General features: G+C 40.7%; 4 protein-coding genes across 5 annotated transcripts; 1 reads left to right on the top strand and 3 right to left on the bottom strand.

The window, feature by feature from the left end:
• Positions 1–686: 686 nt before the first annotated feature.
• LOC306962410 (SHC-transforming protein 1-like) lies at positions 687–14,198 on the bottom strand. The gene is made up of 14 exons (XM_079555531.1): positions 13,985–14,198; positions 13,676–13,770; positions 12,141–12,592; positions 8,509–8,579; positions 7,198–7,258; positions 6,845–6,964; positions 6,145–6,198; positions 4,057–4,108; positions 3,170–3,296; positions 2,812–2,986; positions 2,316–2,388; positions 1,656–1,710; positions 1,409–1,556; positions 687–1,049 (listed from the first exon to the last, which is right to left on the bottom strand). Exons 2-14 carry the CDS (start codon positions 13,725–13,727, stop codon positions 921–923), a joined length of 1,569 nt encoding a protein of 522 aa, XP_079411657.1. The 5' UTR covers positions 13,728–13,770; positions 13,985–14,198; the 3' UTR covers positions 687–920.
• A 4,450-nt stretch (positions 14,199–18,648) lies between these two features.
• secisbp2l (SECIS binding protein 2-like) lies at positions 18,649–38,987 on the bottom strand. 2 transcript variants are annotated; one of them, XM_079555585.1, is made up of 18 exons: positions 38,740–38,987; positions 32,420–32,604; positions 30,680–31,016; positions 30,454–30,616; positions 28,927–29,169; positions 28,472–28,590; positions 26,925–27,044; positions 26,621–26,734; positions 25,963–26,130; positions 24,439–24,577; positions 24,193–24,362; positions 23,962–24,097; positions 22,975–23,137; positions 21,554–21,929; positions 21,245–21,473; positions 20,875–21,062; positions 20,551–20,712; positions 18,649–19,948 (listed from the first exon to the last, which is right to left on the bottom strand). In XM_079555585.1, the coding sequence occupies exons 1-18, from the start codon at positions 38,758–38,760 to the stop codon at positions 19,694–19,696; spliced, it is 3,288 nt and encodes a 1,095-aa protein (XP_079411711.1). In that variant the 5' UTR covers positions 38,761–38,987; the 3' UTR covers positions 18,649–19,693. The 2 variants fall into 2 exon arrangements, with proteins under 2 accessions (XP_079411711.1, XP_079411712.1); XM_079555586.1 differs by having other exon boundaries at positions 30,689–31,016.
• A 1,203-nt stretch (positions 38,988–40,190) lies between these two features.
• cops2 (COP9 signalosome subunit 2) lies at positions 40,191–46,437 on the bottom strand. Its single transcript, XM_079554848.1, has 13 exons — positions 46,278–46,437; positions 45,703–45,816; positions 45,553–45,630; positions 45,336–45,461; positions 44,707–44,796; positions 44,550–44,627; positions 43,649–43,823; positions 43,394–43,572; positions 42,822–42,874; positions 42,446–42,543; positions 42,261–42,343; positions 41,140–41,198; positions 40,191–40,755 (listed from the first exon to the last, which is right to left on the bottom strand). The coding sequence occupies exons 1-13, from the start codon at positions 46,329–46,331 to the stop codon at positions 40,611–40,613; spliced, it is 1,332 nt and encodes a 443-aa protein (XP_079410974.1). The 5' UTR covers positions 46,332–46,437; the 3' UTR covers positions 40,191–40,610.
• Positions 46,438–51,079: 4,642 nt separating this feature from the next.
• On the top strand, positions 51,080–52,591 carry LOC306961904 (complement C1q-like protein 4). Its single transcript, XM_079554861.1, has 3 exons — positions 51,080–51,253; positions 51,440–51,577; positions 52,177–52,591. The coding sequence occupies exons 1-3, from the start codon at positions 51,151–51,153 to the stop codon at positions 52,461–52,463; spliced, it is 528 nt and encodes a 175-aa protein (XP_079410987.1). The 5' UTR covers positions 51,080–51,150; the 3' UTR covers positions 52,464–52,591.
• Positions 52,592–60,906: the final 8,315 nt, after the last annotated feature.

Here is a 60,906-nt window from a genome sequence, read left to right as displayed (position 1 = left end):
TCCACCACTGAGTAGGATGTAAACACAGCACAAAATCTTGTTGCATCGTCTTCACCAAATTTTTATTGAACGATGGAAGATAGAATCTAAATTAGTGCAGTTTATTTTGGGAATGGTCCCCCCTGCTTCACTTCAGCACTGCTCAAAGCTGTACACGGGTATGAAACGTGCATATATTCATTTGCTTGAACAATTTGGATGTGCCGGAGGGATTGTGAGAGCTAGAAACGAGTTTGGGCCAAATCTAACAATTACACATTTGGTACCAGTACACCAGTAAACTAGTGTCCGCGTACACTGGTGTATGAATGAGCGTGTGAAAGGGTGATTGGTTCCTTGATGTAAAAGGGCTTCGAGTGCTTAAAGCAGGTAAAACGGCGCTATATTTATGTGACCATTTCAATGTGGTTATTCTTTTTTTTTTTTTTTTTTTTTATCAATTTTGACCATTTTGAGCTCTGCAGTTCATTTGTTTGTTGTTGTTTTGGGGTGGGCTTTTCACATGGTCAAATTCCTCATGTGTGCAGGTGTTTTGTCAAATAATAAAACTACAGTCAGTGCTTCATGACTACTAAGAGAAAGTAGATTTCAAATAGAAGAAGTTTATTTTCAAGGCTGTTTTAGAGAGTATTCAAAACCTTTTGGAAATGAAGGATTGCAACACAAAGTTCACAGAATGATGGAGTTTCAGCTGCATTTCATTTAATTATGTTGAGGGTGAATAACTGAAGCAAATAAAAGCAAACTAATACACTTAAAATAAAAAAATCTATCACATATATTGTCCACATGCTGCACGTGCAGAATGTAAAAATATCTACGGCTGAAACTTAGAACAGTCCATGTTGTATAAAATAAGAGTCAAATAAAAAGTCAATCTCAAAACAGTGAGCATTCCAGCAGAGGAACAGTAGGGGGCGCTAGTGTCTCGGGAGGATGGGTTGTTTCAAGCACAGCTCACTCATCCCGGACAGGATGGGCATCTGACTCTCCATGTGGAACTGAATCAGGTGACTAATGCTGAGGAAGACCTTGTCCCGCGTCCGAACCTGAAAAACATATGAAAAAGCTTAGTGTAATCGTATCATAAATAAACCGATTATGCAACATCAGTCCATAATTGTTTTCAGAAAAATGTGTATGTATTTGACACGATAACATTCCTATCCAGAAACTGACACGCTCATTTGCAGGGTAGTCTGGACACCAGATGGGACCCTATGTACATGTTTTAAGGGAAACCTGACCACCTGCAGGAAACCTCAGGGAGAACATGCAAACTCCAAACAGAAAGACTTCAGCATCAAATCAAAGACACTCTTGCTGTGAGGCGCATGCACGAAATACAAGTTCATCATCCTGCATAGTCCGCATTGACCACTAGAGGGTCCTGTTGCGCTGCTCTCACCTGTCCGTTTGGGTCGACCAGCAGCAGGTGACGCACAGTGGTGCCCTCTCTCCCGCTGAGAACGTACTGCCCCGCGGCCGAGCTGCTCTCCCTCACCAGGAAGTCCCCACTGCAGCTGAGGAGGGACTCTGCCTGTTCTCGGTCCAGTCTTGAAACAACAGTACAAGAAACACATTATTATTATATGACAATTATAGAAGCTGGTTGAATCTGGCCATTAGGGGGCGTCGTGGTGCTCTGATTGTACCTGCCATGGAACCAGTTCTCCCCATGGATAAGGTCTTTTGCTTCTTCTGAACTCTCTGGATAAAGAACAGAAAGGAATATTAAAATAATTATTTTGGAAATTAGTAGATCAATAGATGGTATCACATTATACACATGCTCTGGTTTGTTTTACAATATTGTAGTGTCCAGAAGTAGGCCCCCATTTTCGGAAAAAAAGGTGTCAAAATTGCCCTTAATTGAAAAATCTTTAGAATTTTCAAAGGAAAAAAATGCTATAAAATTAGTTGACAAGAGCCAACTTACTCAACAAAAGCACTGATTCTCCAGAAATCTACAGTTATCGCTTTTTGTCACTGGCATGTTTTATGCTACAGCAGGGGGGTCGAGTGTGGAGGGCCACAGATTGGTGGTCAGTGCAGCCAAACATTCAACTGGTGCATTTAAGAGAGATTTAACCATTCCCCTGACCTCTATTTATGCAGGACCCCCAATACCATACCTCTATAAAGTCTTAGTGCCGTGGAATTATTAATCTTGTAGTAAAAGTATCATCTCTGGCGATGTGTGCCAGGCTTCTCGCAGAGGGCCACATTTGGCCCGCGGGCCTCACTTTGGTCACTTCTGTGCTACTACAGCATGCAGTACAGGGATTAAGATTAAATGTATTCCATAAATTCACCTTCAGATGGCGCTACCGTCCTTTCTGTGGTGGAGCAGTTTTCATAAAGTGTCCCAGGAGGAAAAGGGCGAACCTGCAAAAAAAGAAGATTCAGTTCAAGATACATTTTCATAACAGAGGAAACCCACTGTGTCGTACAGTCCGTCACTCAGATCATAATTCTCAGGGATTTTGGGCTGTTTAATCAAGTCTAGTTTCTCCAAGAATTTTCTATTTTATTTTTCTTTTAATCTAATGATGTTCAGACGCAGACACATGCCACATAAGTGCAAACATGAGGAAATGATTCAGACTTGCTTTAGGCCTTCCCCTGCGACAACTGTCAGGAAAGAAAAAAATACATAAAACTACTAATATGTACTACCTTTTTTGCATTTTATGACTTATCCTCCTGTGCTCTTTGATCAGGTAAAACATTGAGAACATATTTTTATTTACAATGTTGGCCTGAAAGTGCTTCAAGTGCAGGTAACGGGACGGAGAAGATAATATTTACTTGTGGCCATTCCCTTTGCACAGTCACATCTTGTTGCTTGTCCCGCTCTGAGGTGTGCAGGTCTTCTGTCCCAACAGCAGCAGGAGACTTCCCTGGGACCATGTTGTAATAATCCAGACCAGGTTCATGTCTTTGTTCGGTCGGCTGTGGGTGTGATTGGAGAGTCTCCTTCGACCTGGACATGGACAACTCTTTCATAAAAGGGAATTTTCACATTTTTTGACATCTATTATTTGCCAGAAGCTTTTACACTTGCAAGCCTCCGCATTTATTCGAGCTTGGGCCTGATATAAAACCACATATATCGCGTCACACAATTGAGTGTAAACTAAAAGAAAGTCGAAATATAGAGTCACACCTGTGATCGCTGGGGAGCAGAGGAGAGGTCTGGCTGAGTATTTGGTGGAAGCGCGTTTCAAAGGCCTGTCCAATGCTGTTGATGACCTCTGCGGCGCCCCCCTGAGGACACTCAAGGATGTGACAGGCTGCGGACAGAAGACAGGACATAAAGACATCGCAAGTGAACGCTTAGTTGTATAGTCAAACTTGTGGGTAGTTTTGTCTCCATTTAGTTCTGCATAAGACCTACTTTGGTTTAGCTTATTTGGTTTAGACCAGACTTCATTAGAAAAGCATTGCACTCTTCACAAAGTGTCTTGATTAATGCATTTATAATGTTCTATTTAAATTTCTTTGGTTCTCTGGCGTGTGAGTGCTTTAACCTTAGACACTGTGCATCTGCTTTTGCACGATGACAGTAAACGGATGGATCCGCTGGTCTGTTTGCAGACTTACTTTGGGCCAACTTTATTCTAAGTTTATGTAGCAAACTGAAACTGAAAATGTTAGTCTTGTCTTTACTTCTGTACTGCAACATGTTGTTCTGCTCCCATTCCAAATAGGCGGATATGAAGAACAAGCCTGAATGTTCTTTTATGATCAGGACACATGATGTAAATCCAGTTAGGATTAAGAAGTATTTCCTTGTATGGCGAATTTATAAGTGAGGATTTTGTGTGATTATCGACGTTTTATGATCAGTATGAAGAGACTGTTTTATGTGATGGTGATGAATGAACGGTGACTGTATATAAGGCACTTTCAAAAAAAGGCACTTTAAAAAGCTACAGTCTGGCACATCTTTGCTCCCTCATGTAAATGTACATTGTCCTGATAGATAAATAAATGAAATGTTAAATGGTAGAGGAAAAGCAAATACTCAGACATCATCGCTGTCTTTCTCACCTCTGTGATTGTCCTGGTCCTTTGCCACATAAGCGATGTAGTCTGCTATATCCTGAGGACCACATGCAAAGAAACATCTGAGTGACTGTGTTTTAACAATAACCAGCAAAAACCAACAAGAGGCGCACAAAACTCGTTTTTATAGATAATCACAGCTCAAGAGTGAAAAAAGGAAAAGGCATTGACAGTATCTTTGTATGCATTAGAAGTCAGTAAAAAGCATTAAAGTGTATTCTAACTGGCATCAAGTCTAAATTTCTTAATAATCAATAATATTGCTCAACTACTTTTTATGCAGAAGGTTCAGGTTGTCAAAAAACCAAACTCATTGTCCTGAACACATTAAACAGCAGTATTTCTGCTCAAATGTTGCCCACTGGATTCACTTCCAAATATTTCTCCTCACTCCTTTGTGTCATGAGTATTAGGGCATCAAAAAGCATTACATTTGACTGCTATTTGTATAAACCCTGTATCTACATGTACAGCACAATTTATACACAGGCAATTCAAAATACTTTAACATCAAATTACAAGAAAGAGGATAAAACTGAATCCATTAAACATGAATATAATCATTCATTAATCACATTATTAGATCAGCCTATTCATTCATCATATTATGTACTAGACGAGTAAACATTGTGTCTTCAAAGTTAATGTAATAAAAGCCTGAAAAAGACATTAATTAACTTGGTACTTTTAACTAGGGCTAAATTGTAATGTCTTGCGAGTGTTCCCGATTGCTAATTCAGTACAGGAGGATGAGTCCACAATATGTTGCATAAAGTGACACTTAACCGACGTAATCTCCCTTTCCGCCAAATGCCTTAATGAAAATGCATGGACTTGTCCGTATAGTGAGATAAGGTGGTGTATTAAACATCTGCAGTTTGGAGTGACCTCTATAATGTGAGCTTATAGACTTCGATGGCTGTACTGAAGGGAGAGCCGTATTACTCCGCAGCAGATAACCAAAAGGCCATAGCGGATTTAAATGAATACCCTTATCCTCAGGAAGAAATGTAATAAAATCAAGCTTACTCTGGCTAAAGTTAATCTCTCTAATTCACTCGGCCTGTAATCCCATTCTGTGGCTCCATTCGTTTCCCCATTAATCATTGTGCTGCATAGACACTCCATTCAGGATTTCTTTTTTTTTCTCTCTCCCAGGATGTTGAACAGAAGTCAGTATTGGACTATCGGACATGTCCCGCTGGCTGAAACTAACAGCTATTCATTGATTTCTTCCTGGTTGTTGTGTTCATTATAGAGATTGAGGGCAAGAGGAAGTTTGTTATTGAGAGAAATAACCCACATTTGTTCATAAAAGGTCAAAAAGGACTTGATTTAATGGACTTTGTGTTTTAAAGCAGTGGATCTCAACTGATGTGGTTTTAGGGCCCACCCTAATAAAACAACTGTCAATTTCTGTCACCTTGTTTTAGTATTTTTAATATTGAAATACAGCATTTCTAAAGTTGGTTCAACCTAATATTAGAGAGTCAGGTAGTGTATTTTGCTACGTTCATCCATGGTAAAAAAGACAAAATAGTAAATACGGTCTTGTTATTAATAGTACTACTGCATACATTGCTTTGTGGCTGCTGATAGGTCTGAATCACTTTGGAAAAATGTCTTATTGTTTTCAATAACATGTAAAATAAAAAATATTTAGGTCACTAAATGGACTGTGGTTGCATCAGTGTAAAAGGGCACAAAAAAAGATGTTTGTCAAAGTCATTAAAGTACATTTTTATGCAACAACAAATAAAGGGGAAAACACTTAAAAATGAGGTTCCAATGCACCCTTTCGCACCCCTGTAGATTCAGGCCTGTATTTGAAACATTAGAGAGAAGACTGGGTAAACTGATACAAGATTCACTTGCATTGCAGAGCATGTCTTTTAAAACAATGTAAGTTTGCACTAAACACTCTTGGGCTCAACTCAGTTCAAAGTATGGAAAAGTAATGAAGTCAGAAGATAGGCTAATTCAATAGAAAGATGCCGGGGGACGAGCAGTAAACAGGCTAAAGCGATTTGCTCTAAACACGTATAAGAGGCACGTGACGGACGGCCAACCTACCGGGTCAGCTCCAGAGGCGAAAGAGATGGACTGCATCGAGTGGTGTGCGATTTTCTATAAGAAGAAAAAACAGACAGTTTAGAGTTATTGTGGAGGTGATTGTGATGGATAGAGATACACGGACTGCAGGTATTTGCAAATACAGAGGTTATTACACATAGGTCACTATACAGTTGAACTGTACTGTCTGACAGTGGTGGGGAGCACTCCTTAGTGCACTAAGGGCGCCTCAGTCTGCCATTGAAGGAGTTACTTTACTTGTTTATATGATCATTAGAGCACTCAATAGTTAGGCCTCAACGTAATCCAAGCTCAGAACCAACATCCATCCATCCATCCATCCATCCATCCATCCACCCACACGACACACCCACCCATCCATCCATCCATCCATCCATCCATCCATCCATCCATCCATCCATCCATCCATCCATCCATCCATCCATCCATCCATCCATCCATCCATCCATCCATCCATCCACCCACCCATCCATCCATCCATCCATCCATCCATCCATCCATCCATCCATCCATCCATCCATCCATTTACTTTCATTTCCTCCTCACCTATTTGATTGTTCTGAAAATAAGTCATTTCAAAATAATTAACAAAGAAATAATAAAGCCTGCACGATTGTCAGGTCCTGTAAGACGTTCCAACAGTGAATCAATGATTACTTCTTGCATGTATTGTCGTTACCTGCAGGGATGAGACACAGATGAGGGTGAGGCTCTCCATGGACACACTGAGGATGACTCTGCTCCCGCTGAACTGAAGGTCACTCTGCCCCAGCACCAAACACAGGCCTTTGTGACCTGTCTGCACAACAAAACACATTTAATGGCTGCTGTGTGCCCAAAGGCTAACACCCCAACACCAAACCATAGACCTCTGTACAACAAAACTCAACTTCAGTCGGCCCCTGACTCACTTTAATGGATTTCATGCTTCAGTTGTGACTAAATATGCCAGTCCGTTTTCTTAACTTGAACCCTGCATACAAATAAACTAGCCCTGTCGCCTGTTTCGCCTTGATGCAGTGTGGTCTTTACCTTTTTAGAGCGGACTGATGTTTTGGTGGAGCTCTTCTCGCACAGTCTGCTTATCGCCTCCCTGTTTAGGAAAGGACAGGCAAATTCAAATCAGTACCAGCAATACCACACCATGTAAATAAGCCTACAAGACAAAGGACTTCAAATATATAGATCTGTAATTTAGAGTAAACATTGTTCTTGTTTTGAACTACTTAGATATTGTATACTACTATTTTCAACATGGCTTTGCCCTGGTTTAGACTTGATATCATGCTGATGGTACCTGGAAAGCCAAATCATTATAAAAGCGGATATATATTGATCTTATCATGGGTTTGCAACCTTCAGTATCAAAAGGGTCAATGGTAACATGACAACAGTCATTTCTGTATTGATAGTATTGCAATAAATACATACATTAAAAGTACAAATTGAATGTAAAATCTTTGAAACAAATCATTTGCCACTGCCTAATACTACAGCACATTATCACTCTTCAGACTACACTTAACCTCTTAACCCCACAAAAATGAGACTAAAGCTAGGATGAAAACGCAAAACAAAAGAGTGACAAAAAAGTGACAAAAATGCAACAAAAGAGCAACAGAAAAGTGACAAAAACACAACAAATTACACTGGCCTATAGGCTGTAACCTTTTAAATCTGTGTTAAGCTGAAATGAAGAAAAATAACTCATATTTCGACCAAAAAAATTCAGAGAGAACCTTTATTATGAAGGAACGATCTACAGACCATTGAGTTGCCTTGTGAACAAAATGCTTACTTACTAACTTACTTATATTTCTAACACATTTGAGACATTGAATCTTAACCCGCTCCCACCACTGGGCCATGTAACACTCGGTCAGAAAGGTCAAACAAACAGAACCAAAAACAAGTGAATATCTCATGAAGCATCTTTTCATTCGGAGAAACTGCCTCTTTTCTTCGTAGACGTATGAAGTGTAATGGCCTGCAGACTGTGTCCTAATCAGAGCGGGAGAGATCATTAGGAGGAAATTCATGTAATTGGATTTTGTGGGCCATCAGTCTGCCGCACAGTGCTGCGAACAGAGGCCGCTGTGTGTATCGGCTTTCGGCATCCTACCCCCGACGGTCAATATAAAATGATAGGAAGAAAACCCTGTTACCGAACATTACGCCTTTAATTCGATTTCCCCTTTAAACATTTTAAATAAGCGCTGCATGTCTAACTTGGCAAGACGTGGTGTGTGTGTGTTGTGCTCGGACAGGTCGGGCTAAGGGCTTTATGACTCGTACACATGCGTTTATTTGAGGAGCGTGAAAAGTGGTTAGAGATGGCCGTACCGTGTGACTTGCATCCGGGTGTTGAAGTCCAGGGTCCTCATTGACTGGGTCACCTCCACGCTGCCCATGTACTGAAACAGAGAACAGGAACAACTTCTTTCAACTTAATAATAATAATGGCTTGAATCTGAATTGTACAAGATTGACAAGCTTCTCAAAGTGATATTCATTCACTCCAGGGGGATATTGAAAATACATGCAATGGAGGCTTCTAGTGTGACATGACTTGACTCAAACATCCCCTCAATAGTAAGCCCTAATGTTGCTGCATGCTTTTCTTGTAGTGATCATATCAAATCAGCAAATAGAAAAAGACAAATACTGCAGTTGTTTAGGTTGCCCACCATCAGTCGATAATGACAAGCCGCGACGAGAATTGAATCTGACATACAGTATGTGTAATGTAAAATACAGTATCTTACATTTGAGCCAAGCATTAAATGAACATATAAAGATGGACTTGTAAGCAGGAATATAACCTTCAACAGCAAATTGAGTGTGTCTGTTCCCCAAACAACAAACTGCACATTCATCACATTACAGCTACAGCATCTTACATGAATTTACTGCGCACGACTTTGAACTGTTTGATTTATTGGACTCTATAAGCATGTGCTTGAATGCATGTGATGTATTGTGATTGTTTGGCAGCTATTATTCCAGTCTTCTCACTAATGTCATTGCTCATGGATGTGTTTCTGCAAACAATAAATCTGATCAGAATTGCAATAGGTATTTCTCCAAAATTGTGCTTCTCTACTCTATGGGCACAATCTTGTGTTTCTAAACGCAGACTACAGCGTAACATTTTGCGCTTAGTTTAGGCGCATGTTGAGATCTTGCCACTCCAGATTTAGCGCATTTAAGTGGGAAATACGTGAGGCCTTTTCCTCCAATTAGACTCTGCAGCCGGGATGGGGGATTTGTGGGGTGAACATGTGCTTTTGTTTTGGTCGCATCAACGCAATAACGGCGGAGCGAGTGCCGACCCGCGCAACAGCGGAACCGGCTGTATGGGCGACATTTCTTTCTCTCGGGACACGAACATTGTTTTGCTCACGATGGGGTTACTAAAGTTTTTAATTTGACCTGTGAGAGCCTATAATGCTTAAGGAAGAACACGAGGCAGCAATGTGGAAATGAATGTGAGGCTGACATTAGAGCACCGCTCTCAGCGCTGCTTTTAATAAACCACGCCTCAGTCCACTGCTTCTCTTAAAAGCGACTTAAAGGTGTCGCTTCTCTTAAAAGCGACGCCCTCTTGCAATTGGCGCAGGGCCGCAGGCACATAGAGCAACAGCTGCACCAAAGGTTAACCATAGCGTTTGAAGCTTGCCCTGTCCTTGCGCCAGGTACAAGATCTGTCCCTATACAAGAATTTAACTTGTTATATAACAAATAAACCCATAGAGCTAAAACTTGATACCTCAATAGACATTGTAATGGACTTGATCAGCTTTCAGATTTTTCTACTTTTTCAGTAAATAAATATTGAAAGACGCACTTCTCTTGCCTTTAAGTGTTCTTCGTTTTTGGCTCACTTCTGAAAGGTCTTGCACAGATTCACCATCCAGGAACAGGGACAGTTCTTAAACTCTGCTGTTAGAAGTAATTATCCTATACATCCATATCATATCATATACTGCCCAACCCAAAATATTTTTTCATATACATGTCACCCCCAAAAACAGCAGTGGTACTGGTTCAATGAGCTTCTGCAATGTCAAAAGATCCAGGGTTGTATTATTTTTTCACCAAGATGTTCTATTGAGGATGGTATGGGAGAATGTGACCACTATGCAAAGCCTTCTCCCGCACATCCTCAAAGATTCTCAGTGGGGTAAAGATCTGGACTAGTAGAAGTAATGCTCCCTGAGTCCGGGAAATCCTGGCATTTTCATCTTGGAATATGCCCGTGCCATCAGGGAAGAAGAAATCCATTGATGGTCATTCAGGATGTTCAGATGGTCAGCGGATCTCATTCTTTGGGCACATGGTGTTCTTGAACCTAGACCAACTCCCTCTAGGTGGTGAGTTTTTTTCCAGCCAAATTGATGGTTAATTAGTGAATTCGTGTGACCTCAATCCACACTAAAACACTCATTACGTGGGGTGTAATATAATATAATAGGTCAATAATAGGTCAGCAGCTATCTCACGCTGTTAATCACCCACTGCTTCCTTTGTGCAAGAGGTATTGGCATAATTTCAATCACAAAAGCAGGTCTCATTTTGTACTATCTTACCACTTACCGCTGCAGCGCTTCTAGTCAGTTATCTCCAGTGTATGTTTACGTTATGACTAATACTACACCAGTCTGTTCAGTGAGGTTCAGAGAGGGTGAATTAAAACAGCCTCCTCTCTCTTTCTCTCCCTGTCTCTCCCCCGTGAGCCATAGCTTCCTGTGTGGGCGGTGGTGACTCATCCTGCCTTTGCTTGTGTGAACATACTCTCTGTTTATATCCGGTGTTAGCTGGACCCGTGCTGTGGCAGAGCTGACAGAAACGCGAGTGGACAGTGCGGTTGTAAAAAAAACAAAAACACACACACACACACACACACACACACACACACACACACACACACACACACACACACACAGACCAGAGCCGCCCACGCACGCTTCTTTCACAGAGCCATCGACTCAAGCCATGGATTTATCAATGGACTTACTCATCCTGCCTGCAGCCTATAGGAGCGGCCGGACAGATCACACGGCCAATAAAAAGCAAGGAGCGCATATGGGCATACAGCACTAGTCGACCATTTCTAATCGGGAAAAGGTCACGCGTTACTTAGTCTGGTTTATAGTCCAGCATACATGCAGTCTGTGGCTGTATGTATGCTGGACAATACATACATACTGTCATGTACTACAAAATCATAGGTCGGAGTGCAACAGGGATCATTTTAGTGTTTGGCGTGTGTTCAACATGATATTAAATATATGATTTAAACAAAGATTATGTTTAAGGATTGACTGTAAATAGGGCAATTTCCTTTCAAATAAATCCCTAGGAGGACCCTCAGACCCCCCAAATACTCAATGTGTTGTCTATAGAACTAGTATTTGTAGAACATCATATTGTTTGTGATTTTCCAAAAGCATCCTTTCAAAATTGTAATTTAAATTCAGTTGTGACTAATTTTGCTGTAACCATGAGGTTTTTTTTTTTGAGATTTGCATGGTCTTTCAAGGTCTGGCACATCTAAAAAAAAAAAAGAAAGTTTATATATCTTTGGCATCTTTGGCAGGCGTTGAAATGCTAAACTGTTGGAACTAGATTTTGCGACTAGTTGGGTCTTTATTTTAGATGCCACATTCTTGTTTAGAGGGGGAACCCGCTACAGTCATGTTAAAACACTTCAGTGCTATGGTATCACTATGGTATCACATTTAGTCACACTTTAATATCGGGGGGAGAATCAAACTTCCCACTAAATCTGTAGTCTATTCCATATTGCATTTTGTCTAGAGTTGTCAAGCAGCTAGTTTGTATGTGGCTATTTACAGTGTATCACCATGGTTACTGACCTCCAAGTGATGTCAGTGAAAAACCATCTATACTTCCTCCAGACACAAACTGACTCTTAGACCATTTTTTTATGTCTTCCTGTGAGTAAACCGTACCTTTAGATCGTGATGAATCGCCGTCTTCACCCCCGCCTTCTCTGAGCAGTCACTGTCCCAGCAGCACTTGTCCCGTCTGTGGTGTTCACAGGGCGCACAGCCGAGTGTCCAGGGCAGACTGGCCACCCGCTGCAGCGTGATGGGACGTTTCATGCACCTCAAAGCTAAGCTCCCCTGTCTGTTACCCAGGGATGATTGGCAACAAAGCCTCTGCTCAGTCCTCTCCGCTTGTCCCGGGACACTCTCTGGTTTAGGAGTCCGGTCTCTTAGGGGACTTTGGATGCGGATGTTGGCCATGAAGTCCCTAAGTGTGGATGGGCCAGGGGGGTGGGGGGTAAAGTTAGAGGCCGGGCAAAGGTTCCTCTTCACTGGCAGGACTCTCGCGGGACGGTCCTCCAAAGACGTGAGTGAATCGTTGCGGAGGCGGCTGTATTTGGTGCGTTTCAGCATGCCTGAGTATGACATGGGGAATAATGAGGACGAGATGAATCACTGCAGTGCAAACTCTAAAATTAGCTCCAAAAGACCTAAGGAGATGTTTGTTAAGTTCATAACAATGGCAATAAAACCTATTCTGAGTCTGACCTAATTTCTCTTTTTAACATTAATAATGAATTGTCCCACTTCCAAGTCTGATGAGAGGCACGCTCGCTCACAGTAAAGTGCTGTTTTTCACCATCTATTTACAGCAGTGTTTCTAAATTGGTGGATTGAGGCTCAAAAGTGGGTTGTGAAACTATTTTTAATGCAATGGAGCATTTCTTTCACTATTTACTCCACAGTACAAACACTTCCTCAGCATGTTAAAAAAGGTGTTTTCATCATGATTTTAGCTTTAGGATCTTTTAATGCTTAAAGCAACACCGTGCAACATTTCACCCAACAAATAGAATAAAATATGAACAAGTCGGGATCAAATTGCCCCTGACATGGCTTTTTATCTTTGTTACTGTCCAGTGGCTTAAATTTCAGTTGTATCCGTACCAAAGGCACATCCTGTTAGTATCTGGAGCACTTACAAGCTTTATATTTAAATATGTGTGATGTTTTATCTTTGTATAATGTGTTTTAATGTTTTGACTCGTTCTCAGAATTGCAAGACGAATTTACCCACGGGTACGAATAATTTAACCTAACCTAACCTAACCTTAGCCTATTCTGTGTATAGCTGGTTATCAGAAGCATGTTTTGTATTGCTGGCAACAGTATAATCCAAAATATCACGTAGTATGCTTTTAAATCAAATATAATATGTGGGGAAATGCAGTATTTCACACTATACAGAACATGACTGATTCATTATTTCAGTCACACTTTGTCATTCGAGGGCGACACCAGTCCCACCGCATTACTTCATGTTAAGCAAATTATGAGAATATGTGGAAATACTGAACTGCAAGTTATAAAGCGGAAGTCGATGTTATTCATGTATTTTCTTTTTTGATCCACCTCATTATTGCCTGTGGTGCAAAGGTATGACTCAAGTCCACCATCATCTGCTGTAGTACATGTAGTAGTGGTATTACATGAAGTACCTGGAAAAAGTCCGGTTGGAGGGTTAAATCTTGGTACGGTCTCCTTTCTCATGCTCCTCAGACGAACCAAAGCCACGCTCTACCTAATGAGGTTGCTTGTAAAGACATAATAGTGTTAAATTTAAGCATAAGCAGTCTCTAGTGATGCGATTCATTCGTTATTTTCGATTATTCTTTTGTAAAGCATTGCAGATTATATTATCGTGTGCTAAGAATGAACAGAAATGAACTTGCATGTGCACATACTATAGCTGCAACACATTTAAATCAACTCAATAAAGCATTGACAGATACACAAGTGGCACTCACCAAAATCTGGCGCCTTAAATTCCAATCTGTCCCACACTCGTCATTGTCCCGCAGTTGTAGTCCCCCTGTGGTCTGTCCAACTTTAGTCCCATGTGCGTCTCTCTCCCCGTGCTGAGCTGCCTTGCCCTCCTCTGCCGCCGCTTTTATGAATGAACTTTCTCCTGGTTTATGAATGGGGTTTCTCACTGGCTCGGCCCCTCTCTCTCTGACGCCCCCCCTCCCCCCTCCCCTCACTGCCTGTCGTGTGATGACGGAGCATGCAGATCGATTTGTGAATGGATTGACAGAGTGCCCCCCCCTTGCCCCGAGAGCCCCTCCTCCTCCCGTGAACGCGCGGCCAATGGGAGGGGAGCAGGGTGACTCATGCTGTGAGCGGTGTACACTAGACCAGACCAGAGCGGAGGCAGAGGAGGAGAATCACATAGAATAAAACAAGTGCCAAGTTCATGTTGCATTGGATCTTTTGCCGAAAGAGGGACCAATTCCATTCTTTATTCTCTGATGTTACAAATGAATTGCTTCTAGGGCTGGATAATAGAACGTCAAATTAATATTTATTGCAATATTAGGGGAAGCAATATCCGCATCGCAAAATCAGAGGCCTGTCCATCTGAGATCGACACGTTTTTGCAAATATATAATGTAGTCTAAAACAAAAAACGCATGGGGACTTAACAATACTTCACTTTTAGCCATGATTTTCCCAGTTTTAGGTTTATTTTAGACCCAATTTGCAGAAAACCTCCCAAAATGTTTTGTTTGAACCTAATATAACGTACTTGCATGAAAGTAGTAATGTCATCATCGCAACATGCAAGACAATTATCGAATATTGTGTTTCCTGCAACCTGACAGCAACATTCTAAGGAAATGTATATTGTAAAGGAAATGTCAAAAAGCAGATGTTGACCTGGTTTATATATACTGTATCTATCTCTTTAATTACTGGGCCAGTTCACATGAAACAATAACTTTCACAATGTTCTTCTCTATCTACTGATAAGGTTAATTACAGTTAAACAAGCAAGAGGAGTCTTTCTGTGTGTATAAGTTATCCTCATGTCTGTGTAGGATTCCTCCGGGTACTCTGGTTTCCCCTAACAATAAAATATGTACAATAGGTACTACTCCCTTGTAAAAGAGATTCTTAATCTCAGTGGGACTATCCTGGTTAAATAAAGGAAAATATGAATAGTAATATTTTGTCATACTGGTGTCAAGTAGTGACACTTAAAGAAAAATGTTGTCCTTTTCAAATCTTATCTCTATACAAGGCAGCAGTATGTTTCAGAAAATAATGTATCATCACCCTTACGAACATGCACCATGGGTGTGCCATAGGGCTTTATATCAGGGCCTTTGCTGTTCTCCCTTTATATTCATGATTTTTCATTTGTGTGTAATGCTAAAATAATAATGTACACAGTGGTGTATATTCATGGTAAAACTATTGAGGACGTTTCCCAAAAATGAATGTAAAACAGTTTTGAAAACACAGTACTTAATGGTAATTAATGGTACTGCAGTTCCCCCGTTAAAAAAAAGGTTTATTACACTCAGGACATCTAGAGCCACTCGGTCAACTGTTCGGGGCGAGTGTAGGATTCCACAATATAAAACAGCATCTGGCAGCTCAGCGTGTGGCAATCAGACAATGGAACCTGTTGCCAACAGAGCTGATTACTTGTACAAACTAAGTGCTACAGCCTAGTACAATGAAGCTCTCCTTTCTGAGGTTGACTTATATTGTTATCCCTGTTCAAATAAATAAATAAACTAAGCTAAACATGTACCTCCTGTGGCTCTTCTAAATTATTACCAAGGAATCTAGTGTCTAAATTACATTATTATCAAAATGTATATCTTGGTCAGAGGTGGGTAGAGTAACCAAAATATAGTAACGTTACTTATGACCAAAATAAATATTCAAGTAAAAGTAAAAAAGTACTTGAAGAAAATGTTACTTGAGTACAGTGATAAACTGTTTGAGCAATTAAGTCTGATATGTTTTCAATGATGCCATAAATTCGTCTCTTGAATGAGACGAACAACATCTATTCGTTTCATACTGATCAAAATGAAGCTTTTTATTTTGTGGCTTGTATATTTACTCACAGTGGAAAAAGTAACAATTATTTTTACTCAAGAGTACATATCATAACATAACATATCCCCTTTTTGTTGTTGGGTGGGGCTGACCAGCAGTTTGAGCAAGTGCAGCTGCTCTGTCCCCCCCTGCTGGCCACTATGTGACACTACAGCCTGATCTAACACAAAGAACCAGGATTTACTTAAACAACATTTTAATGATGTTAATCCTCAGAGTGAATACAAGTTTATGAAGAAAAAGCCTTTAACAATGTTGCTAGTGATGTACAGTTTGTAAGACAGTTTAAATATCCATATAAAGACAAGAAACACGCTGAAAAATTACTTCAATGAACCGTTCATTTTTTGTTTTTTGCTTTTTTTTCACATTAGTTACGACGAGACCTAAACCGGGACTGTATATTCACATAGTGCAAAAAACAGACTTCAACACTTTGATGGAGGTGAGAAAAGCCGAGACACAGCGTACGTACCATTTTTTTTCCACTACAAATACTGGATACTGTCTCCCACTGCGGGGCCTACTGAGGAAAATTGCAAGCAGCCCGACATACTGCATGTACTCTCCGCTTCGCTAGCAAATGCCTTTATTACACTGGATGTTAAAAACTATCAAATGGCTTTAAAAACAGTGATTGTATTGTTTTAATACAACAAACTCTCTTTTATACACTCATATTTACAATGGTTTTATATTAGTTTAGTGCATGACAGCTGCTCGTCTTCTGGTAGTGTCTGTCAAGTGTTTTTTTATTTATTTTTTATTCATGTAAAACTCTTTTTGTGTGTGCTTGTGCAAAATCAACAATATGTATGTAACCAATATTTTAAGCATTAGCTTGAGATATAAGCCAGAATTGGTTGCTTTGTTTTTTTTCTTCCTGATGAATGAATTTCCTGATGGTTAGGAATACAGAGGGATCTGGGGTGGCCTCCACACAGGAAATTTGAAAATAATTTACAATATTTCCCGCACTTTTTGATTAAGTAAGGTGTTTTGATCTCAGCGGTGCAATTATATTTCTCTAATTATCTTGGGGGCCAGGGGATTTTGCCTCTGGGCCTGATGGTGCCTTTCCCTGCAATAGGCAGCTAGGAACTCCTGGCCATAGATCTCGCTCAAAGATCTGGGTTTGAATCCCAGGGCGCTGCACCGTGGTGGCCCACTATTCCTGAAATGTTGCCTCAGCTACTTTGAATTGGCCAAACGAACAGGAGGCAACAGAAAGTCTTAATACTTCATCTGATTAGGCCAAGCCAAGCTCAAATTCCAGCTTTTCTTCTAGACTTTAAAGGCTGAAAAGAAATTGACGAGGGTGTGGTCAGTAAATAAAATGGCAATCGCTGCAGCAGATTGCCAAATTGTGTTTTTGTCACTTCTGTAATGTTTAAGGTGTAATGCAGATGCATAACAAAGGCAGCAATGGTTCGAAGTGACTGGGGGTAGCAACCAAGAGCTGACACCACCAAAAGAGCGAACTGGCTTTCTTCAAACAAGCACAAAGTTATATGAACAGAAGGCAAGTCCTATGTAAATCCTATACTTTTTCCACACAAGATCAAGATGACAAAGTGTTACATTATAAAGAGCCACTGTGATGATGGGATATTTACACACGGCTTGTTCTGCGTCTTTCAGCAGCTTATCATAGTTTACATTAAAAACACCCAGGGAGATAGGGCCATAGTGGTTTAAGTGACAGATACAACTCTGACAGGTCATAGATGGTCAATAATGTGACAAAGACTGCATAAGAAAAATGGGCAGAGTGACTGAGAATGTGTGTATGGACTTCACATAAGGAGGAATCGACTATTTTTCAATTTTACAATAGGTTTTTAAAGGGTGTTCTGGCATTGGTTCAGTCCTACTAAACTTAGACTAATGACAAGAATTGACCAAGCCTCAAGTTCACTACATCGACTGCAGAGTGGACAGGGTTATCTCAGAGGGAGATCGCACCCGTCACACAGCCTCTTCAGTCTGCTGCCGTCAGGGAGAAGACTGCTTAGTCTCGATATGGGCCAGGTTCAGCCTGACTGAAGGACAGCTTCATCCACCAGGCTGTCAGGAAGCTGAACTCTCCCCTCCCCTCCCTCTGCAGCCCCCTATTGTGTCGTTTTGCTATATACTCGTGTTAACAATAACAGTTTGCACCGAGAGTTCCCCAATTTTGATTGTCTGAATGTGCTGCACGTGTCGCAGATTTTAACGGTAGAGCGAAATATGTGACTGGGAGATCTTTCACTAACTGAGGTATGACTCCAATGCAAGTTTATAAGTAAAGGGGAGGATTCACAGGAATAAGGAGAAGGAGAACAGGCAAGGCTTAAATTATACATTGCACAAAGCTAGGACTGCGTATTGCCAAATAAATGTTATTGCAAAGTTTCTGTCTTAGGCACAGTTTTCCTAATTTATCCTTGTTTGTTCCTAATTTTGTATTTTTTCAGTCTTAAATGGAGACAATTTTCTAAACAAAATTGCTTACCATTTTTGTTTACTTTAATGGATGGTATTAAATTGAAATGGTTTTAATATAACAAAAATGTCACTTGTTTCTGAGGTCATACTGGCCTGTACTGTGTCATACTGTTTCACTTTCTAATAAGAGACCTCCAAGTCTTGCCAACGTCACTCCACGCAGTTTCTTATACAGTCTTTTGGTTTAAAATGTAAAACAATCCAAAGAGGATTTGGTTAAACTTAAAGAGTCTCATTCCTTCATGAAGCTGTACGTCAGAAATTAACACGCACAAACACAGATTATATACAATATAAAGCTAATAATCACAGCAAATAAAATGCAATAAACTATAGCGTGCCCGCGATGTTAGCGTTAGCACAAATACTCGCAGAGCTGTAAACGGTCTCCAAGAGTCCAGTCCTCCTCCAAGTCTGGCTTAGAACACAGGTTACTCCTTAGATGCCAAAAACACGTCGCAGCAAATGTCTCAACAAAGAGTTCATTTTCAGAGTAGAAAACGCTAAGGTCTTCCGAATTCAAGTGGCGCAGGTCCATTTTAGAAGACTACTCGAGCGCTTGGTGCTGCCGATCGCTGGGACAGTACGCATTGGTCTATTCTCTCTTTACTGGTGTTGGTCAGTGGCTGGATACCTGAGTTTAGGCTAAATAAAGGCCAGGAGGGAAAAGCTGCTGGTTCCAATGAGCCTACAGTCCACATGAACACACAATTTTAATCACTACTTAAATTTGCGTTTTTGTTAGTAAACAGATCCAAGATAGTAGGCAATAAATAAGCACAGTAAAGTTTCAAATATATGTTTTTTTTTTCCTTTTTTGCAATACCAAGCAAATGGAGTGCTTGTCAGTGTAAGTAACAGCAGTAAAACATAATGAGAAAGTTGTCAGTTAGATCCCCACTTTCTGTCGTCGTGTCTTTGGGCAAGACTTTAAATGGTGGACAGCCCAACAAAAGTAAAAGGGGCTTTTCAGAAACGTGTCAAGCTAATTAAATGGATGTAAGCTCATATCAATTATATAACTGCAGCATAGACAATATAACTGTCCACCATGATGGACCTGTACAGAATAACATGGATATCATGTGTTCATGTGGACCTCTCCGACAGAAGCATCAGCCTGTGACCTTCTTTGCCTCCTGCTCCGGCGCTGCGCTCTTCTCAGAGGCTTCGGCCGTGCCCGGATCCTCCTCTTCGCTGTGTCCTTGCTCTTCTTCCTCCTCCTCTTCCTCGTCTTCCTCCTCTTCTTTCTCCTCTTCCTCGGTGCTGTCCTGGCTCTTGCCCAGCTGCAGGTTCTCCTGGAGCCAGATCTCGATTCGGCTGGAGATGGTGGGGACCTCCACAGAGATGGGCTCCGGGGTGTAGTCGTCCTGGACAGAAAAGATTTACAATTATTCTACAGACAACAGTTTCGGCAGACACTGAGCCATGTATGGCATAAAAAATGACTCACCATAACAAAGAATCGAACACTAACATTTCCAGTGAGTTGAATTAGATGACATTTCAAATTTGATTAATCATCGTAGTTGATTCAAATTAAATGACTATTCATTATTAAAGTGTATTAATTGGCTAATAACTTTTAAATAACTAATAAATCTATGTGACTCTCTCAAATTCTTACTTACTTACTTGTAATTTGTAATGCAAGTCTAGACACAATGCTTCATATCAAACCCACATACAACAAAAGAATTGTGTGCACAAAGTTCATGCAGTGACATTAGTCTGACCCGTTCGAGACATATGATTTAATTTTATTATTTTGTATCCCGAGGGAGACATTAGACTTGATGCGATTAATTTACGACGATGGGCAAAAGCGTTACCTTTGATGGCCTCATTTCCAGTACCATACACAGAGATAAATAAATGATAGTGTTGCTGACCCTAGACCTGACTGACTGCAGCAAACCCCAGAACAGTGGTTACAATCTGCATAAATAAAGTTTGCATTAGTCGGATCTACCTCCTCTTCCTCCTCCTCCTCCGCCTCCTCGAGCATCCCAGGCACCAGTGTGGACGTGGTGGAGGTGATGGAGGAGTTCAGAGGGCCCCTGCAGCTGCCGTCCAGAGACCCCGTTTCAGTGCTCTGCTGAGAGGCCAGCTCCAGTCGGTCGTCAACTCGGACCTGGAGAGACACAGAGACGTACGGACGGCTTAAGAATGACATTACTATGGTCACAAGTAACTGCAGGAAAAATATCCAATTATCTGAACATAAATAACACTGAAATAACACTTGTGAAACCACTATCAGGTCATATTTAAAGTTAAAAGTAAAAAGCCGTGCCTCCTCCTTGTCTGTGGGTGTCTGTGTGGGGTGTGGGGCAGTAGTCCCAGTTGGGGCAGTGGTGTTAGTGGCAGCCTGTGTGTCCTGCGGTTCTTTCTGGGATGAGGGTGGAGGCGCAGGGCGAGGGGGTTCAGGCTCAGCTGGCTCCAGGTTATCTGCCGTCTCCACCATGTTTCTCCAATTGGTTTCTGGGGAAAGAGAGATGTAAAATAAACATCAATTAGTATTAAAGAGAAAGTGGTGATGAAAGGTTATGATGTGGAGCATTTTCTGAATAACTCAAGCATGACTGAACTACAGGATCTGAAATTAAATCATCAATGTAAAATGATCAAGCTACATTTTTTTAAGAACTACTTATTTCACGTACCATACTCCTTCTCGTTGACCTCGGAGATGGGCTCGGAGAAGGTAGAGCAGAAGGAAATGGCGGAGGCGGCAGAGGGGTTTCGGGAGTGCCCCATGAAGTGAGGTCCTCTCTTCTCCCCTCGCTCCTGTTTCAGAGCCTCCTCAGCTTTCTCCTGCTCCAGCGCCGACACCATGTCTTTGTAGGCCTTCCTCGCCTCCTCCGTCAGTCCAACCAGCTGATTGAAGAGGGCCTGCGGAGGAGAGGGATGCTTTTACTTTAAATTGCTTTACCTCACCCGCAGGTTCAATTACAAATGTCTCTCTCCCCTACCTCGGCTCCAGAATAGTTGAAGATTCCGACGACGCTGACAGCCACCAGTTTGTTGACACAGCGTCCCAGGGCCTTCCGTCCTAAGGCAAACACAAAGGGGATCTCCTGCTCCCGGGCCATTGCGATGACGTTGTACAGCGCCTCGTCCAGTCCCCCTTTGGCCTGGATCTTTTCACAGTTGGGAGAAATGATCACGCACTTGATCTTCTGAAGCTTCATGTGTTTGGTGACCTCGCGCAGGCCCATCACGACACGCCGCTTGGACTTGGCCTTGGTGGGGTCCTTCTGATAGACGCGCTCCTGGAAGTGGACCAGCTCCTGTAGCAGCAGAGTGACGCTCTCGTCGATCTCTTTGCTCAGCACTTGATTACAGTACCTGGAAATATAAAGAATGAAGTTAAAGGGATATTTCAGGATTTTGACATTAGATAACTACAGTAGGAAAATGAGGCCCTTAGTGTTGTTGATTGGCCTGCCAGACACTCCTCCTTTCTGTTCAAAAGAAGAACCGTCTGGACAGCTCCTTGCAGCCTACGATTTTACCCAAATCGCTCCAATCACGCACTAACAGGCGGGACTTCATTCCCCCAAGAGGCGGAAGCCGTCACCACACTCTACCAAAACAATAGATGGCGTGCGCGGCGAGTGATACGATGCCCCCCCTTTCGTTCGAAGCATTCCTCGTAAATAAGGATGTTTTTGGAAAGGCTTCCTGCCGCTTGTTGCTGCGACGTATCTAGCGTTGCTCTGATTGGTTGATGCCGTCTGTCAATCACACCCACCGGGAAATCGTTGAGATCATGCTTACTCCCAGACTCCATGTCTATTTAAAAGCATGTAGTTTGGCAGGCCAGGCAAATAGTACTCTAATGATGCAGAAACATAATTCTGTTTAAGTGTCCTTAAAAAACATCCTATTAGGTCTTAAAAGGATGTGCAACACTGGCATTTGTAGAAAGCAGTGTTTTACTTTGAGCTACAATTGGGAAATTTGACCCTTAGTGTTTTGACTTTGAATGCGCTAACATTTTTTTTCTTTTGCAACCATCTCCTTAGTTAAATAACATTAAAAATACTACATAATCCCATGAGAGTTGTAAGGGCCGTTCTGAAAGGTCATGGGGCGGTCGACGTGGCGTGGTGTGAGGGAGGAGCCCGAGTGGTCAGACAGAGGGGCGGAGCTTAAACACAGGGCTTTAGAGAACAATAGTCCCACTGCCCCGAAAGTCTCTGACAAAGACCTGTGTGTGTGTGTGTCCCGCGGAAAACATTCTGCTGAGAACTCATTTGTCACAGTCTTCGTTGTACAAAAGCTGTGCCTTAAAAAACATCCTTCGTAAAACTTTGTAACATTTGAGCGGATGAGATCGAGCTTTGTCCCGTGTTTTAGCCTTTTTCCCCACACGGCCGAACAGACTCACTCTCTGAAGCGGCGGCTGTGGATCTTGGTGATGGTGTTGGAGGCCATGGGGGAGCCGATGCCCGAGCTGGCGGGGCTGCCCTGGGACACGGGCGTGATGCTGTAGGGGGAGTTCTGGCTCGCCGGGGACAGAGACGTGTCGCTGGGCACGCTCAAGCCGTTTTCTGAAACAAAAGCAGATGCATATGAAGTTATTGATGCGCATGTCGTCGTTCCTGCTACTGTTGTGTCGTCAGCAGTGCGATTTGGTGCCGTGATCCCTGAGGAGAGGAGGGTTTCTCTGGCCAGTGTCATGGTCAACTAAACTAAAATATTCTGTCTTCATTTTAGTTAAAGTACTGTTTTTGAAGACTAAAATGAGTCTAAACCTAAAAGTAGGTAATGAGACTAAATGTGTACAATAATATATTTTACAAAAACAAAGAACGGACTAAAACATTAGAACTTAGTGACCCAGTTTGAAAAAGCCTCACATCATTTAAGTTCAAAGCCAAAAGTCTCCCTGTGCGAGAAGCTCCATGAAGCAGGGAATATGATTATATTTGGACACAATAATATGAATTTAAAGTTGAATAAATAACCTCTAGCTTTAGTTCACGAAATGCATTTAAAATGTCGGGCTAAACTAAATGACAAAACTAAAACGGAAATATTCTGTCAATATCGACTCTGAACTGAAAGAGTGAACACTTGAGGAAGCCATAAAAATGCACTGATGCATTTATAACTAAATTGTGCTTTAATGTATTTGTATTTCTGTCATGTCGTGTGGAAAACCCAAACCAGGAAGAGCAGTTGGAAATTAGCATTACACTCTGCAATGTGCATTGGATCATCTGAAAACTCCCTTTGAATTGTGACTATGTCTGGCTGCAGTTTCTTCTTAATATATGTAATGAACAAACTTGTGCACTTACAATCACAACTAGAGTCCTTTTTTTTACAGTTGTGCACATGCATAAATATGATGAGCTATTTAACACTTCACCTTCCTGTGAGGTGGGCTCCTGCGTGAGGTCGTCTGTCGTGAAATTGAGACTATCGTCTGTTTGTTCCTCTAAACTTGAAGACTCCTGCTCCACGGTCTTCTTTCCCTTCTTTCCCTCGCGCTCCTTCAAAATGATCTAGGAGAACGGCAATTCAGAGAGAAAAGATTTACAAACTATATAGCAATAATTGAATATGGTAGGATGCAAATGATATCCTATACAGGACGTACTTTTTTCAGAGCGGTCGGCCTCTTGACTTTAGGAATCTCCCGCTCTTTGCCCCGTTTGACACGCGGCGCAGTGGAGTCCAGGGGATTGTGTGGAACTGAGGTTTGTGCAGTTTTTAACATGGACAAGCCACTGCTGAAGCCCATAGCGTGATAAGGATTAGTGGTGCCAACTGCAGACAAAAGGAGCATGATTCCAGTATTTGTTTCATTGAGAGAGATTGTTTAGTTGATCGTTTTGATTGGTACCTGTAAAAGTCAGTGGCTTTGTGTTGGTGATTTGCCGAGCTCTCGCAGCCTGTTGATGTTTGGACAAAGCGGCCAGGATGTCCTCCAGGTCTAACACCTGAGTTTTACTTTTCTTTCCTGTGGCTTTGGTCACAGCCTCCTGCGGAAACGAGATGAAAGAGAAACAGACGAGAAAGAGTTCAATCCAGTTTACCTTAAATAGTATTAATCCAAGAACCATTACTGGCAAAAACTTGAACAGAAAAAGACAAGAAAATCTTTGTAAAGTGCTGAAATCTTGGATTATTCTTTCTTGGAAAAATTCAAGATTTTAGCACTTTACATTTAAAGCGCTAATTGTAAGTATTTATTTATTTTTTTGATTTAAGAGAAAGAAAAAAACCTCGACAAGTTGTTTTACAATAATAACCCCGTGAAGGCAGCAATAGTCCTGAGCCGCTGCGACTGAGCACCTTTACTTTTCATCACAGTGGTCTCTACAACGCTCCAGGATTGATTGTTCTGTAGGTTTTCTGGTGAAAGGCACCATGCTGACCGCTTATACAGCCGCTGGGTCACTACAAGGTCCAATACGCACAAATATCAACTTTATCTACCAAGTGTTTGCATTGTACAGTATTCTCTCATTTACATATCAGATTTGGCCCTAATACGGTAAAACACGCAATTTCAAATGGTAAATTAGATATAAAATGCGCACAAATAGCTGTAATATTTTGTCCGCTTGCATTTGAGTTATCCAGCAGTCTAGCACTTGGCTTGATAAAGCGCCAGTCAGTGGCACCAGAACAAAGGTTCTCAAAACATGACTTTTGTAAATCCTTGAACACAATTCCTGGTTTGCACAGAGTTACCAAAACTCTAATCTCGCTTTATCAAAGCACTGGGCACATTTTCCCTCTTTAACAACACACAATGCAAAAAGTTGCATCTTTATTTGCAGCTGAAGTTTAAATAAAATACAATGATTGGGCACAATTGCTTTATGTAATGCTGTATATCTTCTGAATATCTTCTCTGTGTTTGAAAACAAAGTGTGCTTTTGACCTAAGAGCTGTGCTCTGTAAATTAGGATCTGAATATAGAAAATAGTGTGAAGTGTTAAGAGAAATGTGCTGCTTGTCAGGAACAGTGTCAATTAAAAAAAAAACTCAGTAAAGAATTACATATATTAAAACAAACAAAAAATCTTTAAATACAAATTGGAACATTTTGAGGAATAATTTCTTGAATGATAATTAAAAAACAAGGTAATTAATTAAGTGCTATAGCCATGTCTGGCTATGCACAAACACTTTCCATAATAATTGTTAGGATTGCATTACAATAATACAATAAGGTATTTATTATTTAGACATGTGGAAAGGACTAACCATGACATTACACCAGTAATTGCATCATGGTTTTCTAACATACAGCACCCTCGCAGCTCCATGTGTGAACATTGGTTGGCACAGATCATTTGCACTAGAGCCAAGTGTGACATATTTCCACAGAGAATAAACATATTTTTATGCTTTGTACCTGCAGCTTCTTCTGCTCCATGCTGATCTCAGAGTATTCCTGCGCTGTGGCCAGAGCCGCGGCCAGAGCCTTCTTCCTCTGGCTCTTGGCTCTCTTGGGAACTGAGGTGGTGATGGGGATGGGTGTCTGTACAATGTTGATAGGAGAGTTTTCTGGCAGGTTATCCAGCTGTGAAAATATTATTGTTATTATTAGCCGAGGAAGCAACTGCACCGGCTGTTTTCAGTGTATAGAATGTGAGGATGTCCCCGTTTCAGATGAGGAAAGGAGACAGTATTTATGTATCAATTATGCCCTTGTCTAAAAGGAAATGGACAAAAATCTTGCATCTGATCCTTAGGTCAGAAGTGGTAATGTGATTGTAAGGTAGGGCTGGTGTAAACCAACCAACGTCATGTGTGTGTGCCTGTACCACCTTTATCCATTTTCATGTGAAACTAGCAATGAAGTCTTTTCAGAAGACAAAAGAAAACATTCTTAACCAGGTCATTTATGTGACAAACTTCATTATGCCACTCACACCACAAAGTCAGCATTATGCCAGACAGAGATAAGTCCTGAATTTCTTTCTGGAGTCTAAGAAATATTGTGGTGTCATCTGAAACGCAGTGCTATAACAGCCCATATTGGACTGTTGTTTTCATTGGATTGTTCATACCAGGGCTTTGGGGAGGACTTTGGGTTGGGTTTGCGCCTGCGCTGTAGAAGGATCTGCTTTAATGCTACGAGGAGCGGCTCCTGCAGCTGCCAGATCTGGAAACTCGTCTTCATCCTAAAAATGAAGCAGAAATGACGTATGCATTAAACTTTACAGTCTTAGAGGCTTCATGTTACTCTAAATATGACACACAAAAAAAGGACAAAAAAATGCAACCTTTACTGGCCTGATTTACAGTTTATTGTAACTAAAATAGATTCCTATACTTTATAGTATAATTCATTAAGATACTGAATGCTCTCACTTGAAAGTACAGGGGCTCCGGGGTGAGTTCGGAGCCTGCGGCCACAGCAGACTGCACAGACTGCAGCCTCTGCTCTGACTGAGGGGGCGGAGGCCTGGATTGATATCCGCTGTGGAAGTCCTGGACCAAAGACACAAACAATGGGTTCTAGTTAGGGTTGCACTCATCTGATACTGGTATCGGATATTGGAGCCGATACTGGCTAAAATACAATATCACAATACCGATTCTAAATATCTGACACTGAACCGAGATCCGTTTTGGCTCGCTCCGTTTTAAAAAGACATAGTTCAAGTGATAATTAATATGTAACATCTCGTTAGAAAATATGAGACTTTATTGATCTCACACTTGAGAAAAGAGGAGCATCAACTTTTTCACTCACAGCAGAAAGTCTCTTGGTTTTTATTGGCCGATGCCGATATTTTTCCGAATGTCTTGTCAATCATCCTGTGTATGAAGCTTCTAAACTGTAAAATGTGTCAGTGTTGAACTGTGACGCTTTATTAATAATAATGCCTTACACTTGTATCACGCTTTACAAGCCTTTCTCAAAGCGCTCCACTGTCATCCTTATTCATTCACTCCATACTCTGTGGTTTACTAGTGGCAAAGATCTGATTTATTGAAAACATTCCTGTTTAGTAGCTACTAGAGATGCACCGATTTCTGGTTTGTTGCTTCCGATACAGATACTGGGGGTTTGATCATCTGCTGATATCCCATATTAACTGATACCAAGACCCCTTCTTTAAAGTGTCTCACTTTAAACATTCTCTTTAAAGTGAATGTTCATTGTCCATTGTCCAACTCCAGTGGAAGATCAATAGTCAATTATATCTATTAAAAAACAACAAGGATCACTGGAATTTTCTACACTAAATATTCTTGGCTAGATAACGGACTTCTAGGTTGCATTAATTTTGACACCTCATATAAACTGAGCAGTGGCCGATTTTATTCTTAATTCCCCTGAAGTTGTGAAAGCTCTGCTCTTTACAAGGCCAAAAACAGGAACATTTTTCGGTTACGGAGATATCCACATTAGAATGGCATTAGATCAGTGGATAGGCCATATTGAAAAATACACAAATATCTGCCGGCCGATATATCAGTCGACCTCTATCGGTTAATATCGGCAGATGCTCAAACCACCAATATCGGTGTCAGAAGCAAAAAACCTGGATTGTGCATTTCTAGTTCAAGTTTTTGCACTTTTCTGTCAATCTGCTTCCTCTGACAGACAGTTCTAATTGATTGAGTCACTCATTTGTCGCTACACTTCTCTCCGATAACAGTGTACAGTTTACACATGTGCCTCTAACTGCTGGTAATTATAGCTTTACACTAAAATACACATAGCCCTGTAATCACAAACTCCATTCTGGACAGAGATTGATTTGTCAGTACCACAACGTGCATGCTCCTTTAATTGTAATGCACAATCAAATAGGAAAAAAGGCTGGTCATTAAACAAATACATGACACAACAGGGAGCGGTGTCTTTTACAGCTAGAACTAAACATTGTGGTCTTTTACAGTTTTACCTGTGAGAAGTTCCTCTGTTCCGGGGGTTTCCTCTGATCCACTCGTAGGAACGGCCCATTCCTGTCGCCCCAAGACTTCTGTGTCCCCTGAGAGGCCAAACCAGGGCCCCACGTGCCAACTGCAGACACCAATTAACATTTGAAATAAAAAGCGCTCTTATTGGCTGTAATTGCATTCATTACATTTATTTGTATATGAGAAAACATGTTGCATTCAGAGGAAGTTGAAGCAAGAGAATAAGGCTTTTTTAAACCACTTCCTTACAGCTTGTAAAACGGCTTATTCAAAGTTTCCCTTGGCGTTGCTTCCGGATCAACACGTGCTGTAAATCGTCGCCTTATTCACCATTGTGGGACAAATAAATGCTTTCTGATCCAATATCCCGTTTTTAAATGCTTGTAGTGTATATTATGAAGACTAAACTGAGGTCCTAAACAGAGCAAGTGTTTTATACCCGTCATGACACCAGCCTCCACCCCCTGTCCTGGAGTTCCGGCCTCTGGGGTGCGCTGCGTGACCCCCTGGTTGTGTTTAGGGCTGCAGTATCCGCTGTCGCTGTCGATGTCCGCTTCGCTGGTGCCCGCTTCGCTGTAGCTCTCGCCGTTTTGAGGCTGACGTCTTCGCTTCGTTCGATTCTTCCACGACAAAGGGCTGACGCGGTCGGCCGAACACCGGCCCGAATAATCTCCGGGGAAATCTGAACACGGCACAGGAAAAAAGTACGGTGAATAAACAACTTAGAAAATAATAATACACAACAACTGCGTCGCTTGTATCCCGAGGTGAGTGAAGTGTCTTGCCCAAAGGCACAGCAGTTTCCGGGAGTCTTCTTCAACTCGCATATTGGAGTTACACAGAGCAACCGAGCAGCATTTTTGACATTAATAACTTATATAACGTAGCTTGAATTAAGATATGAGGATTGATTGCCAGGATTGATTGATGTGCTATGTAAAATATTTCTTAAGTAATTCTACTCGTTCCGTAGATACAGGTGTGAGTTAACAGTAATGTCGCAGTAAAAGGAAATGATCATAAATAGTCCAGTAAAAGTCAAAAGTACATCGGTAATAATAATATTTGAACTGAAGCGCTGATAAGACAAAACATCGTACGAGGTTTGATATTTGATACTACCAGAGATTGCAACATAAAAATCATAAGAAATAATCCCTAAAATTAGACATGTAAAAAGTGAAAAATAATAGAGCAAGAGCTGCTTCAAAACAATATCCCTCAAATAGAAGTAAAAAGTACTGATACATTACTCTAAACTCTATAGTCATTGGTCAATAGATACTGTACCCGCACCTCTTATTACTGCGTTAACAGAAGCTTTGTGTACCAGCAGCAACAACATGAGAAAAGTAAATAAGTGGGTAATTTGTTACAATTGTCTACATGTCTGTTGCACAGACCTCATGTGAGCTTTGTGACTGGAAACTCTGCATTTCTGAAGTCAAGCATCGTCAACCCGCCGGACCAGACGGTGAACTTACTGGCATTGTGTCCCGCTTCCTCAGACGCCAGAGCTTTACGCGCACATGAAGCTATTTATAACAGCCGGGACTTTTTTGTATTGGTTTCCTTTACATCAGGAGGAGAAACAGCGCGAGCTACAAACTATGACTAATACACACTGAGGTGAATGCAGTCAGGTTAGGCCTAATCTGGTGAATCAGTCTTAAATGCCTTGGTTATTCATGTTTTATCAAAACCAAGATGGTTCTTAGTATATGACGGGTATTTCCTTGTCTTTGTGCAGTGACTGGAGGTCAATGACCGCTGACGGCTCATTATAAATGATCTATTACACTGCTGTTATGAAATACCATGCTGTGTTGCTCACTACATGTGTGTACTCTGTCATATTCTCGTGCATTCTGCATGGCCTCAACGGTGCTCTCCAGTCTCCATTGTTAGCAGCATGCTTCAAAGCGTTTACATTGCACCAATTAAAAGTAAGTGATATAAAGCTCACCTGTTTGTTGCGCTGCGTCCACAAGCCTCACAGTCTTGGTCCTGCCGTCAGGGCCCACAGTACACACCTCCTTCTGCACAGCCACACTGCGACGCCCTCGCGGAGGCTGATAGGACCCCAACTGCTGCTGCTGCTGCTGCTGCTGCTGCTGCTGCTGCTGCTGCTGCAGAAGAGACAGGTCTGGTTTAGAAGTGATCTATCCATACGATCTGTCGAGTATCTTGACCCCCATTACCTTTGGGAACACATTGGGGCGCACCATGCCCCTGCCTCTCTGATTGGCCAGTCCATATGCAGGGCCCACAGGCAGCGCTCGGTCACTGACATCTGTGGAGACCGGGTTCACCACCCCAGCCTGGACCGGACCAGGGTATGGACCGGGAAAAGGCTGGTAGAAACCCATCATGGGGGTGCACGGCGCAGGCATGATCTGGTAGTAGGTGTAGTCGTTGGACACTGGGGGCTGAGGGGACGACAGGATGGGGTAGGCCAGATACGGGCCACCGGGGCTGGGGTTCGGCTGCTGCCAGCGCAGCTCCCCTCCATTGTACATGGGATGTTGTCTGTGAGAACAAAAACACAGTATTACATTTATTCCCATGATTCACTAAATTGTCCAGTCAAGAAAACAGCACCTTTCTTTATCTAATTAATTGGAGCACAGATTAATGTAATAATAGTGTGATTTTATTTATAAAATGCAGCCTCTGTCTATAGTCTGCTGTGTGCTGCGTGCGGGGGACTGTGGTATGCAGCAGAGTGGATAACATCCAGATTTTCACAGCCAGTGTTTTGTGGCAGCATTTCCTTGCATTCAGAATGGAGAGGAAGGAAACAGGCGGGTTTTTCAGAGACTTCTACACAAAGAAACTGACCAATGGAAACAGTACTTGTGGTGTTGTTTCAAACTGAGAAACAAAAGGTTTCATTCATAATTAAACAGTTTTTACGTGGGGGTTTGTTTTGACCTATTCTCTTGTACAGGACTTTGTGATTTTATCTGTGAAAAGCACTTTAGAAATAAACTTTACTTATTACTTACATACTTAAAAGTATTATTTTACCTCTGAGCAAATGATCAATGTTTAAAACTAACTTTGCCAACAGTGTAGGACAAGCAATAGTTTTTTTTTTCGTTTCATAATCCACACTGCGACTGCACACTGTGAAGGATGTTGCCCGAGGACAAAACAATGGTATGTGCCACAAGATTTGAACTGGCTGCCCTCCGGTTACCAGGCAAAACATTCAATGTAAAAATCTTTACCACAGAATAATGATAGTATTTTAACAAATCACATGTAATTTAAACCATCGAAAAACGAGTTTGTGGGAAAGACAGAGAGATTTTTCTGGTTTAAACGGAGTGAGCGCTTTTCTGATGCAGCAGTGAACTAATTGTTCTACAAATAGAAAGGCCGGAAAAGAGCACAGATCTCCTGGTGTGTAAAATTAGGTTTCCTTTGACAAATGACGCTGTTCGAGAAAGTGGAACAGCAAATTGAAAAGGATGTCATTTTATTTGCAAGAAATAATCCAAGTTTTTTATTACTATTACTATTACTATTACTATTGTGTTTTTATTTCTATATTTGAAAAACAGTGAAGGTGTGTTTGTGCACAAATATCAGTGCCACAATCACCAAGAGAAAACCAATAACTTGTGAAATAATAAAGGCACTTGATATTTGAGGTGGGTTAAAGGGAGAGAGTCAGGGGGCAGAGGGGGTCGTCTCCTGGTTGGAGCACCAGCCTCATAGCATAACCACTTGACTCATTTTTTGGACAAATTGAGAGTTTTTTTTCCATGCCATTTTCCAAAACCTTAAAGCCTTACTCAGGCAATAATGCTGGGAGGCTGAGGACTTCAGTTCCTTTGTTTTAAAACTATCTAAAGCTGTAATTTGGTCTACAGTGCTTGAAACACTTCGTAATGACACAGTTTCAGCCTGATGCGGGGAAGTACCTGTTGGGTTGGTTCTCCTGCACAAAGGGGTAGCAGGTGATGAGGTAGCTGGGGATGGGTGCGGTCTCGACCCCACTGCCCCCACCGCCCCCTGCCTCTCCGGACAGACTCATCCCGACCACGCCCCCCTCCAGACCCTTCTTCTGTGGGATAAACGGCTCCACTTCGGCAGAAAGCTTCACATCCTGTCAACGCAAAGTAAGCGATTGTTCAGAGCAGCGTGAAAGCAGACAGTTAATAATTCATGTGCATTCAGGACATTAGTTCTGTTGTAACAATATTTGAATCTTGTATTATTAAATGTGTCAATTCTTCCTCTTTTTACCTTGGGCCAAAACAATCAGCTTAGTGGTAGGTCACTAATTTGGTAATAATGATGTATTATTGTGAACTGGAGCTTACTCAAACGTATCATGTTAGTCAGAATAGTATCCATTTTGTCGTTTTGATTTTTCAGGCACGCTTTTTTGCGCTCTGTGGCTTAGACAAATATGTTAATAAAAATATAAATAAAATGTTGCCATAAAAATCTAATTATTATTAGAATTGAAAACCCAACAACAGCTTAGTAAATGAACACAAATAACGACTGGCTGCAGCCATGTTCTTAGGCATGTAGAGCAACTAAAGGCAAAAGCTAAAGGAAAATCACACAAGGCTAAACGCTACTCTAAAATCACATCGTTTACATCTATTCTGCACAACAGGTAGCAGCTAAGTTCAGCGGGAGAGTTTTTCTTTTTAACCCAAAGGTTGGTGGACGGACACCAGCTGCTTACCAAGCCTACTGCTGCTGAGCAACGCACTTCTTTGCTTCTGCGTGTGTTTATCAAAATTAATGTAAATCCATGTGAGTGCCACTGGAGGTAAACAAGTCGTTCACCAAATATGTTTCCCTGTAATTCATCGTACTACGGTGCTAAGTTTAAAAACATTTTTAATATATGAGAGAATGACCACATGGAGGCTGAGATACACTATCAGCTGCCAATGAAAGTTTACTTAAGGATATAAAACCGTGAGGCGTCGTCAGTGTGTAAAGGTGAACTTCTTCTCACAATGGGCCAGAGATAAACTGAGTCTCCGTGACGTGGGGATTTGTCGTGTGACTGGAGAGGACAGGTTGTTTTCTGAGGCTGGCCCATGCCACAGCAGGGGTGTGCCGATATATCGATAAGCGACGTATGGTCATATTTTGGTGACATCATGCATAGTATTAATGTGCAACACAGCAATTCTAATCACTTTGTCTACCAAGCACCATCGCATGAAGAACTTTATTCTAATGACAGTGTTTAAAAATAACATTACAGCTAATTGAGTTGTGGTTGTTTTCTTTTTGGAAACATGACAGTGAGTCATTGTGGATTTAGATACTAAATGAAGTGATCCGCCACAGACACCGATGTATCAATAGAGCCATTTTCAGTCGGAGCTAATGAGGTATAATTTATTTATATATATATACAAATACTGGAAAAGTATTTATAAAATAATAATCTGTTCCTGAACTGTTGTGAGTTTTTGATCTGACTATGAGAAGTATGTGATGAGTTTGGACTGATTATGTGACGTATGTGCATCTTCAACCTTATGCATGAATGTTATGAACGAAGAAACTACTATACTATTACTGTATGGTAATTCCACAGATTGGAATTACTTTGTGGATCACATAGGAAAGCCTAAAACATGCCGTGATCAGTAGTGTAAGTTGTTTATTGATTCGAGGGGTAGGGCCTTATAAGTTATTATTAACTTCCTCCTACTCCTTTTGAGCAGCACTGCACTAATGCTTCTGATGTTTTTAATATTTCTGTAAATTATATGTATACTATACCTGTATATATTATGCTCAACTAAACTTAATAAACTTACTGAAAGAAATAAGGAAATCTAAAATATAGTGAACACGTTAAGCAGCAATGTTAAGTCAAAATAGTGATAGGTAATTATGTGAAAAGGGATTGTCATGGGGCGTCTAATGACATCAGAAGACTTACACTGACCTGCAGTAAAAAGTGTCTTTTACCACATGATTACGACACAAGTCATATGTTTGTATACTTTACAGCTTCGGTTAATATCTAATCTTATATCTTTCCTAGGCGTATTGTTGCAATGTCTATATATAGGCCCCAAGACTGGATGTGGAATTATGTAACAAGCATTTTGATGGTCCAATGTTTGCAACACACGGTGCAAACCTACACTAGCTTTGAGTAAAAAAAACATGTGCCAGCAGCAGAGGCTATAATTAGCCATGTTGGTTGGTACGAACAGTAATCAATGTTAGCGTGTACCATTCAGTGAATGATTGACAGCAGGTCAACGCTTAATCAGAGATCGATGGGGCTGCCGTTTCGGGATTAGCCAAGTCCTTTCCCCAGAGTTTGGGACAGGATTTTTTTTCTTGGGTACGAATCTTTGGCTCTGGAGAAGGGACAATGTTCATCCTGAAACATCAGCCTTTAGTTTAGAGTGACGAAAAGTCCAGTTACTGAAGATTGACTCAACATTTCTTTCTTTGTCTACCTGAACATTTTAGCATTAATGTTTAACAGGTAAAAGCTTGAGGCTGTCACAGTTATGCTCCTGGTATCCGTCGATGGGCTTTATGTCTTGACCCTCAGCACTCAGGCCACACACAGTGCATTAGGGTCAACAAAAGGCTACAGGAGACTTCACAAAGACTTAAAAGGCAAAAGGAGACGTCCAGCTGCTTAAGTCATCCCGTTTGAGGGTTTACAGTCGTAAAAACAAACCTGCGTGAAACAAACAAAATGCCATTTGATTTTGATCCATTAGTTGCAGTGAGGAGTAGTGAACATTGTCTAAAAATGCAATTATACACAGTAGTGGCAGTGGTTTGGTGAATCGTGCACACTGACCCACATAACTATAATTCTGCAGACTGTGTTAAATCTCTGTAAAGAAAACTGTTATTTTGGGGTCGGGCAGAGTTGACAGGGTTCAGAGCAGACAAAGCCTCTCCTTGGATGTGGACATGAATGGACCATCTGAGGATTCCATACAGATGTCTATTGTCACTGCTCCTACTGAGACACAGACGCAGTTCCCAAGTCTTTTCTATTCATTATACGAGGTTTGAACGATTAGAGTAACAATTAATGTTTCAAAATCAATATTCAGCTCACAGTGCACATTACAAACACGTCGAGGAGCGTTAACGTTTCAAAGACGGCTGAATACAGGAATCACATACATTTCAGAACATGTTTATAGAGTATTACAAAACAAGTATTAAACAGAACGACATTTTGTGCTTCTCCCGTCTAAATTAGCGACGACTTTGAGATTTGCAACTTGCAACCATTGGGCCATTCAATACATGTGTCATTCAAGTCAAACTGGGAATTATCAACAATTTAAATACAAATGTCTAAAATAAACAGTAGGGCCTGGATACAGTGAACTGCAAACTCCACATTATCCGATTGTGTGGGTAAAACAAAAGGGTTCACACATTAGAAGTTTACTCTCCTGCTTACATTTCTTAATTTCGTTTTAAAATGAGCTACAAGTTGCTACGAGTAAACGTAATGACAACTTTCACACACTGTAATTGGATCCCAAGGATTTACAAATATTTCTGACTCATGCCTAATGAGAATCAAATGACTGGCACTGCAATACCGTCACAGTCAGCACAATTTCTCACGCTGCATGTCTTAAGTTGAATTTATTTGAATTGAGGTGAAGAACTCAACAAAAACATTAGCCTCTTAAAAAGGCTTGCCTCAAAAATTACTTTACACAATACCTTAAAGAGTTGTCTAAAGAGGTGTGTGATATGTGAAGCTTGAATGTGTTGCATAGTAGTCGGGGCTGGGATCGAACTGCCAACAAGCTCTAACCATTGAGCCACTGTCTTCAATATCTCACGTCTATATAAACATCTATATTTCAAAGGTTCGTTCTACCATAGACATTTGATTTTGGATTGATGTACTTCACCTGTAATGTATCCATCATCCATTTGTCTTGTCGTCACTACAGTGAAAACAGTAATCCTAGTATCTACTCCACTGCTCTGCATTGATCTGTTTGGTGTTGAATGGTGAAACCTGTGGAGTCTGAGGCAGGTTTAATGTTGCACAATTGGAGAGGGAGTTTCAGCGGCTGTGTGTCGGACAGAGGGCTGTCCCAGGATTAGGAGAGGGATAAAGCAGGGACAGTGGGACAGGATTTAAACCAATTAGACACACGCCGCAGCATCAAGGCCTCTGAGCATCCAGAGAGAGGGCAGTTTTAACCAAGAAAAATCAAGATGGTGAACGCACTTGCAAGCTCTGCTATTAAACAGATTAGACAGTCATACATCTTTGCCTGGAGATATCGCTTGGTATTCTTAAGTATAATTTAAAGACATGTTTTTCGATAAACCTTTGATTAAGTAATTTCAATAATGTGTAAGTATTCAAAAAAAATCTGTTTTCTCTCAATTCAATCTCGGGATAACAATATCTTTTCGATTCAATTCACTCCATAAGTAATAGACAAGACTTGGACTTGGAAGTCAAATATTCAAAAAATCATCTTTCTTCACAAGGCCATAGATGTGAAGTCAATAATGTTCCACAGCAAATATGTCAAAAGTTGCACTTAAAAACATGACACTTATCACTTATCACTCATGAAATTAATCGGCTTTGGTATAGCTTTGTAAAAACGTCTGCCTTAAGTTGAATGGACGTGTAATTTTAAGCTTGGAAAGGTCATGCCTCAGGTGTGATCCTTGCTGAAATATAACGACAATTCACATGATGTTTTTCCAAATAAAAAACAAGTTTGGAATAGAACTTTGCAACGATCACACAGCAGCTTAAGAAGTCTCATTTGAAGTATGCCTTGAGAGAATGGCAGTGATTGTGAAAGGGCAGTGAGGTCAGATCCAGATGTGACAAAGGCGACTGTGGTCCATTCTCCAACAGCCTGTTTGTGCAGTCTCTGAGCCCTCAGCACATTCTATCACTCGAGCCAGTTTCTTTCATCAAGAAAAGCCAATGCAAGGACTAAAGAGCACGACTTTACTGTAAACATCACGGGCAATACGCTGATTGCAATGCAGATTGTTAAAAATATGTACATAAGTACATCAAATGGGATACTGAAAGAAAATTCAGCATTTGATTTGAACATAAGCCATAAGGTTATCTCATTTTTATAGAATTGTTTTTTCAGGTATTCAACTGTACGGTACTTGGAGATCTATTATAAAAGTGGTTTAATATATAAAGTGATTTTATAATATGATTGAATTTAATATAATAGGCTCTATCCCTAGAAGAAAGAATAAAAATCATAAAAGTAGGTCTATCAGCTTTAATTAGTTATACAAATGTATGGCTATGATACATACCATACAAATTTAAAATGATTATTTATACTGTGATAATTAGTTACGTATTTATGAATTCATCGTTACTCTCATCGCTCTACAGGAACTTTAATGCCACTATCTGAATATAATGACAGGCTGCTCTGACGCACTTACTGTAATGTTGCTATCTCATGTAAAAGCATATTTCAACTCGTTTTTTCCCCCTCTAGGACACGTTCACATCTGGAAAGCTCACTCTGTTAATGTCAACAAGACGTCACGGGCAAACAAAATCATTTAAGTCGAATGGCACGGCTAATATCGTCACCAAAACTAAACCATGCTCAACTTTACGCATAACACCGTCAGGAATGCCATACATGCAGCAGAACCAGTCTGTCCAGCCACCACTGAGGCTTTACGAAACATCTCAGGCTTTTCTCTGTTGACAACACCGACGTGCACACATTCTCACAATGACACATTTCTTTACATAAATGCAAAACGAGAAAAACACATCTTATTTTTCAGATCGCACCTGGATCGAGTGAAGCAAGCGTCCATTAATGACAGCTAGCTTCACTTAGCCGTAAAAGCTAACATACAAACATTGCACATCGCCTTGTAAAGGGTAAAATATACATCGAAATGAGATAGATATCCAAACCATGAGTGGCTATGGTATAAAAGTGCATATTGTGAGGCATAAAAAGCAACATTAGTTTCCGCTAACTGTCCACTTAAGCCTTGCTATATTAGCCGATAATGTGTTAGCTTCAAAACACAAAACCAATCGTGTGATTCAATCGCGTGTGTTTGCATGGTACATTTCGCAAAAATGTCACTTTAATTGCATTGAAAGACAGTAATACAAAGCAGTTTTAGTAAGAGGTGGACGGGTGTAATAACCATTTCGTTACACCTTTATTATGTAAGACTAAGCTACGCCAAAAACAACAAAAAATGTGGAGATTACCTTATTGTCACCTGCGTCCATGTCATTCGGCGACGCCGCGACGGAAATGCATTGGCCACGATGTCAGGAGGCGGCTACTCGTAACTCTGTCATTTTTAGGTTTCGTTCAAGTCTAAAGGCGCCCTGGGATTCACGCCCCGCTCCTCTGTCGCCCTGCACGGAGCCCACAAACCGCTATGTGTGTCCGCTGAGAGGCAGAGCTCCAGCCCCTGCGCCGCTGCTGCTGCTGCTGTCACTGTGGAAATGGGAGTCACCTGGAACAGGAGCCGCCGAGGACCAAACAGCCCGAGCGAGACGCGCGCGAGCCGCAGTACGTCATTACGCGAACATCTGTGGTGTTGCTTTTACTTTTAACCAAACCCACACTTAATATGCAGCTCGCCTTCGCCACGGAATGGATTACACATGATTACACTTCGAAACTGTTTCACGAGCTGCTTTTCACCACATTTAAATGAACGTCAGTGGGGCAAACTAGGAACATGTATTATCGTTATAACAACATAATTACAACTGGTGATGACCATAAGGTTGCTTCCGTCATGTATCCAGATGTTTAGCTTGTACCTAGACAATTTGCATTATTTACTTTAATGGAACATACATTTTGTTGCCTTAAGATTATTTGCAAATTCTAATCATTTTCTTGCTCAGTTTAAATATTAAGTTTCTTTGCGTATAATAAACTCAAAATAAATGTGATTTTAGTAGTTATGGTAGCACATTATTCTTTCATGTCAGGTCAGATCAACTTTCAAAATTCGTCTGTTTTGACGATTTTTTAGAAATAATTTGGGACTACATCTACTGGGACACGCATTGATTTAACTGTCCTTAGTAAAAAATAAAAATAAAACTTTGAATAATTAAAACATTGCATCTCCAACAGGATTGATTCAACAGTCACAGTGTAAGACCTAAAGAAGCATTTCTCCAGTGAAAACTTTATTTGGAAATTGACGTACATTTTAGAATGTACATCTAATATTCCATTTTAATTTTTCACAGTCTGCTTAAGAGCTTTCTAATATTGAACCAGTTTGTCCCAGCCAGCTGTATGAAGCTTCAGGAAATATCTTTCCAGTCCATAGCAACTGTTACTATAAACCCTTGCTTGTTGGATTTTGACACATACAAACTCTTATCACACTGGCAGTGTAGTGATGTTAATCATAAATATTTGCTTGTGTTTTCCATCACCGACAGAGGTTTTTGAGCAGTTATCTGGTCTCTGTAGTTAAAGTGGTGGACGTTAACCCTACCCAACAAACTTCATCAGCTGCATTAATGTCACTAAGGTACTCTGGCAGCAGGTGGAGTTGTAAAGACCAGTGGAAAGGATTGAATTTGTACTAGTATCATTTTTGTTCTAAATGACTGCTCACCGTGCAGTACAGATGACAGCTCAAGAACCTTTGTCTACCATGTGTTTCAACTCAATTAAAAATGGACAAAAACGCTAATAAAAACTCAACTTTAATGACCGTTTGGAGCCTGTGACTAGTCAGAGATGGGTTCTTTGAGTGCTGAGAGGATTCTGTTTATTACCAACAGGCAACAGTATACATTAAAATACTGTGTATATATTATACACACATCTTAAACATTTGAAGCATTTGTGTGTTGCACATGACGGATCGGCCAATCGGAAACATGAAAACAAAAATAAGTGCCAGTGACTTCCTCTTTTCGCAACAAAACAACACTCTGAACATGTTCATAGGTTCCTAGTCTTCTTCACGTCGGTGGCATTCTCAAACCTGTGCGGCGTTTCTCTGACAGGGGATACTTGAAGAAGCGTATTTTATCGATGTTTTCCAACACGTCGTCCTCCCGGTCTCCATGTTTTTTGTTGTGTTTTGTACATGCCATCATGTGAGCTTGCTAACAATGGCTTGGTTGAGAGAGTTCAGCTGATTTGTCCATTTATCTAAAGCTGTGTAGCGTGCTCCTCCTCTCTTCTGGTAATCCAGCTCAAGGAGTTGGTTGACCTGATCGATTCTGCCATGGATGGTGCTGAAGGGTAAGAACAGAGGGGTATAAGCAAAACTCTTACATAGCCTATGACAGGATAACCAACCCTTTCCCTACATGTGAAGTGCGGAAGATTTACATTTTTTACTTGCACATCTTTTCCCTTTAAATTATATCAGATTTCCTGCCCCTCCTAATTTGACCAAAACTATGTTTTTTGGCAAGTACAAGTTTTAATAAAAGAAGCTTCCTGTGAGGTAAGTCAATGTAATTAAAACAACTAAAATAATATTTAGTGATCGCATCTACGTCTCTGTGCTACTTTCAGTGCAAGTTGAGATTTCCTTTGAGACTAATCAAACTTAACTATGAGGAACTGTTTCCAGTAACACAGCATGATTTCCGGAGAAGACCAAACAGACTTACTTATCCAAGATGCACTGCACCAGCAAACTCTCTACATCACACACATCAATGTTCAGCTCCTGAAACAACAAAGAAAATGTTTTTTAATCTTCTGAACAACTAGCGTACACATCATTCAATTCAACTCAACCATTGTTCTACTACTAGTCAAGAGCTCGAGTTAACATAACTCAAATGTGTGCTTGATAGTCTTCACATACCAGACACTTACCTTCTCATTACAGAGAAGGTAAGTGTCTGGTGTAAACACATGCGCATGTGTCACTCGTGGCATCTGCATGATCAGGCCCCGTGCAGCTGAGGGAGCGTCCAAACAAACTGATTGGATATTATGAATGCTTTTGAGCACGACAGAAACATGAAAATACTGAAAGGTTGTTGTAAAGTCAAACACAATATAAAAGGTTTTCATAGGTTTTCCAACTTTAATTAAACCAGATCCAACCAGATCTTTTGTACTCTTTCAAAAATTTAGAGTGTCTTGGTAAAATTTTGAATTAGGTCTTTGAGCAATTTCGTTTGAGTCACTGCAACCATTTGAAGACAACTTGTATTTCAATGCAATTTTTGTCACTACTTTAAAATGCACGGCGTTGCAGTACTTGTCAATCATGTAGAAAAGCCGTTGCTTTCCTTTCACAACTATTCAATAAGCCATTATCATCCAAAGGCATTTCACTGGCTCATTTGTACTCTGGTTGGTGGTGGTCAGAGGGACTGTTGGCGCAGATGTGAGCAGCCTCACTTCGGTCAGTCTACCCCAGGGGAAACTGTGGCTACAAATGTAGCTCACCACCATCAGCATGGTGTGAATGAACCCCCCTCCCTCTCATGTGTGAAGCGCTTTGGGTGTGACTTGTGTCATATGAAAAGCGCTATACAAATAATATTCCCTTCCCTACTTCCTCAATCAATGGGACTATAAACATGCGTCTAATTCTTACAATTAAACATGTAACTCCGCAATACTTTGAGTGTCAACAAATTTAAATGTATTTGTTTAGTCATATTATTATCATTATAATATATATGCAATTTCTCCATCTGTGAGATCAATAAAGTATCATCTTATCTTATCTTATCTTAATCATCCTCATTGTGGACATATATTCTGCACTTACCTTTGAAATGAATGGGATGTGTATTCTCGTGTAAGGCTTGATGAGTTTGATAAGTACTTGAGTCCTAATGTTTCGCAGCAACTCTGTAAAAGAAAAACAGGTTATTTCATCAGTCATGTACCGGCCTGATGTGGGTTTTTCCAAAGACATTTTTTGTTGGCACGTGTCGCTGCTGTCACGCTCACCCTCTATGTGCTCTCTGATGAAGGGATCGTCCATTATGTTACTGTGATTTGTTTTCAAGATTTTCTCAAATTCAGTAATGTCATTGTTCTGGTAAGCGCTGAAATAGAAGAAACACCAAAGGTTATTCAAACACTGGACATTGTCTGTTCATTACCCAAAGAAAAAGGCTCATCCTGATAGCAGCCACTTTACTAAATATCATTGTTTAACTTGGGTGCTTGGCTTCTTGTTTTAGTAGGACATTTTAACATCTGTTAAGTCAGTTACGGTCAGGAAATGTAAAAATAAGTAAAATAACGCATTTTCAAGTAACTCAATCAATAAAATGATAATTTATCATAATAAAGAGAACTTGAGAAAGCTTGATTTACTTACCTTACTAGATTTGTCATTGCTAGAATCTCTGGATCATTTTTATATGGTTTGGCCTGTAGAAACACACATGTTAAATTAATGTCATTATAAATTGAAATTTAATCAATGGTTCACTTCTTAACAACTTTGATGGCTGAAATAAATAATATATAGTCAAAATGCAGGTCATGCATGTCATATTGGTTGATGATGGTGATTTCTAGCACTATTCTAATAATTAGTGACACATTAGTCTGGACTGGGTACAGTGTTACTCTTCAGATGCTTAACAGAAAAAAGAAACATTATTAAGAGAATGGGATCAGTGACCAGCTATTACGCATTGACAAGCAAGCACCTTACGCATTGTTACAACAAAGCTAAAAACACCAGAGCACCACACGCAGTGACAATAGAAGCAATGTGTCTGTCTTTGATTAAAGTGTTCTTGGCTGATGATTAAGCACCATAAATCATTACATTGCAGTCAACTATATAATTGTAAATAACTTGCCAAAAAAGCAAGATGGCAGTTTTGAGTTTTGCTGATCACCAACTTATGCACATGTGCATCAATGTGGTTATGTCCTCACCTCTTGGGAGTCGAAAGGGTTGATGCCCGACTTCATGAGCATGTTGGCGAGTACCAGGTATTTCAGACACGTCGTCCTCCGTGGGCTTCCAGACTCATCGTAGTTTTTAAAGGCCTCAAAGAAGTCTGTGTGAGCCTTCTCAAACTCTCCCTCTCTCAGATGCATCTTCCCTCCACACTCTGGTCACAACACAATTTGCAAATAACAATAACCCAACACAAAACCAAGACTGCACTATTCTGAAGAGTAGTTTACCTCTGATAACTCCCATAATAAGCGGATGAGGAATGGCTGACTTAATGTGAAGCGACTGCTCGTACAAAGCTTTCAGCTTTTTGTTGTTTTTCTGTGCCGTGTACATCTGGATTTCCAAAGCGTAAATCTCCAGCAGCTGTGTGCCTTTCTTCAAGTCGTCCTCCCCATCATCTGTCTGTTGATAAAATATTACAAAATTAGCTCAATGAATGGAATCCAACAGTTTCCATTTATGAAAGGCACACTGCAGAATATTACAGGTTTTATGTTGCTTAAACCTAGCCTGGCTAAAGCCAGACTAAAATCACAAGTGATATTTAGTCTGGGGACCACCAATTCATTTTCTCGTAGGAGAGGTGTGGTTTACGATTGTCCAGAGCCGTTTATTGGGCGCTACGAATGTCTATCATGTGTCTGCACGTAGCCACAGCCAATCGCATCATCGTATCCGATGACGTCTGACGTACCCGCTGTAAACTTTCGAGCTAAATGATCGAAAAATAGCATCACGTCTGCTGCTGTCATGTTTGATCCGTAAGTAAACTTTTTTTTTCTTTTATCCGTAAATAAACTACAAGCTTCCGTATATCGAATAGCGCGTCATCGTCTTGCTGACCCTCCTCGTTCTGTGATTGGTTCCCAAATCCATGCGAATGGATGCATGGTCCCCAGGCTGCTGTGCAGTTCGAAATGATTCGAGCGCACACAGCAGACTGGCGTTAGCCAGGCAAGCTTAAACCAACACAACCCGAAAAGGAAATAAATGTTCGTATTTTATTCTATTTATTGATTGGCATGAAAAACAAATGATTTATTTGACACATAAATCACACAGCGGCAGTGTGCAGTTATTTTAGATTAGAAATGATCAAAATGTGCAAAAACATAACACATCTCTTACTTGACATGACTGATGAAGTTGTCTAAGAATCTTTTGAAGTTTTCCATACTCCTCCCGCTCCAGATACAACTTTCCCAACTGTAAACAAAACAATATATTATTCAACTTATTAACTACTTTTAACTGTGACCCAAGACCCTAAAACATGACAGTGGACCTTTGTATTTGTTTTAAACCATAGTCTGTCGTTCTTTGCATCTTTCAAAGCCTCCAATGTCGTTTCATAAAACTCCTGCAGCAGGTCCATCTGGAAAGAAAAATGTTAATGCCTGATTAAGTGCAAGCTTTGTTTTTCTGTAAGTACATCCTACATGTTATCCACTGGGGCTGGACTATAAAAATAATAAAATCAAGATTTTTTCTCATATTGATCGATTCAAATTTACCATTCAATTTAATTTTTCATAAAAAAAAGCAAATATATGTAGCCGATTCATGAACTTGGACACACTTGTTAAACAAACCCTTGCTCAAATAGAAACAAAAGCTATCTTGCAGTATCATTTCACACACAAAAATCTTCCATTGTCTCATCCAAACACCAAAACTAGGTTCTGCTTCTGTCAAAGTACTGGCTGTAAACCTGACAATTATAGAGACCCATGACGATTATTGGAGATTGACCAAAGTAGAGATTTCGATTTTACATTTTGATTCCAGACCCATTATCCACCATAAGTCTTAAGAAGGTTTCAACATTTCGGAGTCAAGAGAATTCTGCATCTCACATTTAAAATCTTTACTCAAATAGATAATAGCATCATATTGTCATGTACTTACTATTACCTGTTTGGAGGTAGAGATGTAGTCCAGTATGGAGTTGATAGACTTCTCTGAATAGTTCCTTGTGACCGCACTCCTGATGTACGTGAGCAGCTGCTTGTACCTGTTCATCATTTCTGGAAAATTGGTCTACAGGGTGAAGATACAAGTGCTAAGCATCAATAAACAAAACAAGTATATACATGATACAGAAGTAACATTAACGACTAGTGACTCATACCAGCTTGAAGTTGATTTTGATCATTTGTTTCAGTGCTTTGAACCCCCACTCTCCCTTCTCTCCTTCCAACTCCAAAACCTGAAATATCCAATGACCAAACATAAGTTATATAATGTGTAAGCTGCATAATTGAGATGAAGCAACACCCACCTTCTGGAAACTGCTCAGTGCTGCTTTGGGGTCGTCTTCCTTCAAGGCTTTAGAATTGTAGTACTGGTTCTCCAGGTCCACATTTGGCTCTGAGTTGCTGTCCTCTGAGTATTCCTTCAGTAAAGCAAAAATGTAAAAAACACTGCGCATACATGGGCTGCAACATGCAGTGGAAATGGCACCACATTTTCATAAAGCTTGCGAATACAATTACTAGCAAAGAATAAAAGTCATAATACAAATACTGTCCACATGCAAGACTTTAGCCTGCTAGCGTTAGCATAGCGTGACTAGCTAGCCGGCTGTTTTGCTTTGGCGAACTGTCATTGAAGTTATCTCTTTTTAACTATACGCACATATCCGTGCCAGTGTTTTTGCACTTGGTGTTACGTAAAATTTTGTATTTGCTCTGTGGTTGTGGAGCGCCGCTGCTTCGCGCAAAAGCTAATGTTGACTTCCATTTACCAGCTATAACATTAGCCAACATGCTAACCAAACACAAGCTAGCTCGTTAGCTCCGGTCACTAAAACGATTCATGTTTAACAGCAAAATAAGAACTTTAAGTCACAAATACCAGGTCATAATCTTCTTCATCGTCGCACATGAAATCGTCTTCCATGTCCGACATGTTGGCGGCTGCTATGTCCTAGTTCAGAGGCAGTCAGTAGCCGGCCTGTACTGTGTTGTGCACCGATGGAGAGGCGGTGTGTCCCTGTGGAGCGTTACCGCGGGCCGTGGCAGAGTCAGGCCGACAGATGGCGCTGTTGGACCGCATCACAGAGGGTGATCACTCTGCGGGACAGGGCACTGACAGTATGGATCCTCATTCATTTATACATTCACAAATTACTTACTTAAAATTGTTACTTCAAAACATTTTTACTCAAGTATAGTAACAATCCGGGAAAGCTTAAGCCTAGAAGACTAGAAAAGTGTTTAGACATTGATGTATATATCTCATCCAGGGCTGTCGACAGACTTGGTGGGCCCGGTGCAAAAAAGTTTCACATTTCCCCATTTCAGCTTGAAAAGGAGTGGGAAGAAGAAAAACGTGTAATCTGATGCTGGATGACAAAGATAATGGGACATTAAAAGTTATATGTCTTCCTTTATACAATTAACCAAATACCAGAATCAAAGACGGTCACATCTGGAATTATGCAGCATCCGACCATTTAGTCAGTGCCTAAATGGCAACTGTTTTGACCTTGCCTGTGAATGGGGTAACTAGGTGAAAATGACCGTCTCATCTCTGGAAACATTTTACCTGCAATTTGGAGCATAAAAGACAACTGACTCTTCGAAGACTTTAACCAATTACTTGCAGGTTCCTGCTGTGAAAAATGCACCACTTGTACATGCGTGTTCACCTACAATCTCCACATCGAGGAGGTTTGTTTAAACTGCATACTATATGTTTTTTGTCTGTGTTTTTCTAATTATAGTTTGATGGGATAATGCTAGTGATAGTCTTACACCAGTGAATGTGGCCTGGTGGCCTCTTTACAAAGATATGTTTCTGTTTTGTTTATTTCCAATACAGTGTAAGACATTTTTGTGCATATTCCCAAGACAGAAGCGATTGTGTTAACAAACATGACATCACAACAGTCACAAAGAGCCTATAGTTTCAAATTTAGGTTATATGCAGTTATTCCGCAAGACAAGAAGAGGTGGGCTGAAAGAGTTTTTTTTGTTTTTATTTTTTGGCTGTAACAAGTTTTCTTATTGGCTGAGGACCTGCTACGTTAAGATGTAGGAGAGATTAACATGTATGATTTAAGAGAGATGACTTTTTGAGTGAATCCTACTTTCAAACCGTCCGTATTGTAGCCTATAACTTCATACTGCAGCACTTTGATTCAGTCACTCCTTATAAAAACATAGCTCCATTTGTGCTTTTCAAGTTTGACTCACCCAATGAATCAAGATCATCTCGAGTGGGTTTTGGCCACCACTGTCCCTCCTATATCCAGCTCCATACTTTGCACTCTCCAAAGCAGGGGTCACTTGGCATAGACCGAACACTTTATTTCTAAAGTATTACCAACATTACACAAGCAGTGTATGTGTCATCAGCTTATTTGTCATGCGTTTATTTCACAAAACCGATCAGCGCGGCTAAAGAAATGATCCATCATCTTGGGCTGTCAGTGTGGCCATAATATTTACAGAATCCAGACACGAATCACCAGCAGCAAAAAGGAGAGAAGAATGTTTTCACTGGCGGACATGTACGTTTTAAGTGCTTTTAAAACTTATCCAAGTCCAAATTTGGTCTCAAACAGCGCCGTTCCTTGGACAAAACTCTTTATTCGATCAGTTTCCATGTTGAGAATGCAGCATACTGAAAACATTAATACCATTGCTTTTATTCTCCTTTATTCCCATTATATTTTGGGAAATAGTTATGGCTGGAAAAAAATATCAGACACATTTCCGTGGCTTACTGTTCTTTAGAGAATGTGAATTGGCAAGATGACCCTGCATGTCAACAACCCATACAAAAGTAACTTACTGCCCACATTTTCTCCCGCTATTCTCGATTTCCCTGTCACTTTTGACACAGATCAGAGACCAGAGAAATATGTTAATTTAAAGTCAACAGCAATTCTTTAAAAGATACACAAAAGTACACATTTTTCTCCGATCTTGTAAACTTTGCCCACTCAGCAAGCTACTGAATTGTAAAACAGACTTGTTTTTGTGAATATAGTACGAATAATGATATCTTACACTTGCATTGCACTACACTAGTCATATACTCTCGGATCTGTGGATGGATGTTCTCTTTACAACTGAGCCACTTTACTCCCACACCATGTTCTGCATCTGTTAGTGGCAAATGTACTTGAGGATAATGATGTATCGGAATTTCCTTTTGATTGGCTCTTTACTTCATCTAGTGGCAGGACGTTGCACTACAGGTCTATTTAAAAAAAGCACAGAGCACAGTAAATCTTTTTTTTTTGTGTTTGTCATGTACAATTTAGAAATTGTCCTTTCGATCAAGCTTTGTTCACATTTTATAAATTGCATCAAACATCAGAGTAAGAGTCGAAGTGGGGGGAAAGGCACCAATATTGTGAATTCAGAAACATACTTAGTACTTCTTTACATTTTTCATTGAAAAGCTTTTATACTGTTGGACTCCCATAACCCTTATGTGTTTATGTTTTCTGTTCCATCATATTTCTCACCATATTCTGTCTGCTGCTGCAAACAGACCCAGATATTCAGATGACTTCACAGGGAGCAGTAATTGTTTTGTGTGCACAATTGTCACGGTTACATGAGTGCGTGACGTATGCTGTGAGAGGTGTGGTTTGCATTGTGTGTCCTGAACTGCAAATGAACAACAAGAGGAAATATGTGGCTTCAGGACAAATAGATCAAGGTCCTCCGGTGATACGCCCTGATACCTGTCACCACTGCACAGACACAGACTTGTAATTATGATGCATTAGATGTGTACTGCCCAGTCGCAGGAGCTGGGAACGAGAGAGTATTCAAAATATTTACTATTCAGAGAAGTATTACGACTTGAGTACTGAATGTTATGGCGTAAAGGTTTTAATTGTGACTCAACTTTACCAAAAGCTTTTCTATGATGGATACTCCCTGGATGAATGAGAGCCTTCACAAACTTTTAGTTGTGACTTAATCCTACATCAAATACATGAAAATAATGTAAAAGGGGGAAGGGAATCTTACTTGTATAGCGCTTTTCATATGACACAAGTCCCACCCAAAGCGCTTCACACATGAAAGGGAGGGGGGTTCATTCACTCCATGCTGATGATCATGATAAAGGGAAAACATTTTCAATGAATAGAAGAAACACAAACATATAGTGATTATAGTGATAAGTCTCTATAATCAAAAACGTACCGTTACTTTAAAATAATCAGAAGTCACTTTGACAAATTTTCAATGAAAGTTATGAACCGCTGTAAAAGCTTTTGTTTTTTCTTTCAGTCCGTAAACAACAAAGCATAGGCATTTTATTGACAAAAAGTATGATAAAGTACTGATTTCATGAGAAATAAAAAGTAAAAGTTTCAATTATGAGTTTCATTTTGAAAATGTGAACCAATCATTTGTCACGGCCTTCATTCTGGCATGAATAGCCCAATATTTATAGCCACTCATCAGCAAACTCAAAGTGCCACAACAGAGGCTTTAAAGTGACAGTCTGTAAGATTGCAAAGTGAGGAGAGAGAGAGAGAGAGAGAAATTTGAACAATCAAGTCCCTCCCCTTCCCTACTGATTGGACCAGCAAGCCACTCCTAGTTTGCAAAATGAGGAGAGCGAGAACAAATTTTCAAAAATAAACAATCATGCTCCTCCTCCTCCATGAGGACATGCCGGTTCACAGGGAAGCTCGTCTCATTGTTCAAAGTGATAGCCCAGGGATTCTGATTAGTGTCTGAGGTCAGTAAAAGGGAGGGACTGATAAAAAATAAAATATTCTTACTTAATTTCTTACGTTGCGTCAAATTGCAGGTGTAGACGGTCAATGATGCGCAATCTATTAAATCAGTAAAACATTTAAAACTTACAGACTATCACTTTAAATAGCCACATGTGTCTACCCAATCAAAACGACCCGTTCAGGAGAGTGAAGGCCTTGTACTTTGTTGCTGCTGCTATAATATTTTGTTCAATTTATCCAGTGTCAAGGGGTCAACAAGTAGTGAGAAAAGGGTTGTAATTATTTTGTATTAATAACTGCTGATGTTCAGAGTTTCTAAAATTAGTTGGCATCACTTGAGGTCTATTTTGATAGTTATTGGTAAGTAAAATAGAGTATGCATTGTCAGTCTGCATAAATCAAACCATAGTGTTGCACACACAAATTCCTGAAAAAAAAGATATATTTGTATATATATTTTTTTTACTCTATTCCCTATTTTACTCTACCGTAAATGCCTTATTTTCACTTGAAAAGATTAAAAAAATACATTTACATTCAATTATGTAAATAACTTTCAGACAATGTTTGAAATCGATATAGATAAATGAAGATCTTTGTCCTGTTTGCCTGGAGCATCTTTCCTACACGCAGGTGTCTGACCCAGGAGCTCATATTCTGTTTGTGCAGAGATGGCTTCAGTAGAGGCCAACATTCAGGATCTGATGCAACATGACAGAGCCCAGTGCCAACTCTTCTCTACTGCGCTCAAAAATGATCAGAAAAGTCGGGAAATGTGCTGAAACACGTCCAGTGTTTAAATCAGTTCTACAATCTACAGTATATCTTTGCTTTTATTGGATACATCCATGGGCGGTGTTTGGTATAAAAGAATTAAGAGCAGAGCACCTCCACAAACAGAGGGACCAGGTTTGAAGCAGGATGCAGACTGCGGTGCTTGTCGTGCTGTTGGGGGGGGTTCTGTGTGGGGTCCATGGAGCAGTGGATCAGTCCACTCCAGACCTGCTCTCGATGGTAACACTGCTCCAGGGTCAAGTCCATTCTTTCCAGAGACAGATCCACTTGCTCCAGATCAAAGTCCAAAACCTGGAGAACAGACAGGCTCCGCTGCAAAGTGAGTATCATCAGAAAAACATCTTCCAGAATTTAACCCTGAGGTGGAGCAGGTCAGAACTACGTGAATGTTCCTTTACACTTAATACTGCAGATGTTCGGAGAATTTCTCTGTAATTACTGGGCCAAATAACACATGGAGGGGCATCTGACTCATGTTGTATTAAGTCTTTACTTGTTTTCTCAGGCAGTCCTCATGTGGCGTTCTTTGCCGGTTTCCACACAGACTCTGAGGCGGGCGATCACGGCCCGTTCGAAGTGGACACTACGATTAAATACAATAAAGTTACAACCAACATCGGCAACGGATACAACGCTGCCACAGGTACGGACCAAGGGGCTTTGCAAGTTGAGAAAACATGGAGTATAAATAATAAATTGGTGCAGAGAGGGGCTGAGGAGGTACAGTTTTAGACAAGTTGAAGTCGGTGGAGTGTTTTCTGGGGAAACAGAAAAGGAGTGAGTTATAGAAGTGCAGGAGGAGGCAGGTTTGCTTGGTGGTGGGCCAATTTTTTTCTGTAGTTAATAGATGGAGGAGGGCTGAGTTTCCCCCTTGTGACCAAGACCTTAGGACCACTTTCAACTAGTACTAGCACTGTATTTGTTATATACTATGGGTTTTAGGTTTAGGGATGTTTAAAAAGGTATTTGAGATCTGTTGTATGCAATTATATTTCTCCAAATCATCTGAAGGACCAGACGATATGTTTGAGGGCAGGATTTTGCCCTCGGGCCTGACGTTGCCCATAGTGTAAATAGACAGTCAACCAAGGTGGCAAGGGTACTGGGGCAGAAGCTGTAGATGTTATAAAAACATGTCATTGATGTGTCCAGGATGACACGCAGACTCACGACTTGTTAATGTTTGTGCCGCTTTTATCGTTAACCTGGACCAAAGTGGAACCATGTGCTGTTCTGTTGCAGGTGCTTTCACGGCTCCGGTCAAAGGCCTGTACGTCTTTCACTTTACTATATTTACCAGCCTTCTAAACCAGCCCAAAACTGCGGCCGTTCTGAAGAAAAACACAGAAAAATTGGCCTACGCCTTTGACTTTGGTGCCGCAGACCCACAGGACTCCTCTACTCACGTCGCCGTGGTAACTCTGGAGGCGGGAGACATTGTGTACGTGGAGCAAGCGGCAAAGACGTATTTTTATGATAACCGCGGACAATTCAACAGCTTCAGCGGCTTCCTGGTCTCCCCCATGTGACCGTTCTCTCTTTGACCCTGTTTATCATGTTCCGCCGTGTGGCTTTAACCCTGTTGTAATGGAGTTTACTTGTTTTATTGATAATGTAGTCCTGCGTCATGTCAAAACTCCAGTGACGAGCAGGATGGTGAGGCACATGTTAAAGTATAAAGTCGACAAAACTGCAGGAAGCTGCAACTTGCAGTCTCTAGCTGTGTAAATTATCCATAATCCATAAAGGTGTCACTTAATAATTCCTTTATGTTTAATACGCCTCTCCTAAACTGTGCAGAGAAATATAACAGGCAGGTTTTGACTTGTAGACCACATCTTTTTTTTTTTTACAGTGGAGAGCACTGAATGAATTAGCCATGGTCAGTGTGTGTGGGTGTGCGATGTCAGCAGAGGAGCGGCTCAGCTTCTTTAGCCACAAAAGTTTGTGTTTTACAGAGCTTATTGTATTGAATTAGTTTGTATTAATATTGGGATTTCTTTGACTGGTGAGGCACTCCCCTGACCACATTTCAGGGCAAACGTTCTGTTCCACTTCTTGATGTCATCAGGTGGTGGTCCTCTGTCATATTAAAGTCCAAGTATCTTCACGTGACTCTTTCTGATCATACCATGTCTGCTGTTGTCCTGATGGGATGTTATCTGCCTTCTACAATATAAAAAATACAAAGCCAAAGGTGTCCAAACTAGTTTCTCAAAGGTTTTAAATGGAGGGTATTCTGTTTAGGGTTAGAATTAGGGTTAGTATTGATTGTAGTTGATGAAAGTATTATGAGCAGCTTATTGATATCTTTAAAATAGAAATTATTCATGGTCTATTAATTACTATTGCTTATTAATACCTTATTAATACTTAACAAGCACCCAGTAATATAAGTGTGAAAGTGGAAAGATATATACTTCATACATATGTCTGCTTAAAAAGGAGAAACATACGGAAAATGTGCTGAAACTACACAAATATTTAGCAGTTTGAACACTTGCCCACAGGAGGTTTGTCCACAAGAAAATGGAAATATGAAAGTTTATAACAAGAAAAGAGACAAGTCACTCTTTATGTGATCTCAGTTAAACACGTTAGTCTGAAGCTTGAAGGCGAGACACTGCAGCAGCACCAAATATTCTGAAGGTTGAGATCTGGGTCCAGATTGTTATAAACATTTAAACTGTTACCTGGAAGCAGAAATGTCTAATCTCCACAATAATCTGTTTATTATTTCACTGAATCCACTTTCCTTCATAGATTTATTACTTTACTTTTAATAGCTTTTTTCTCCCAACAGATGTTTCCTCACTCTGGGGATGACATCTGCAGACCCTACATTTTAAACACTGGGCCTGAACAATCATTCTTATTTATTTCATTTTCTGAAGGATTCGTTGGTTTCTAAGTCTTAATCTGATATTCATATTAATAATGATCTTATCGAACATTTAATCTAAATAAAAAAGGAAACATTTGATTTTTGATACGGTATAACTTTTTGTTTCTAAGATCAGAAACCCTAAAAGGCATCTGGACCCACCTGAAAGAAGTGTTTCGCTGTAGAGACTGTGATTACCTTGAGCTGAACAATCTCAATATAGTGCATAGTGTAAAATTTCCCACCGGGGCATATTAGGACTCTTTAACACCTTTAGATCATCTGCTGATTACTGCGCTCACTTCTTTATTCCTCTCGCATGTGTGTAACTTTTATTACCCATTTAACGCAAGCTGCCAAAATCTTTTTCACGCCAAACCCGAAGCTTTTAATGGTGTGAATATGCTTTGATTTTGATACATTACATGTTTTTACAATAGCTTTTCTGCGAGTGTGCATGTGAGCCAGCGCGGGCCCCTGCACCTGCCTCACACCAGCCAATTCCAAACTTGCACAATCCGCCCTGAGGTCATGGGCTCACGTCTGCGCCGCTGCGTGACTAGCCCGTTTGTTTTCCTCATTTATTTACTGATTTCTCCGTTGCTCTCTTGGTTTTTACAAGGTATGCCGAAGCGTGTCTCAATTTTATGCAACAACTTCCATCAGAGGGGCTGTTATTACAGATGAAATCCAACCTGCATGAGCTGAAACCACAAGTCGACACGCGAGCCCCGCACTCACACGCGACCGCGCCGGCCTGCTCTGAAGCTACACAAGGGGAAGACTGAGGAGCCCTATGCAGTTAATGGATGACTTACCATACTGTATATTTTTACATGTAGTCAGTGAGTGGAGCCATGTAGGCAGTACTTTGTCATTATACATTTGATTGTTGGAATTTGCCAAAAGGCAGTTTGAAACCATAAACAGCTATCGTATTAGTAATAACAGTCAGAGGTGGGAACTTAAGTCATTGGCCTCAAGTCGAGGTCAACTCCCAAAGCAGGTCCAAGTCAAGTTTTTTTTTTTCTTTTTCTGAATATATTGAATGTGTTGGTGATACTACACTGTGTTCGTACTAAGTGAACTCTTTGACACGAGGAAAAACTAGATACTTTCAGTGGATAAAAAAAATCTATTCAATTTGGAGATTTGGAAAAGTAATAACAATGTAATCCAAAAATACCTCATAAATCACTTCGATAAAGTAGAGTCATGAGGTAAGGAATGCTGCATCACCCATCTCCAGGTCATGAGTCCAAATCAATTCAGGAGCACCTAGGTGGAGGTTTTAGCCTTATATAATACACAAAATAAATATATTTGTACTCACAAAGATAATAATGCTTATTGGAGATTGGGATTGAAAATTAAAATTTTATTTGTATTTTGGCTGCAAACAAATGTCTTAAGTTGTGAGAGAGCGCAGGCCTGAGTTTGTAGATCCCACCCACGCTCCGTGATGTGACTTCCCCTGACAATGGGCTGGCATGCTAACCGCTTAAAGATGTCCCGCTTTTATTATTGTCTTTCACAGATGAGAACAGAAAACAGATGTGCATCCACAGGTCCAGCTCGAGGTCAGGTCTGGGATTCACCGCTGACTTCATCCGCATTTCCAAACCTTCACTGATCTGTCCATTTGTCTTCAATATGAAACAAAACGCTATTTCAAATATTGCAGGATTAATAACGCCTGACATAAAGTGTCAAAAAAAACAATTGCAAACAACTTGCTGTTTTAATTTAAGATAATTTGCTTTAGTAATGTGTTCAAGCCCTGTTTAGATCTTAATATCTACCCGATGGAACCAGGAAGGTCGGATTATACCTTTAAGTTTTAGTGTGTTTGGTGTGAAATGTTAAGAAACCACTGTGCTTTAGCCATTTGAGTAAAGTCTTTCTGTCATGACTAAAAATATAAAACTGCCTCATATCACTAAAGTACACAATAGGCCACTCTAACCCACCGCAAATCTCACATTTACACATTATGGATGAACAACACAACAGCACTGGCAGACTTGTATAGGCCATGCTTTCACACTTCAAGCAGGCGCGAACCCCATACAGCGTGATGTTTTCATTAAGAGGAGCCGGTCTGTGAGATATTTATGGAGGGGTCGGTTGGTCGAGGCTGGACTCGGCGTATTTTCTGTGGACCGTGAGACTGCACTGCACTGATTGATGCTGGAGCAGACAGCTGACCTCAGATGTGCAGAGCAGGGGCAGAGAGAAGCCACGCTCGGTCATAACTTCTGCACCGCTGAAAGGTTTGCGTGTGTCCCGCTCCTCCACACGTTGTAAATACTCACCTCCTCCACTCTGGTGGCTGGATCACTGTCATCCTCGAGTGGTTCCTAACCTTCATAAATCCCACGAGCCCAAAGACAGCTGCAAAAGGAAGGAAACAATCTGAGTGCTTTCTGTACCAGTCCCATTCCGAGATAAACAGGAGAGGAACAGCAGATATTAATCCATTGCCATAGGAGACCAACAATATCTCTGAGCTAAAATAACTAAAATCAAAATAAAACAGCATCCAGAGACATCCATCCATCCATTTTCTTCCGCTTTATCCGGGGCCGAGTCGTGGAGGGCGCAGTCTGAACAGCGATGCCAAGACTTCTCTATCCACGCACACTTCCTCCAGCTGCTCAGCATGAAACATAATTTATAACTTTTTTTTCTTTGTCTGCCCCAAACTGCCAAGTTTTAAGCTCCAAGGCTTTGAAGGTTCTCAATAAAACACAACATTTCTGGTGAAATAAAAAGTTCTCGCTGTGAACCCCTGACTGAGCACTGTCTTCACTCCGATGAGTAGTTTGTGTCAAAATGATCCAAAAGACAAAAAAAGTCACAAACAGAGCCAGAAGGATTTTCTAAATGTCTTTGTTGGTGAGCATAGATTTGGGAAAGTTTTCCCAAACTGAAGCTATAAATGTTTATCGTTTGGTGCGATAAATCAACTCAGAGTTCTGCAGTGAGTGAACAGAAATATCTTTGTGATCTTCTTGAAAATTCACTTAATTTTGTGTAATTTATGTTGGGTTTAAAAAGATGAACCAACATAAAGTCGTTGGTTATGCCAAATTACTCTGTGGGTTTTCTTCTATTATAAGCAGAGTATTTAGAATTTTGTGTGAATAATTCATGAACTGCACCCATATTGGCAGCTATAGAGTTCAGGATTGAAACTTATGAATTCACTGTTTCCATGGAAATCCACCATGTGTGTGGATACTAGCAAACATTTTCCATAAACTAACATTAACTAAAAACAGTACAAAAAGTGGAGAAAAAGCTGTGGAACAACTCCGTAAGCTGCTGTGTCACTACTGGTAAATACATCAACACACAGTAGCTTCCAAGTGCATGAATGTGAAAAACAACTCCAGCATTTTACCTTTTAAAATCTCCATTAGTTTATTATTGTTGCAATTCCCATGATGTTTTGCCATGTGATGATCCGGTACTTATTAAAACATGGAGACCGTTATTTTCACTCTAAATAGAAACTTCTTCTTCTTCTTCTTGCTCCTTCTTCTTCCTGCTCCTTCTTCTTCTTCTTCTTCCTCTTCTCCTTCTTCTTCCACTTCTTCCTCTTCCTGCTCTTCTTCCTCTTCCTCCTCCTCTTCTTCTTCTTCCTCTTCTTCCACTTCTTCCTGCTCTTCATCCTCTTCCTCTTCTTCTTCCTCTTCCTCCACTTCTCCTTCCTCCACTTCCTCTTCTACTTCCTCCACTTCCTCTTCTACTTCCTCCACTTCTTCTTCCTCTTCCTCCTCCTTCTTCTTCTTCTTCCTCTCCTTCCACTTCTTCTTCCTCTCCTTCCACTTCTTCCTGCTCTTCTTCCTCTTCTTCTTCTTCTTCTTCCTCTTCTTGCTCTTCTTGCTCTTCTTCCTCTTCTGCTTCCTGCTCTTCTTCCTCTCCCTCTTCTTCCTCTCCCTCTCCCTCTCCTTCTCCTTCTCCTTCTCCTTCTCCTTCTCCTTCTCCTTCTCCTTCTCCTTCTCCTTCTCCTTCTTCTTCTTCTTCTTCTTCTTCTTCTTCTTCTTCTTCTTCTTCTTCTTCTACTTCTACTTCTTCTTCTTCTTCTTCTACTTCTACTTCTTCTTCTTCTTCATGGTGTGAAAGTTGTTGTATATTTACATAATTTATTTTGGGGAGCAGAATGAGCCCCACACTTTGGGTTGCCAGATCCTACGGCTAAAACCAGTGTGAAGTAAACAATACGATGTAAATGTTTGCAAACAAATACTCCGCACCTGTCCTCCATCAAGTGAGTGCCCATGTGAATTCTGGGAGGTCTGCGCTTTTCAGGTGAGGAACAGCAAGTCCAGATTGAGTTGTGTAAAGCACATACCCACTTTTAATTGCATATACAGGGGCAATTTATTATATTTTGTCTTCAATATTAAAACATTAGAAGCAGAAACATAGTCCCAGCAGTTTAAGCCACAGGGAATTGAGGCAAATTGCGATGGCTCGACAACAAGAGACGACGAGGTCTGAGCATCAGCGGTTAATTATATCGATCAAACGGAGTCCAGGGAAGCGGCAGGTGATGCACGTGCAAGTGAAGACTGGCCCACCAAGACTGAATGGAGGCCACATGTTTTGCCTGATTAGTGCAGTTCTGCTGAGTGGGAAAATATAGGCAGAAATGTCACTTGGCTCGACATAGTAAAAGGGTAGATTTCACAAAATTGTTTCCAATTGTGGTTTAATACTTAAATTAGGTTAAAATAGCTCTTAACAACAATAATGCTGTAAGAGCCTGAGCAAACTGAGCTGATCAATCTGACTATCTCGGCAAGATCTGGAGGTGATTATGTGAGTTATGCCTATTTGTGTATCTGAATGTTTATGTTGCAGGGAGTGTTTTTTCACCGGAGGCAAGAGTTTAGAGCTGTTAAAAAAGTTTGATTACTTAACTGATTATTATGACATGATTGAATCTGAAGTTTAATTCAGCGCATGTTTTAGGCTTGTGGTAGAAAATATAATCAATCAATCAATCAATCAATCAATCAATCAATCAAACTTTATTAATAAAGCACTTTTCATACCGAAAGATATCATAAAGTGCTTTACAGATTACAACATTTAAAACATTACAACCTCCCATGTATATACGTATTTTATATATTAGGATTAAATAGATAGATTAGTCAGTTAAAAGCTAAGCTAAAAAGGTGGGTCTTGAGCCTGCTCTTAAAAACTTGAACGTTCTCTGCAGCCCTGAGCTCCTCCGGCAGGTCGTTCCAGAGGTGAGGACCGCAATATTGGAAAGACGCCTCACCATGAATCTTTTTGTTGACTTTAGGAATAACTAGGAGACACTAGGCAACACCTGCAAGCACCCACAAAGCATGCACTGATTATGAATGTATTGAAATTAATCAATTTTCGATATATAATAAACTTCATCACTGTCCTCCATTAAGTCTTGTAGTGTAAACATTTCCTGTGGGGAAGTGTTTGCACCACCCTGTTGTTCTGACAACAACAGAGGGAAGCTTCTTAGATGGTAGAAATCTTCGTCTTCAATTCTACACAACACATTTTTTTCCCTTCGCCAAAATGCCTATGACAGAAATGAATGGGAATGTGTCTTAACGTAGCGCCCAGGAGCAGTTTCGAGATGCTCCATAAGTCCAAACACTATGTCGTTGGGTAGATGACAGAGCTCTGTGTGCGTCTGTTAACACTGTGGCCACTCGCATGTCTGGGTCTTACCCCGCTCCTCCTCAGCGCTGCAGATAAAAGCCTATTCTCCTCCATTAGGGCCTCTGTTTACGGCACTTCCACCATAGAGCCCTGCACTTGCGTGAACCCAGACTTTCCGTAGACACTCACAAATAGTAACTTTCCATTTGGAGCCTCTTTGATGTGCTGTTCTCCGTCTGTAAAGGCCCCCGGTGGTCAAAGAAACAAATGACAATGGTAGGATGTAAAAACAGAGATGTGTGGACAGACAGACACTCACTGGATTAGGCCGTGTTTATGTTGAAGGCAATTGCCAGCTGTATGGGACACACGACTGCCTTCGAAACATATGGCCATAGCGAGTGGACCGGGTTCTATTTATGCCCAGGATACTGACAGGTGAAGGGAATGGTGCCACATCATGGTGCCTCTTACTGTAACTCCTATGAGAATTAATTACATACATTACTTATAAAAAATGGACATGACCCACCACTCCGATATCAAAGTTATGCCTACTGCTCGGTGTTTTATTACAGCTTGGGTAAATATACAGTTTTCTCACTATGACAGCGCAGTGGGTGAGTACTGAGTAGTTAGAGTTCTTGCCTTTACAGCAAGAACTAAGGAAGCTTCCTTGCTGAGCGACTTAAGAGAATTTATATTTCCAACAGCCTCCAGGGCTATTTTTTATTCCAGAGGCTGTTGCAAAAATAAATGCTCTTATGTCACTCAGCAAGGAAGCCACAGCACCTTAGTCCATGGTCTGATTTTATGCTGATTGGCTCTCAGCTTTTCGGAGCCGGACTGATGATGCCTGTAACTGTATGATGTTTGTTTACCATTGCTGTTTTACTGCATCATGTGTGGACATCTGCAGCATTATCATTTCCTTCAGGACAATAATAAAGTTGAACCTTGAACCTTAAGGACTCGAGTTTGATTCTCACACCATGTGGGCCTTTCTGTATGGAGTGTGCATGTTCTCCCAGTGTTAAACATGCACAACAGGCTAGTCCTCCAGCAAGGTTGCAAAGGTTTCCTCTGGGTACTCCGGTTTACCCTATCACTAAAAACATGCTGTGACCAGCATGTTGGCCCATAGTGTCGGCGTGCAGGGTCGCACACCATCTGATCTACACCATTTCGTTGTACAATTGTATAATGACAATAAAAGTTCTTCTTCTGACAGTATGCGCCTTTATATGATGGGACAAAAGCAGAAGACTAATTTCCCTGAAGTGAGTCAGTGCAAGAAGAGTCTGAACGCAGCCGATGGAGGGGCACGTGATCAGCTCCACTTCTACATAGGAACTAGATTTAGATTCATTTAAATAAGGGGAAAAAAGTGGAGGTGCCGTCATTTCCTATGGAGAAGTGGA

Source organism: Gobius niger (assembly GCF_951799975.1).
Source record: "Gobius niger genome assembly, chromosome: 4".
Classification (NCBI taxonomy): Eukaryota; Metazoa; Chordata; class Actinopteri; order Gobiiformes; family Gobiidae; genus Gobius; species Gobius niger.
Note: the sequence above shows the minus strand (reverse complement) of the source record. Positions and strands in the feature narration are given on the sequence as shown.

What these genes read in the sequence shown, in the direction of transcription:
- LOC306962410 (XM_079555531.1), bottom strand. Translation starts at nt 13,727, where the DNA reads ATGAGAAAGGAGACCGTACCAAGATTTAACCCTCCAACCGGACTTTTT. An exon ending in CTGCTCCCCAGCGATCACAG is followed by an intron (nt 2,987 to 3,169) that starts GTGTGACTCTAT and finishes GTCCATGTCCAG; the next exon opens with GTCGAAGGAGACTCTCCAAT. An exon ending in GACGGTAGCGCCATCTGAAG is followed by an intron (nt 1,711 to 2,315) that starts GTGAATTTATGG and finishes TTCTTTATCCAG; the next exon opens with AGAGTTCAGAAGAAGCAAAA.
- LOC306961904 (XM_079554861.1), top strand. Translation starts at nt 51,151, where the DNA reads ATGGTAACACTGCTCCAGGGTCAAGTCCATTCTTTCCAGAGACAGATC. An exon ending in CAGACAGGCTCCGCTGCAAA is followed by an intron (nt 51,254 to 51,439) that starts GTGAGTATCATC and finishes TTGTTTTCTCAG; the next exon opens with GCAGTCCTCATGTGGCGTTC. An exon ending in CGGATACAACGCTGCCACAG is followed by an intron (nt 51,578 to 52,176) that starts GTACGGACCAAG and finishes GTTCTGTTGCAG; the next exon opens with GTGCTTTCACGGCTCCGGTC.
- cops2 (XM_079554848.1), bottom strand. Translation starts at nt 46,331, where the DNA reads ATGTCGGACATGGAAGACGATTTCATGTGCGACGATGAAGAAGATTAT. An exon ending in TCAAAATCAACTTCAAGCTG is followed by an intron (nt 45,462 to 45,552) that starts GTATGAGTCACT and finishes TTCACCCTGTAG; the next exon opens with ACCAATTTTCCAGAAATGAT. An exon ending in GCAATGACAAATCTAGTAAG is followed by an intron (nt 42,544 to 42,821) that starts GTAAGTAAATCA and finishes CTTCTATTTCAG; the next exon opens with CGCTTACCAGAACAATGACA.
- secisbp2l (XM_079555585.1), bottom strand. Translation starts at nt 38,760, where the DNA reads ATGGACGCAGGTGACAATAAG. An exon ending in GGAGGCTGGTGTCATGACGG is followed by an intron (nt 28,591 to 28,926) that starts GTATAAAACACT and finishes TGGTGTCTGCAG; the next exon opens with TTGGCACGTGGGGCCCTGGT. An exon ending in TCAACTATTCTGGAGCCGAG is followed by an intron (nt 21,474 to 21,553) that starts GTAGGGGAGAGA and finishes TCTCCTCCGCAG; the next exon opens with GCCCTCTTCAATCAGCTGGT.